The 72,089-nt window shown below is 36.3% G+C and overlaps 2 protein-coding genes, 1 long non-coding RNA gene and 1 pseudogene across 13 annotated transcripts; all 4 read right to left on the reverse strand.

Moving 5' to 3' along the window:
• Nucleotides 1-19,247: 19,247 nt before the first annotated feature.
• On the reverse strand, nt 19,248-20,691 carry LOC113326060. Of its 3 annotated transcripts, none has more exons than XR_003348269.1 (3): nt 20,536-20,691; nt 20,338-20,448; nt 19,248-19,610 (listed from the first exon to the last, which is right to left on the reverse strand). It is a non-coding gene; the product is annotated as an uncharacterized LOC113326060 (long non-coding RNA). The 3 variants fall into 3 exon arrangements; XR_003348270.1 differs by having other exon boundaries at nt 19,248-19,780; XR_003348268.1 differs by lacking the exon at nt 19,248-19,610 and adding an exon at nt 19,817-20,205.
• A 6,319-nt stretch (nt 20,692-27,010) lies between these two features.
• On the reverse strand, nt 27,011-32,750 carry LOC113326619 (PKS-NRPS hybrid synthetase CHGG_01239-like). 9 transcript variants are annotated; one of them, XM_026574324.1, is made up of 6 exons: nt 32,610-32,750; nt 29,429-32,152; nt 29,223-29,324; nt 28,913-29,075; nt 27,897-27,980; nt 27,011-27,748 (listed from the first exon to the last, which is right to left on the reverse strand). In XM_026574324.1, exon 2 carries the CDS (start codon nt 31,985-31,987, stop codon nt 30,005-30,007), a length of 1,983 nt encoding a protein of 660 aa, XP_026430109.1. In that variant the 5' UTR covers nt 31,988-32,152; nt 32,610-32,750; the 3' UTR covers nt 27,011-27,748; nt 27,897-27,980; nt 28,913-29,075; nt 29,223-29,324; nt 29,429-30,004. The 9 variants fall into 9 exon arrangements, with proteins under 9 accessions (XP_026430109.1, XP_026430108.1, XP_026430104.1 ...); XM_026574323.1 differs by having other exon boundaries at nt 27,897-28,012; XM_026574319.1 differs by having other exon boundaries at nt 27,897-28,588.
• A 784-nt stretch (nt 32,751-33,534) lies between these two features.
• LOC113326505 (zinc finger MYM-type protein 1-like) lies at nt 33,535-47,636 on the reverse strand. The gene is made up of 5 exons (XM_026574222.1): nt 47,545-47,636; nt 35,728-35,860; nt 33,878-35,622; nt 33,696-33,765; nt 33,535-33,597 (listed from the first exon to the last, which is right to left on the reverse strand). The coding sequence occupies exons 1-5, from the start codon at nt 47,634-47,636 to the stop codon at nt 33,535-33,537; spliced, it is 2,103 nt and encodes a 700-aa protein (XP_026430007.1).
• A 12,440-nt stretch (nt 47,637-60,076) lies between these two features.
• LOC113326506 lies at nt 60,077-67,702 on the reverse strand (annotated as a pseudogene).
• Nucleotides 67,703-72,089: the final 4,387 nt, after the last annotated feature.

The following is a 72,089-nucleotide window of genomic DNA, read 5'->3' on the forward strand; positions in this document are numbered from 1 at the left end:
CAGGATGGCTGAAGAGTCTGTTATCAGACATTCCAGTATGGGAAAAACCGATACCAGCCACTTTGATCCACTGCGATAGTACCGCGGCTATCGGAGTAGTAGAGAACTGTTATAATAACAGTAAGAATCGACAGATATGTCGAAAGCACGACACAGTTAGAGAATTTCTCACAACTGGTGTTGTTAGAGTAGATCATGTAAGGTCTGAAGGAATTATAGCTGATAGTTTGACGAAAGGATTAGCAAGAGAAAAGGTATGGAATATCTCTAAAAGTATGGGACTTTTGCCCGTGAGAAGTTGAGTCATTTGTAATGGATACCCAACCTAGAAATAGGTTCAAAGGGACTAGACGAAGTTACAAATAATATGATAGAGTCATGCATTCCCATAGCATGATATCCTGAAGTGGGAAACAGGTTGAGTGTTTAAACTCTTAATGATGTCTATAGCTCTTAAGTTAAGAGTGGGATATACAGGAGTATCCTTGATAGACTCACCTATACAAATGTGAAGGTGTGGCCGCCTTCTATGAGATCTTGGGCATTTCTCTAGATCGTTCGTTAAGAAAGGGATAAGCACATGGCCCTAATGTGCAAAATTAAGAACTTTACTCTAAGATATAGTTGTGTGTGTTATATAATCTATTATTAGTTAGAGTTCAAGACGAGAGTCACTCTAGTTACCTGATACTTAGAAAGTTCAACACTATGTAGAGGTTCAAGTCGAAAGGCACCTTTGCTTATGCACAACTGTATAGCACTTGCTCAATGTTTTAAAATATAAGTGGGGGATTGTTGGGGTATATATTTAAAAACATAGTTTTGTAATAATATGCCAAAGTTAGAGAGATAGTATGGTGGCATTGTTTTGAGCTCCCACACTATAGGCATGGGTTCAATTCCCACCCCACACAATTTCACTAGGGTATATACTATTTATACTATATATTATATTACATTAGTCCGGGAGCGGGGCCTTGGGGGTCTTGGGAGGTCTGCTGATCCAGAAACAATTTTTTTGCTGTTTTTAACTTAAATTTTCAAAACGTATTAAGATAATTATATCATGATTAATTACAGTTAATGTTGAAATTTTAATACGGCCGTTTTTTTGCTGTTACAAAGAAATTTAATTGGCATTTAATCGAAAATTAATTTTCCATTAATTCCATTGATTCTTTTTGATTATAAAAAAAAACTGGTTTCTGGAAGAAAAGATATAGAACGTTATTTTTATTTCGTCAAGTTTTTCTGAGCAAGTGTTGTTGAAAGAGTTATTATTGATTCGATTTCTCAGTGCAGAGAAATCGAAAGAGATAAGTTCTTTTATCCCATAGGGTTTCGACAAAAAACTGACTGCTAGCACAATCAAGAGGCAGAGTCGCGAAACACCTTAAAGATAGCGACCTAGTACGCGACTCAGCGGTTTCTTTGTGTAATTTGATTATAGTGCTTTGTTTCCAACAGTAGCCATCTATGATTTGCTATCTCCCTTGCTGCATGAACTTTGAATGCAGCGCTCCTTTCTCTCCCTCTTTCGCTTCAGTAATTATAGTCTTTATCCCTTTCATTCTATTATCAAGTTATTCTCGTCTCATTCTCTGCTCATTTCAAGATTCATAAAAGGGATACCAGTCATATTAAATGTTGATATCATTTTATCAGGGTTGATAGAGAAGCACAAAGCTAGACTGGTTGCTAAAGGATTTAGGCAACGAGAGAACGTAGACTTCTTTGATACTTATTCTCCTGTTACTAGATTAACATCTATACGTGTTTTGATTGCTGTTGCCGCTGCTCATAATCTTGTTATTCACCAAATGGATGTTAAAACTGCCTTTTTGAATGGTGAACTAGAAGAGGAAATTTATATGGAACAACCTGAATATTTTGATTGTAAGCCTGCTTGTACTCCGTTTGATCCTAATGTGAAATTGTTTAAGAACACTGGAGAAAGTGTTAGACAATCTGAATATGCTAGTATAATTGGAAGTCTGCGTTATGCAACTGATTGTACAAGACCAGACATTGCATATGCAGTGGGAGTTCTGTGCAGGTTTACCAGTAATCCTAGTTTGGAACACTGGGATGCTATTGAGGGGGTTATGCGGTATCTGAAAAGAACCACAAACCTAGGATTACACTATAAGAGGCATCCCGCAGTCCTTGAAGGATTTAGCGATGCTAATTGGAATACTCTTTCAGATGATTCCAAGGCCACCAGTGGATATGTTTTTACTATTGCTGGGGGCGATGTATCTTGGAGATCAAAGAAACAGACAATTATAGCCCAATCTACGATGGAGGCTGAATTGATGGCACTAGCAGCAGCTAGTGAAGAAGCAGGATGGCTGAAGAGTCTGTTATCAGACATTCCAGTATGGGAAAAACCGATACCAGCCACTTTGATCCACTGCGATAGTACCGAGGCTATCGGAGTAGTAGAGAACTGTTATAATAACAGTAAGAATCGACAGATACGTCGAAAGCACGACACAGTTAGAGAATTTCTCACAACTGGTGTTGTTAGAGTAGATCATGTAAGGTCTGAAGGAAATATATCTGATACTTTGACGAAAGGATTAGCAAGAGAAAAGGTATGGAATATCTCTAAAAGTATGGGACTTTTTCCCGTGAGAAGTTGAGTCATTTGTAATGGATACGCAACCTAGAAATAGGTTCAAAGGGACTAGACGAAGTTACAAATAATATGATAGAGTCATGCATTCCCATAGCATGATATCCTGAAGTGGGAAACAGGTTGAGTGTTTAAACTCTTAATGATGTCTATAGCTCTTAAGTTAAGAGTGGGATATACAGGAGTATCCTTGATAGACTCACCTATACGAATGTGAAGGTGTGGCCGCCTTCTATGAGAACTTGGGCATTTCTCTAGATCGTTCGTTAAGAAAGGGATAAGCACATGGCCCTAATGTGCAAAATTAAGAACTTTACTCTAAGATATAGTTGTGTGTGTTGTATAATCTATTATTAGTTAGAGTTCAAGACGAGAGTCACTCTAGTTACCTGATACTTAGAAAGTTCAACACTATGTAGAGGTTCAAGTCGAAAGGCACATTTGCTTATGCACAACTATATAGCACTTGCTCAATGTTTTAAAATATAAGTGGGGGATTGTTGGGGTATATATTTAAAAACATAGTTTTGTAATAATATGCCAAAGTTAGAGAGATAGTATGGTGGCATTGTTTTGAGCTCCCACACTATAGGCATGGGTTCAATTCCCACCCCACACAATTTCACTAGGGTATATACTATTAATACTATATATTATATTATATTAGTCCGGGAGCGGGGCCTTGGGGGTCTTGGGAGGTCTGCTGATCCAGAAACAATTTTTTTGCTGTTTTTAACTTAAATTTTCAAAACGTATTAAGATAATTATATCATGATTAATTACAGTTAATGTTGAAATTTTAATACGGCCGTTTTTTTGCTGTTACAAAGAAATTTAATTGGCATTTAATCGAAAATTAATTTTCCATTAATTCCATTGATTCTTTTTGATTATAAAAAAAAAAACTGGTTTCTGGAAGAAAAGATATAGAACGTTATTTTTATTTCGTCAAGTTTTTCTGAGCAAGTGTTGTTGAAAGAGTTATTATTGATTCGATTTCTCAGTGCAGAGAAATTGATTCGATTTCTCAGTTCTGCAGAGTCTAGTTTCTGGCAAGAAGCTGTAGATAATGAATGGGATTCTCATATGTCTAATGGAACTTGGCGTATAGTAGATTTACCTCCTGGTTGTAATCCTATAGGTTGTAAATGGGTTTTGAAAAGGAAACTAAAACCTGATGGAACAATAGAGAAGCACAAAGCTAGACTGGTTGCTAAAGGATTTAGGCAACGAGAGAACATAGACTTCTTTGATACTTATTCTCCTGTTACTAGATTAACATCTATACGTGTTTTGATTGCTGTTGCCGCTGCTCATAATCTTGTTATTCACCAAATGGATGTTAAAACTGCCTTTTTGAATGGTGAACTAGAAGAGGAAATTTATATGGAACAACCTGAAGGTTTTGTAATTCCTGGACAAGAACAGAAAGTATGTAAGCTAGAAAAATCCCTTTATGGTTTAAAACAAGCTCCTAAACAGTGGCATGAGAAATTTGATAATTTAATGATTTCACATAACTTCAGAATAAACGAGGGTGACAAATGCATCTATTATAAATTTGAGAATGATATGTGTGTGATTGTTTGCTTGTATGTGGATGATTTGCTGATATTTGGTTCCAATTTATCTGTTGTCAATGAAACTAAAGGTATGCTTAGTTCGAATTTTGACATGAAAGATTTGGGTGAAGCTAGTGTAATCTTGGGAATCAAAATAACTAGAACTAGTAGTGGTATTTGTTTGGATCAATCTCACTACATTGAAAAAATTCTGAGAAAGTATGAATATTTTGATTGTAAGCCTGCTTGTACTCCGTTTGATCCTAATGTGAAATTGTTTAAGAACACTGGAGAAAGTGTTAGACAATCTGAATATGCTAGTATAATTGGAAGTCTGCGTTATGCAACTGATTGTACAAGACCAGACATTGCATATGCAGTGGGAGTTCTGTGCAGGTTTACCAGTAATCCTAGTTTGGAACACTGGGATGCTATTGAGAGGGTTATGCGGTATCTGAAAAGAACCACAAACCTAGGATTACACTATAAGAGGCATCACGCAGTCCTTGAAGGATTTAGCGATGCTAATTGGAATACTCTTTCAGATGATTCCAAGGCCACCAGTGGATATGTTTTTACTATTGCTGGGGGCGCTGTATCTTGGAGATCAAAGAAACAGACAATTATAGCCCAATCTACGATGGAGGCTGAATTGATGGCACTAGCAGCAGCTAGTGAAGAAGCAGGATGGCTGAAGAGTCTGTTATCAGACATTCCAGTATGGGAAAAACCGATACCAGCCACTTTGATCCACTGCGATAGTACCGCGGCTATCGGAGTAGTAGAGAACTGTTATAATAACAGTAAGAATCGACAGATACGTCGAAAGCACGACACAGTTAGAGAATTTCTCACAACTGGTGTTGTTAGAGTAGATCATGTAAGGTCTGAAGGAAATATAGCTGATACTTTGACGAAAGGATTAGCAAGAGAAAAGGTATGGAATATCTCTAAAAGTATGGGACTTTTGCCCGTGAGAAGTTGAGTCATTTGTAATGGATACCCAACCTAGAAATAGGTTCAAAGGGACTAGACGAAGTTACAAATAATATGATAGAGTCATGCATTCCCATAGCATGATATCCTGAAGTGGGAAACAGGTTGAGTGTTTAAACTCTTAATGATGTCTATAGCTCTTAAGTTAAGAGTGGGATATACAGGAGTATCCTTGACAGACTCACCTATACAAATGTGAAGGTGTGGCCGCCTTCTATGAGAACTTGGGCATTTCTCTAGATCGTTCGTTAAGAAAGGGATAAGCACATGGCCCTAATGTGCAAAATTAAGAACTTTACTCTAAGATATAGTTGTGTGTGTTGTATAATCTATTATTAGTTAGAGTTCAAGACGAGAGTCACTCTAGTTACCTGATACTTAGAAAGTTCAACACTATGTAGAGGTTCAAGTCGAAAGGCACCTTTGCTTATGCACAACTGTATAGCACTTGCTCAATGTTTTAAAATATAAGTGGGGGATTGTTGGGGTATATATTTAAAAACATAGTTTTGTAATAATATGCCAAAGTTAGAGAGATAGTATGGTGGCATTGTTTTGAGCTCCCACACTATAGGCATGGGTTCAATTCCCACCCCACACAATTTCACTAGGGTATATACTATTTATACTATATATTATATTACATTAGTCCGGGAGCGGGGCCTTGGGGGTCTTGGGAGGTCTGCTGATCCAGAAACAATTTTTTTTGCTGTTTTTAACTTAAATTTTCAAAACGTATTAAGATAATTATATCATGATTAATTACAGTTAATGTTGAAATTTTAATACGGCCGTTTTTTTGCTGTTACAAATAAATTTAATTGGCATTTAATCGAAAATTAATTTTCCATTAATTCCATTGATTCTTTTTGATTATAAAAAAAAAAACTGGTTTCTGGAAGAAAAGATATAGAACGTTATTTTTATTTCGTCAAGTTTTTCTGAGCAAGTGTTGTTGAAAGAGTTATTATTGATTCGATTTCTCAGTGCAGAGAAATTGATTCGATTTCTCAGTTCTGCAGAGTCTAGTTTCTGGCAAGAAGCTGTAGATAATGAATGGGATTCTCATATGTCTAATGGAACTTGGCGTATAGTAGATTTACCTCCTGGTTGTAAGCCTATAGGTTGTAAATGGGTTTTGAAAAGGAAACTAAAACCTGATGGAACAATAGAGAAGCACAAAGCTAGACTGGTTGCTAAAGGATTTAGGCAACGAGAGAACGTAGACTTCTTTGATACTTATTCTCCTGTTACTAGATTAACATCTATACATGTTTTGATTGATGTTGCCGCTGCTCATAATCTTGTTATTCACCAAATGGATGTTAAAACTGCCTTTTTGAATGGTGAACTAGAAGAGGAAATTTATATGGAACAACCTGAAGGTTTTGTAATTCCTGGACAAGAACAGAAAGTATGTAAGCTAGAAAAATCCCTTTATGGTTTAAAACAAGCTCCTAAACAGTGGCATGAGAAATTTGATAATTTAATGATTTCACATAACTTCAGAATAAACGAGGGTGACAAATGCATCTATTATAAATTTGAGAATGATATGTGTGTGATTGTTTGCTTGTATGTGGATGATTTGCTGATATTTGGTTCCAATTTATCTGTTGTCAATGAAACTAAAGGTATGCTTAGTTCGAATTTTGACATGAAAGATTTGGGTGAAGCTAGTATAATCTTGGGAATCAAAATAACTAGAACTAGTAGTGGTATTTGTTTGGATCAATCTCACTACATTGAAAAAATTCTGAGAAAGTATGAATATTTTGATTGTAAGCCTGTTTGTACTCCGTTTGATCCTAATGTGAAATTGTTTAAGAACACTGGAGAAAGTGTTAGACAATCTGAATATGCTAGTATAATTGGAAGTCTGCGTTATGCAACTGATTGTACAAGACCAGACATTGCATATGCAGTGGGAGTTCTGTGCAGGTTTACCAGTAATCCTAGTTTGGAACACTGGGATGCTATTGAGAGGGTTATGCGGTATCTGAAAAGAACCACAAACCTAGGATTACACTATAAGAGGCATCCCGCAGTCCTTGAAGGATTTAGCGATGCTAATTGGAATACTCTTTCAGATGATTCCAAGGCCACCAGTGGATATGTTTTTACTATTGCTGGGGGCGCTGTATCTTGGAGATCAAAGAAACAGACAATTATAGCCCAATCTACGATGGAGGCTGAATTGATGGCACTAGCAGCAGCTAGTGAAGAAGCAGGATGGCTGAAGAGTCTGTTATCAGACATTCCAGTATGGGAAAAACCGATACCAGCCACTTTGATCCACTGCGATAGTACCGCGGCTATCGGAGTAGTAGAGAACTGTTATAATAACAGTAAGAATCGAAGGAAATATAGCTGAAGGAAATATAGCTGAAAGCACGACACAGTTAGAGAATTTCTCACAACTGGTGTTGTTAGAGTAGATCATGTAAGGTCTAAAGGAAATATAGCTGATACTTTGACGAAAGGATTAGCAAGAGAAAAGGTATGGAATATCTCTAAAAGTATGGGACTTTTTCCCGTGAGAAGTTGAGTCATTTGTAATGGATACCCAACCTAGAAATAGGTTCAAAGGGACTAGACGAAGTTACAAATAATATGATAGAGTCATGCATTCCCATAGCATGATATCCTGAAGTGGGAAACAGGTTGAGTGTTTAAACTCTTAATGATGTCTATAGCTCTTAAGTTAAGAGTGGGATATACAGGAGTATCCTTGATAGACTCACCTATACAAATGTGAAGGTGTGGCCGCCTTCTATGAGAACTTGGGCATTTCTCTAGATCGTTCGTTAAGAAAGGGATAAGCACATGGCCCTAATGTGCAAAATTAAGAACTTTACTCTAAGATATAGTTGTGTGTGTTGTATAATCTATTATTAGTTAGAGTTCAAGACGAGAGTCACTCTAGTTACCTGATACTTAGAAAGTTCAACACTATGTAGAGGTTCAAGTCGAAAGGCACCTTTGCTTATGCACAACTGTATAGCACTTGCTCAATGTTTTAAAATATAAGTGGGGGATTGTTGGGGTATATATTTAAAAACATAGTTTTGTAATAATATGCCAAAGTTAGAGAGATAGTATGGTGGCATTGTTTTGAGCTCCCACACTATAGGCATGGGTTCAATTCCCACCCCACATAATTTCACTAGGGTATATACTATTTATACTATATATTATATTACATTAGTCCGGGAGCGGGGCCTTGGGGCCTTGGAGGTCTGCTGATCCAGAAACAATTTTTTTGCTGTTTTTAACTTAAATTTTCAAAACGTATTAAGATAATTATATCATGATTAATTACAGTTAATGTTGAAATTTTAATACGGCCGTTTTTTTTGCTGTTACAAAGAAATTTAATTGGCATTTAATCGAAAATTAATTTTCCATTAATTCCATTGATTCTTTTTGATTATAAAAAAAAAAAAAAAAACTGGTTTCTGGAAGAAAAAGATATAGAACGTTATTTTTATTTCGTCAAGTTTTTCTGAGCAAGTGTTGTTGAAAGAGTTATTATTGATTCGATTTCTCAGTGCAGAGAAATCGAAAGAGATAAGCTGTTTTATCCCATAGGGTTTCGACAAAAAACTGACTGCTAGCACAATCAAGAGGCAGAGTCGCGAAACACCTTAAAGATAGCGACCTAGTACGCGACTCAGCGGTTTCTTTGTGTAATTTGATTATAGTGCTTTGTTTCCAACAGTAGCCATCTATGATTTGCTATCTCCCTTGCTGCATGAACTTTGAATGCAGCGCTCCTTTCTCTCCCTCTTTCGCTTCAGTAATTATAGTCTTTATCCCTTTCATTCTATTATCAAGTTATTCTCGTCTCATTCTCTGCTCATTTCAAGATTCATAAAAGGGATACCAGTCATATTAAATGTTGATATCATTTTATCAGGGTTGATAGAAAAGCACAAAGCTAGACTGGTTGCTAAAGGATTTAGGCAACGAGAGAACGTAGACTTCTTTGATACTTATTCTCCTGTTACTAGATTAACATCTATACGTGTTTTGATTGCTGTTGCCGCTGCTCATAATCTTGTTATTCACCAAATGGATGTTAAAACTGCCTTTTTGAATGGTGAACTAGAAGAGGAAATTTATATGGAACAACCTGAAGGTTTTGTAATTCCTGGACAAGAACAGAAAGTATGTAAGCTAGAAAAATCCCTTTATGGTTTAAAACAAGCTCCTAAACAGTGGCATGAGAAATTTGATAATTTAATGATTTCACATAACTTCAGAATAAACGAGGGTGACAAATGCATCTATTATAAATTTGAGAATGATGTGTGTGTGATTGTTTGCTTGTATGTGGATGATTTGCTGATATTTGGTTCCAATTTATCTGTTGTCAATGAAACTAAAGGTATGCTTAGTTCGAATTTTGACATGAAAGATTTGGGTGAAGCTAGTGTAATCTTGGGAATCAAAATAACTAGAACTAGTAGTGGTATTTGTTTGGATCAATCTCACTACATTGAAAAAATTCTGAGAAAGTATGAATATTTTGATTGTAAGCCTGCTTGTACTCCGTTTGATCCTAATGTGAAATTGTTTAAGAACACTGGAGAAAGTGTTAGACAATCTGAATATGCTAGTATAATTGGAAGTCTGCGTTATGCAACTGATTGTACAAGACCAGACATTGCATATGCAGTGGGAATCTGTGCAGGTTTACCAGTAATCCTAGTTTGGAACACTGGGATGCTATTGAGAGGGTTATGCGGTATCTGAAAAGAACCACAAACCTAGGATTACACTATAAGAGGCATCCCGCAGTCCTTGAAGGATTTAGCGATGCTAATTGGAATACTCTTTCAGATGATTCCAAGGCCACCAGTGGATATGTTTTTACTATTGCTGGGGGCGCTGTATCTTGGAGATCAAAGAAACAGACAATTATAGCCCAATCTACGATGGAGGCTGAATTGATGGCACTAGCAGCAGCTAGTGAAGAAGCAGGATGGCTGAAGAGTCTGTTATCAGACATTCCAGTATGGGAAAAACCGATACCAGCCACTTTGATCCACTGCGATAGTACCGCGGCTCGAGAGTAGTAGTAGAGAACTGTTATAATAACAGTAAGAATCGACAGATACGTCGAAAGCACGACACAGTTAGAGAATTTCTCACAACTGGTGTTGTTAGAGTAGATCATGTAAGGTCTGAAGGAAATATAGCTGATACTTTGACGAAAGGATTAGCAAGAGAAAAGGTATGGAATATCTCTAAAAGTATGGGACTTTTGCCCGTGAGAAGTTGAGTCATTTGTAATGGATACCCAACCTAGAAATAGGTTCAAAGGGACTAGACGAAGTTACAAATAATATGATAGAGTCATGCATTCCCATAGCATGATATCCTGAAGTGGGAAACAGGTTGAGTGTTTAAACTCTTAATGATGTCTATAGATCTTAAGTTAAGAGTGGGATATACAGGAGTATCCTTGATAGACTGACCTATACAAATGTGAAGGTGTGGCCGCCTTCTATGAGAACTTGGGCATTTCTCTAGATCGTTCGTTAAGAAAGGGATAAGCACATGGCCCTAATGTGCAAAATTAATAACTTTACTCTAAGATATAGTTGTGTGTGTTGTATAATCTATTATTAGTTAGAGTTCAAGACGAGAGTCACTCTAGTTACCTGATACTTAGAAAGTTCAACACTATGTAGAGGTTCAAGTCGAAAGGCACCTTTGCTTATGCACAACTGTATAGCACTTGCTCAATGTTTTAAAATATAAGTGGGGGATTGTTGGGGTATATATTTAAAAACATAGTTTTGTAATAATATGCCAAAGTTAGAGAGATAGTATGGTGGCATTGTTTGAGCTCCCACACTATAGGCATGGGTTCAATTCCCACCCCACACAATTTCACTAGGGTATATACTATTTATACTATATATTATATTACATTAGTCCGGGAGGGGCCTTGGGGGTCTTGGGAGGTCTGCTGATCCAGAAATTTTTTTTTGCTGTTTTAACTTAAATTTCAAAACGTATTAAGATAATTATATCATGATTAATTACAGTTAATGTTGAAATTTTAATACGGCCGTTTTTTTGCTGTTACAAAGAAATTTAATTGGCATTTAATCGAAAATTAATTTTCCATTAATTCCATTGATTCTTTTGATTATAAAAAAAAAAAACTGGTTTCTGGAAGAAAAGATATAGAACGTTATTTTTATTTCGTCAAGTTTTTCTGAGCAAGTGTTGTTGAAAGAGTTATTATTGATTCGATTTCTCAGTGCAGAGAAATTGATTCGATTCTCAGTTCTGCAGAGTCTAGTTTCTGGCAAGAAGCTGTAGATAATGAATGGGATTCTCATATGTCTAATGGAACTTGGCGTATAGTAGATTTACCTCCTGGTTGTAAGCCTATAGGTTGTAAATGGGTTTTGAAAAGGAAACTAAAACCTGATGGAACAATAGAGAAGCACAAAGCTAGACTGGTTGCTAAAGGATTTAGGCAACGAGAGAACGTAGACTTCTTTGATACTTATTCTCCTGTTACTAGATTAACATCTATACGTGTTTTGATTGCTGTTGCCGCTGCTCATAATCTTGTTATTCACCAAATGGATGTTAAAACTGCCTTTTTGAATGGTGAACTAGAAGAGGAAATTTATATGGAACAACCTGAAGGTTTTGTAATTCCTGGACAAGAACAGAAAGTATGTAAGCTAGAAAAATCCCTTTATGGTTTAAAACAAGCTCCTAAACAGTGGCATGAGAAATTTGATAATTTAATGATTTCACATAACTTCAGAATAAACGAGGGTGACAAATGCATCTATTATAAATTTGAGAATGATGTGTGTGTGATTGTTTGCTTGTATGTGGATGATTTGCTGATATTTGGTTCCAATTTATCTGTTGTCAATGAAACTAAAGGTATGCTTAGTTCGAATTTTGACATGAAAGATTTGGGTGAAGCTAGTGTAATCTTGGGAATCAAAATAACTAGAACTAGTAGTGGTATTTGTTTGGATCAATCTCACTACATTGAAAAAATTCTGAGAAAGTATGAATATTTTGATTGTAAGCCTGCTTGTACTCCGTTTGATCCTAATGTGAAATTGTTTAAGAACACTGGAGAAAGTGTTAGACAATCTGAATATGCTAGTATAATTGGAAGTCTGCGTTATGCAACTGATTGTACAAGACCAGACATTGCATATGCAGTGGGAGTTCTGTGCAGGTTTACCAGTAATCCTAGTTTGGAACACTGGGATGCTATTGAGAGGGTTATGCGGTATCTGAAAAGAACCACAAACCTAGGATTACACTATAAGAGGCATCCCGCAGTCCTTGAAGGATTTAGCGATGCTAATTGGAATACTCTTTCAGATGATTCCAAGGCCACCAGTGGATATGTTTTTACTATTGCTGGGGGCGCTGTATCTTGGAGATCAAAGAAACAGACAATTATAGCCCAATCTACGATGGAGGCTGAATTGATGGCACTAGCAGCAGCTAGTGAAGAAGCAGGATGGCTGAAGAGTCTGTTATCAGACATTCCAGTATGGGAAAAACCGATACCAGCCACTTTGATCCACTGCGATAGTACCGCGGCTATCGGAGTAGTAGAGAACTGTTATAATAACAGTAAGAATCGACAGATACGTCGAAAGCACGACACAGTTAGAGAATTTCTCACAACTGGTGTTGTTAGAGTAGATCATGTAAGGTCTGAAGGAAATATAGCTGATACTTTGACGAAAGGATTAGCAAGAGAAAAGGTATGGAATATCTCTAAAAGTATGGGACTTTTGCCCGTGAGAAGTTGAGTCATTTGTAATGGATACCCAACCTAGAAATAGGTTCAAAGGGACTAGACGAAGTTACAAATAATATGATAGAGTCATGCATTCCCATAGCATGATATCCTGAAGTGGGAAACAGGTTGAGTGTTTAAACTCTTAATGATGTCTATAGCTCTTAAGTTAAGAGTGGGATATACAGGAGTATCCTTGATAGACTCACCTATACGAATGTGAAGGTGTGGCCGCCTTCTATGAGAACTTGGGCATTTCTCTAGATCGTTCGTTAAGAAAGGGATAAGCACATGGCCCTAATGTGCAAAATTAAGAACTTTACTCTAAGATATAGTTGTGTGTGTTGTATAATCTATTATTAGTTAGAGTTCAAGACGAGAGTCACTCTAGTTACCTGATACTTAGAAAGTTCAACACTATGTAGAGGTTCAAGTCGAAAGGCACCTTTGCTTATGCACAACTGTATAGCACTTGCTCAATGTTTTAAAATATAAGTGGGGGATTGTTGGGGTATAATTTAAAAACATAGTTTTGTAATAATATGCCAAAGTTAGAGAGATAGTATGGTGGCATTGTTTTGAGCTCCCACACTATAGGCATGGGTTCAATTCCCACCCCACACAATTTCACTAGGGTATATACTATTTATATATATTAATTACATTAGTCCGGGAGCGGGGCCTTGGGGGTCTTGGGAGGTCTGCTGATCCAGAAACAATTTTTTTGCTGTTTTTAACTTAAATTTTCAAAACGTATTAAGATAATTATATCATGATTAATTACAGTTAATGTTGAAATTTTAATACGGCCGTTTTTTTGCTGTTACAAAGAAATTTAATTGGCATTTAATCGAAAATTAATTTTCCATTAATTCCATTGATTCTTTTTGATTAAAAAAAAAAAACTGGTTTCTGGAAGAAAAGATATAGAACGTTATTTTTATTTCGTCAAGTTTTTCTGAGCAAGTGTTGTTGAAAGAGTTATTATTGATTCGATTTCTCAGTGCAGAGAAATCGAAAGAGATAAGCTGTTTTATCCCATAGGGTTTCGACAAAAAACTGACTGCTAGCACAATCAAGAGGCAGAGTCGCGAAACACCTTAAAGATAGCGACCTAGTACGCGACTCAGCGGTTTCTTTGTGTAATTTGATTATAGTGCTTTGTTTCCAACAATTTTAAGGTGTACGTTTCTGCTATGGAGAATGAAAAGAAGCGCGTTGATGATACCAACAAGCCTTTCAAATTTGAAGGGTTGCATTTCAGAAGATGGAAGCTGAAGATGTTCTTTTATCTCAAACTGATGAAGCTGCATATGATTGTGTCGAGTGTTCATCCTGGAACCCTGGAACCTGCTGCTGATAAGACTGCTGCTGTTGCTGCTGGCGGTGGTGCTGCTACAGATCCACCTCCTACCGGTGGTGTTGAAGAAGTTGTTTCTCAAACTCCCGAGGAAAAACAAAAGGCCATCGACAAATGGATCGATAATGACTTTGATTGCAAAAACTACATTCTTAATGCATTATCTGACGATTTATATGAGTATTATTCAACTTTTGAAACTGCTAAAGATGTATGGGATGCATTACAGAAAAAATATGACACCGAGGAAGCGGGTTCAAAGAAATATGCTGTGAGCCGGTATGTGAGATACCAAATGGTGGATGATAGATCAGTTGTTGCACAGGCTCATGAACTTCAAAAAATTTACCACGAAATTGTGGCCGAAGGTATGAAAACTGATGAACAATTTCAAGTTTCTGTAATGATTGACAAGTTACCACCTAGCTGGAAAGATTTTCGTAATACTTTGCGTCACAAGACTAAAGAATTTTCTCTTGAAAGTTTGATTGTTAAGCTCAGGGTTGAGGAAGAAGCTCGGAAACAAGATAAGAAGGAAGAGATTCTCATTGTTTCTAACAATAAGACTCATCCGAATTTAAAACCTAAGAAAAGGGATATGAAACCTAACCCGAACCAGAAGAAAGGAGGAAGGCCTAATCAAAACAAGAACCAACACCCATCGAAAAATGGACAGAATTCCAATTCTGAATTTCTTTGTTATATCTGTAATAAACCAAACCACATGGCTAGGAATTGCAGATTTAACAAGGAAAAGAATAACGCACAAGCTAATGCTGTGGGTGACGTTATAATTGCCATGGTCTCTGATCCAGAGTTCTACATGGTTGGTGGATCTGATGGGTGGTGGATAGACAGTGGTGCTTCGCGTCATTGTTGTTTTGATAGGTCCATGTTTAAGACTTATGCTGAAACCAAGGACAAGAAAGTGTTATTGGGAGACTCCCACAGCACTATGGTGAAAGGTTCTGGTACGGTAGAGTTGAAGTTTACTTCTGGGAAGACACTCATGCTGAAAGATGTCCTTCACACTCCAGAAATGAGAAAGAACCTTGTTTCCGGCTATCTTCTCAACAAGGCTGGGTTGTATCAAACTATTGGGTCTGATATTTACACTATAACTAAGAATAAGAATTTTGTAGGAAAGGGTTATGCTACTGATGGAATGTTTAAGCTTAATGTTGATGCTATGAATAAAATTGATTCTTCTGCTTATATGGTTTGCAATTTTAATGTTTGGCATGGAAGGCTTTGTCATGTGGGTAAAAAGTTAGTAAATAACATGAGTAAGTTAGGTGTCCTCCCTGAATTTTCTGAAAATGATTTTGAAAAATGTGAATACTGTAGTCAAGCAAAAATAACCAAGACTTCACATAAATCTGTTGTAAGAGAATCGAAACCACTAGACTTAATACATTCTGATTTGTGTGAATATGAAGGTATCCTAACTAGAAATGGCAAGAGGTATATCATGACGTTCATTGATGATTGTTCTAATTATACTTATGTTTATTTGTTGAGCCATAAGAACGAAGCTATTGAAAAGTTTAAGATTTTTATTGCTGAAATTGAAAATCAATTTGGTAGGAAAATTAAGAGATTTCGTAGTGATAGAGGCACTGAATATGATTCTTCTCCTTTTACTGAAATTTATCAAACTAATGGCATTATACATGAAAGAACTGCACCATATAATCCTCAAATGAATGGGAAAGCTGAAAGAAAGAATCGTACTCTTACTGAATTGACTGTTGCTTGTTTGCTTAGCTCTGGTGCTGCTTCTCATTGGTGGGGTGAATGTTTGCTGACTGTTTGCCATGTTTTGAACCGCATTCCTAATAATAAAACCATGATATCTCCTTATGAACTTTGGAGAAATAGAAAACCTAATGTCTCTTATTTTAGAGTTTGGGGTTGCTTAGCTTTTGTTAGAAAACCTGATCCTAAAAGACATAAGTTAGAAAGTAGAGCTTATGAATGTGTTTTTATTGGTTATGCTCAAAACAGTAAAGCTTATAGGTTCTTTGATATTAATAATAAGGTTATTATTGAATCTATTGATGTTGATTTCTTTGAAGAGAGATTTCCTTTTAAATCTAGAAATAGTGGGGGTAATAGTGGGGGTTCTTTATCTAGTGTTTTACCTAGTGCTGATTCTGAACATAGATTAGAAGAACCTAGAAGTGCAGAAACTAGGATCACTGAAGTTGAACCTAGAAGAAGTAAAAGAGCTAGGACTGACACAAGAGATCCTGATTTTGAATTTTATGCCGTAGAGGAAGAACCTTCTAATTTACAAGAGGCGTTCAGTTCTGCAGAGTCTAGTTTCTGGCAAGAAGCTGTAGATAATGAATGGGATTCTCATATGTCTAATGGAACTTGGCGTATAGTAGATTTACCTCCTGGTTGTAAGCCTATAGGTTGTAAATGGGTTTTGAAAAGGAAACTAAAACCTGATGGAACAATAGAGAAGCACAAAGCTAGACTGGTTGCTAAAGGATTTAGGCAACGAGAGAACGTAGACTTCTTTGATACTTATTCTCCTGTTACTAGATTAACATCTATACGTGTTTTGATTGCTGTTGCCGCTGCTCATAATCTTGTTATTCACCAAATGGATGTTAAAACTGCCTTTTTGAATGGTGAACTAGAAGAGGAAATTTATATGGAACAACCTGAAGGTTTTGTAATTCCTGGACAAGAACAGAAAGTATGTAAGCTAGAAAAATCCCTTTATGGTTTAAAACAAGCTCCTAAACAGTGGCATGAGAAATTTGATAATTTAATGATTTCACATAACTTCAGAATAAACGAGGGTGACAAATGCATCTATTATAAATTTGAGAATGATGTGTGTGATTGTTTGCTTGTATGTGGATGATTTGCTGATATTTGGTTCCAATTTATCTGTTGTCAATGAAACTAAAGGTATGCTTAGTTCGAATTTTGACATGAAAGATTTGGGTGAAGCTAGTAATCTTGGGAATCAAAATAACTAGAACTAGTAGTGGTATTTGTTTGGATCAATCTCACTACATTGAAAAAATTCTGAGAAAGTATGAATATTTTGATTGTAAGCCTGCTTGTACTCCGTTTGATCCTAATGTGAAATTGTTTAAGAACACTGGAGAAAGTGTTAGACAATCTGAATATGCTAGTATAATTGGAAGTCTGCGTTATGCAACTGATTGTACAAGACCAGACATTGCATATGCAGTGGGAGTTCTGTGCAGGTTTACCAGTAATCCTAGTTTGGAACACTGGGATGCTATTGAGAGGGTTATGCGGTATCTGAAAAGAACCACAAACCTAGGATTACACTATAAGAGGCATCCCGCAGTCCTTGAAGGATTTAGCGATGCTAATTGGAATACTCTTTCAGATGATTCCAAGGCCACCAGTGGATATGTTTTTACTATTGCTGGGGGCGCTGTATCTTGGAGATCAAAGAAACAGACAATTATAGCCCAATCTACGATGGAGGCTGAATTGATGGCACTAGCAGCAGCTAGTGAAGAAGAAGGATGGCTGAAGAGTCTGTTATCAGACATTCCAATATGGGAAAAACCGATACCAGCCACTTTGATCCACTGCGATAGTACCGCGGCTATCGGAGTAGTAGAGAACTGTTATAATAACAGTAAGAATCGACAGATACGTCGAAAGCACGACACAGTTAGAGAATTTCTCACAACTGGTGTTGTTAGAGTAGATCATGTAAGGTCTGAAGGAAATATAGCTGATACTTTGACGAAAGGATTAGCAAGAGAAAAGGTATGGAATATCTCTAAAAGTATGGGACTTTTGCCCGTGAGAAGTTGAGTCATTTGTAATGGATACCCAACCTAGAAATAGGTTCAAAGGGACTAGACGAAGTTACAAATAATATGATAGAGTCATGCATTCCCATAGCATGATATCCTGAAGTGGGAAACAGGTTGAGTGTTTAAACTCTTAATGATGTCTATAGCTCTTAAGTTAACAGTGGGATATACAGGAGTATCCTTGATAGACTCACCTATACGAATGTGAAGGTGTGGCCGCCTTCTATGAGAACTTGGGCATTTCTCTAGATCGTTCGTTAAGAAAGGGATAAGCACATGGCCCTAATGTGCAAAATTAAGAACTTTACTCTAAGATATAGTTGTGTGTGTTGTATAATCTATTATTAGTTAGAGTTCAAGACGAGAGTCACTCTAGTTACCTGATACTTAGAAAGTTCAACACTATGTAGAGGTTCAAGTCGAAAGGCACCTTTGCTTATGCACAACTGTATAGCACTTGCTCAATGTTTTAAAATATAAGTGGGGGATTGTTGGGGTATATATTTAAAAACATAGTTTTGTAATAATATGCCAAAGTTAGAGAGATAGTATGGTGGCATTGTTTTGAGCTCCCACACTATAGGCATGGGTTCAATTCCCACCCCACACAATTTCACTAGGGTATATACTATTTATAATATATATTATATTACATTAGTCCGGGAGCGGGGCCTTGGGGGTCTTGGGAGGTCTGCTGATCCAGAAACAATTTTTTTGCTGTTTTTAACTTAAATTTTCAAAACATATTAAGATAATTATATCATGATTAATTACAGTTAATGTTGAAATTTTAATACGGCCGTTTTTTTGCTGTTACAAAGAAATTTAATTGGCATTTAATCGAAAATTAATTTCCCATTAATTCCATTGATTCTTTTTGATTATAAAAAAAAAAAAAACTGGTTTCTGGAAGAAAAGATATAGAACGTTATTTTTATTTCGTCAAGTTTTTCTGAGCAAGTGTTGTTGAAAGAGTTATTATTGATTCGATTTCTCAGTGCAGAGAAATCGAAAGAGATAAGCTGTTTTATCCCATAGGGTTTCGACAAAAAACTGACTGCTAGCACAATCAAGAGGCAGAGTCGCGAAACACCTTAAAGATAGCGACCTAGTACGCGACTCAGCGGTTTCTTTGTGTAATTTGATTATAGTGCTTTGTTTCCAACAGTTTACAACCAGCAATACCTTCGACAATGGCTGCGACTGCTAGACCATTCCTGACTCTCTCTAGTCAAAATAACAGACAATGCAGTTATCTATATGTTCTTCTAAAGTATGAGGAAATTTATAGCTACCTTACTTATATACGACAACGGAGAACTCGGTCATAGTAGACTCAGATATGAAATTTTTGCTTACATTCGTTGAGCATTGGGACCATACTTCACAAGAACCATAATTTCCCTTCCATCGACATTCCTTCCTACAAATACACACAAACAAAGTAAATAAAGCTCAAAGTTCCACAGGGATACATGGAACTCAACATCAAGCTTTTTAACATCTTTTAAAGGTACATGCTTGGATGAAGATAGTCCGGCAGATCTAAAACCATATCATACCCACCATGGCAGACCACGCATACACCAAAATCTATAAACAACAAACACCAACACAACAGTAACAACCACTTAATACAGAACCTTTATCAATCCAAGAATATCCCTAAATGAAAAGGATGAGGAAAGTTGAAAACCCATGTCTCAGATCTCTTCAACAAAATCAGTAAAGTTGTGTTTTTTCCATGGTCCACAAATCAAAAATTCCCAAATCAAGCAAGAGAAACAGATATATCCTAATAACATTAAATCGGTTATAAAAGATTATTTGAAAACCCTTAGCCCAAATTAAGAAATTGAAATCTTAATAAATAAATAAAAGCTTCAATACATTATACCCGATGAAGTTGATGCTCAAGATCCGAACGAGAATGATGATTTAAAGAAGAAAAATGATAAAATCGTTTACGATAAGGCTTTAAATACTTTACTACTTTGATTCATGAGACTTGCGGTTTCCTATAAAAACCAAAACAAAAGTAAATCTGTAAATCATTAAATTTTCCCAAAATTAAATTAAAATCAAACCATTTAAACCAAAATTAGAAGTAAAGGGATAAACATAATCATAAAATGAACCATTAATTTGACCTTCTTTCTGGGAAATCAGTCGATCCTTCAATTGTTGGTGAAGGTGAAACTTAACCAAATCCGGCTTCAACTGTTCGAGAATTCAACTGAGGATGATAATTGGTCTTCTCCCTACAACAAAATCAAAGGATATTCAAAAGCTTAACAACAAAAAAATCTACAGAACAAAGAGTGAAAATGGGGAATAAATAGTTTTACATCGAACATAGCAGATTTGGAGTCTGGAGAGATGAAGAAGAGAATTGTTGTTCATGAAGATCTGTTGGTTTAGACAGCGGAGGATTTGGGAGATAAAAAGAAAATTATTTTTCTTTAAGCTCGGCAGTGAAAGAGCTTCAGAGAGTGAGACGATGGAAAGAGAGAGAGAAATAAATATAAGGTTTTAGAGGGGAAAATTAAGTAACCCACGATATAACCTTTAGCATAGAAAGTGGGTCCCATCGTAGTAGAGTCATGCTCATCAGTCATAGAATGGGTCGGTGAGAAAAAAGTAAAATGGGAATAAAAAATCTTATTCTACGACCAACACTAACACTCTCGGAAATTTTATTAAATCTTTGACCGTGTTGACCGGTCCACGGTCAATTGACCGACATTGAGGGTCGAGGATGTGAGTCATTAAAACCCCATTTCCCACTAGTGGAATAACTTGTACACAAGCAGAGAACACGAAACCTTGCAAAGGGATTCTTTGGAGCGATTGTGTGTATAAACAACACTAAAAAGTGGACCTTGATCTAAGAGTCCAACTAGTAGGATCAACCTATAAATTCACAAAAGATAAAGCATTCGATTGGATTACACCTTGAGTGATCTACTACTTGTTGGTTCGTTGAATAGAATCTGGTAGGCGAGAACTTCCGTATCCAGTGACATGAGGAATTTAGGGGATAACATTGATCTAGATGTTATTCCACGGTTGGTGATAATCAAAGATTAACGACAAATAGGAAACTATAGTAACTCATTGACGGTTTATTAACGAAGAAGGATTCCTCGATCATATCTCTTTATTGCTTACAACTTAATATTTTCAATTGCTTTTATTTACTTTGTTCAAAATCTAAAACAAAACCTCCTTTGTGACACTTTGACAACTAAAACTCACTGTTCTTCGTGGGAACGATCCTTACTTCCATTATATTACCAGTTAATTGTGTGAAAATAAGATTATTAATTTGATTGCACTGACGACACGCATCAAGCTCCTTCTATTACAAGCTTGTGAATGTTGTTTCTTTTCCTCTCACCATTTGAAATTTGTGCATATATCTTGTATTACAATCCCCCTCCTTCATAAATTTGAGTTTGTCTCTAGATAGACCTCTTTTGTGGTCATCTGCTCTGATTTTTTTAATTAAGGTTTCTGCTGCACCCTGTTAATGAATCAACATCCTCTATCCTTATTTGCTCTTCTATCCTATTGATTTCATATATCTTTTTGACCAGATCCTCCTTAATTGATACAGTTTGACCATATTGCTCCTTGCTCCATCTTTTTAGAAAAAACTTTAAATTTTGAAGTTTCTTTGCCCAAATGAAGATAGGTGAACCAGTATACAACATGGAATTCCACCAATTATGTAAGTTGCTCAAGAAAGTCTTGTTTGTCAGCCAGTAACTTTCAATTCTGAAAGGCGATTTCTTTCTTATGTTGTTGCTTGTAATAAAGAGAATGGGGGAATAGTCTGAGGCATTTCTGGATAAAATGACTTGCGCCGCATTAGGGTAGTACCTGCATATGCAGAGGAAATCAAGACCCTATCCAATCTGCAAAGAACTGGATCATCTTGCATATTTGACCAAGTATAGAGTCCCCCATTGGATGGTAAGTCTATCATATATTGATTAGCCATGAACTCATTAAAAAGTTTTCGTCCCAGTTTAGAACCTCCTGGTCTATTCCTCTCCCGTCTTCTTCTTGTAGCATTATAATCACCAGCTATGCACCAAGCTGGAGTGGGCCATCCTGATAATTCATCACAAGGATGTACACATTAGTTAGTGTTCACTAATACCCATCATCAACGTTCCTCAATTTTTGGCTTATGGTGTTAGGAGATATCACCTCATCAACACAAGTAAGGGTATCAACAGTCCAAATTGTAAGCATCCCCTTGTTGAGACCTTAAGATGGAATCATGCACCATTTTTTGTTTTCTCCTCCCCATAAGTGGTTAACAAGCCAATTTGTAATCTTCCACATCTTAGTTTCTTGAATGACAACCACATTTGGCTTGTGCACTCTAATTAGTTCTTTGAGACATTCTATCTTGTCACCGCCATTAAGGCCCCTAGCATTCCATGATAAGATTTCAGCATACATTGGAAATACTCATTTCCCCTCGATGATTTTGAAAAATACCAGCGATGATGCGCTGAACTTCCCTTGTTTTACCATTTGCATTGGTACCCAAATTGCAGCTCACCTCCATTAAAATCTCCATTGTATTTGAGATAATATCGATGCTGTTAGCCGCGTCAGAACTGAGTTGCTCTGTGTCAAATAATCACCTTGTCAAGAGTTGTGTACATGTTTAGATACGGCTTAGTAAATCCTAACCAACCATAATTTCTCTAGTTTATCTTGGTGTGTAGGTTTTCTATTCAAGATACATATTTGCAAGCGATTTTCTTTTTTGATGAACTGGGGACTTTAGTCTCAACCAATGTGGTCAATATCGACCGAGATGGACGAGATCTCGCCAGAAATTCCGGTTTCGACATTTAAGATAACGAAATATCTATTTTGCAGAGACGGTATCTAGACGAAATTGACCGGAAATTTTGGTTGAATCTTTGTTGACTCGGCCGGAAACCTCGATTGAAGTTTCTGAAAGTGGAAATGGCATAATTGTCCTTCCTTCTCATGGACTTCACAAATATCCTCATCCATAAATAGATATGCCCTTCCCTTTTATAAAGGGAATCTAATTAATCATTAACACCTATTTTACCCTCGCTATGTAACAAATCTAAAATTGTTCTCAATCAAACAAAAATCATTCTTCTTCTTTTTAATCTTCTCGCTCTCCTCCTCCTCCCCGAAAAATAGCCACCACTACCATCTTCATCGTCGCCACCACTATTCCAGCAGAGTCACCACTTCAGAAACAGATCCTTGTTCATCTCCTTCTTCCTTTATTTTCCAGTTTTCAGTATCATATTAGATTCGAGGAGATCGAGATTTTCAATTTTCAGGGTTCGTCTTCTGATGGTTTTCGATTATTTTTGTTGAAGATCATGTTGATTAATGATTCCAGTCTTGAACAATCTCCATGAAGATTAAATAGGTAAGAAATCGATTTGGTTAAAACGAGTTTATATATCTTATGATTTATAACTTGGATTTTGATTCAATCGATTTCGAAAAATCAATTTCCAATCTTCGATAGTTTATGTAAGATTTCTGTTTGAAGTGTTTATTGTTAATGATTGAGGTTATTCGGTGAGGTTATAATATTGAAATTGTTGATGGAGATAGTGGTGCTACTGGTATTTGTGTTGGTGGTGGTGGATATTCTGTGTGATTGGTGGTGGTGGTGAGGCTGGAATGATAAATACAAGAAGATCAGCCTGGTTGGATATGCACTGGTGTTGGTAATGAATGACTCGATTTAATGGTGTTGTAGAATGTATTACAAGGAAATAAAGTGCAAAGAAAGAAATTGCAGGTGTGGGTGGTGGAAGTGACTGAAATGTGCAGTATCAAAGTAGAAATGGAGTTGTTGATGTTGTCTTCCATGAATCTGGAATTCCAAGTCTGGATTGTTGTTGATGTTTATGAAGCTACATGTGATGATCAATTGTTGTTGTTTATATGGGATCAATTGTTGTTGTTGACCCAATTTTTATGGGATCAACTACGGTTGTTGATCCATTTATGGGATCAACTACTGTTGTTGATCTTTTCAACTCCTATTGTTGACAACATTTCCTTGGATTAATATAATCATGCTTGTAGTTTAAATCTTGCTTGTAGTTTAAATCATGTAAATTTCTTTAAATGTTAAATTTGTGGTGCAATGGTAGCATGACTGATTCCATGTCAGATGATGCGTGTTCGACTCACACCAAGTTCACTCCATTTACATGGATCAGCTTTCAATATTGATCCCCTAAATTGGATCAACCTCTAATGTTGATCCTTTTTTTTTGGATCAACTACCATTGTTGATCCCCTAACTTGGATCAACTTCTATTGTTGATTCTATTTTTAATAGGATCAACCACTGTTGTTGATACAAAAATATCTGAACCAGTGGCGGGGGCGGCAACAGCGGTGGTGTACTAGTGGTGGTCGCGGCGGCGGACCAGTGGTGGTGGCGGCAGCAGACTATTGGTGGTGGCATACTGATGTTGGTGTAATAGTGGTAGTGACTGAGTGGTGGTGGAATATTAATGGTGGTGGTGGTTGGTAGGTGGTGGTCGTTGAACGGTAGTGGTGGAATGGTAGTTGAATCTTGGTGGTGGTGGTGAAGTGGTAGAGGAATAAATTTGTTCTATTTTAAAATAAAGAAAAATATAATATGGTTGAGCGAATTAATCTAATTTTAAATGGATAAGGTTATTAAAAAGTAGGGATATATTTATTATTGTATAAGGATGTATTTGTTGGGTGTTAAAACTAGGGACATATAATTAGAGTCCTATTATTGGGGCCATAGGGGGCTGAGCTTTTGGGGGCTAAAATGCTATGTGTAGGAAAAAAATGGATAAGGGGATTCAAGATATATGAAAAAGTCAAAAATACTCTTACCTAAATTTCATTATTCATTAAAAAAATAATCCTAAATCTATAATCTTCTCCTTCTCATTCTCCTCTCATTTACAAATCATGATGATCATGATTTCATCATGAAAAAAAAAACTAAAACCATTATCATCTCCCCATCCTTCTCTTCTCACTTATAAATTGTGATAAAGATGATGATCATAGTTTCATCATGATGAGAACGATGATCATAAAGAAAACCCAAAACTATTATCTTCTCTTTTTCCTTCTCATTCATAGATCATAATAAAGATGGTGATCATCATAAAAAAAAAAACTAAGAAAACCCACCATTTATTTTTGTTTTTTAATCGATAAAAAATATGATTCTATGAATTTCGGGTAAAAAAAAGTTTCTGAAGGTGTTTACGGCTGGGAGTTTTTAGATTCCCAGCCGAAAGTACATGTTTCGGCTTGGTTATCCCAACCGGGATTAGTTTTATGATTTTTTTGGGTTTCCAGAATCAGTTGCGGCTGGGGAAATCCAAAACCCAGTCGAAACTACTGTTACGCTGGGAAAACCCAGCCTTAACTGGTTATAAAAACAAAAACAAAACAAAACAAAAAAATGATTTCGGATAGGATTTCTTTATTCCCCCGCCGTAAATTAAAAATACGGCTTGGGACACTATCGTTTCTCAACCGTTTTTCTTTCTGCGGTTGGGTTGACAAATTATCATAGTCGTAAAACGACTAGGTTTTCCCAGCGGTAACTGGTTCTGAAAACCAAAAAAAAAAATAGAAAAAATCTTTTGGTTGGGAAAACCAAATATGGACTCTCGGTTCGGTTAACAGACTATCCCAACCGTATTCTTGATTCACGGTTGGGAATCTAAGAACTCTCAGCCGTAAACATTTTTAGAAACGTTTTTTTTTTACCCGAAATTCATCGAATTGATTTTTTTAACCATTTAAAACAAAAATAAATGGTGGGTTTTCTTAGTTTTTTCTTTCTATGATGATCATCTCTTTGGATGAGAAAGAGAAGGAGAAGAATATAGGTTTGGGTTTCCTTTATGATCATCATCCTCATCATGATGAAATTATGCTCATCATCTTCATCATAATTTATGAATGAGAAGGGAAGGATGAGACAAGATAATAGATCTAGTTTTTTTTTTATGATCTTCATCATGATGAAATCATGATTTGTCAATGAAAAAAGAAAGAGAAGGAGAAGATTATAGATTTAGGATTTTTTTTATATATGAATAGTGAAATTTAGGTAAGGATATAATAGACATTTGGAATATGATGTGATAAGAGATAACTTCATTTACTATTTCATGATCCTATAAAGCCCCAAATTTCCCACCGCTTTTACAGCCCCAATAATAGGATTCTATAATTAATATACCCTTTTTGAAAGTTGTATGTATCTTGGGTTTGCTACTATATTGAATGGAGATTTGTTTCTTTTGATAAAAGTTGGTGGTATTTCATTACATTTATATATACAATTAAATTATGAACGAAAAATCCATTAAGATTTTTGATTATTATAGGTACAAAATTCGGAAACGAAGTTTTGGTAGTTATTTCGAAATTTTCGCCGAAAATCGCCTCCAGACAAAATTGTACCAATGTCTTAGTCCCCAACGAGACGGAAATCTAAAATTGACTGCATTGATCTCAACAACCCAAGCAGTTGGTTGTATAAACATTTTTCCAATGGCAGTCCTTCCTGATTTATCATATGATTTGCTTTCACACTCTGTGATAAAAAATCCATACAAGCATGTGATGGGATATGAGATGATACTTGACCCTTTATAAAAAATAAAGGTGTACCTAAAAGTTCAGTTGTGTGAATCCCTGTTCCATAAATTAGTGGACTCCCAGGCTGTTTATAGCTCTGCTAAATCAATGTAAGGGGTAAAAAATAAAAAAGAAACGACAAAAACAAGGACGATACGGCAGTTTTCATTCAGATATGAACCAGCATAAGAACAATACAATACGGCTAAAACAAGCATCAAGGCTACAGAAACTAAAACGTACAAAATGAGCTGCAATGATATTGCATCCCTTGAAAGCAGCAAACTGATGTTGGTAATGAACTAGTAACATCCCTTGAAAGCAGCATATGTTGTGTTACTTGCAGGGTACCTCACCCGGTGATACTTGAACTTCCATCTCTGCTGGACAACTTAAGGGTGGAGATGGTGGGGATGGTGGCGGCATAACCTTTGCAGCAGCAATCGCATGTTGTAGTAGGATAACTTTCCGAGTTTATAAACTTTGTGCACTCTTGAGAATCCACTGAAGTACCACTACCCATTCCCCTACATTTATCTTCACACAAATCAATACAACATTTGCATTCACGTGTTGGACCGCATAAATAGACATTGTGGATGTCTCCGGGTTTGCATATTTGACCGGGTGGAGTGCAGCAACACTCACAGTTTGTAGTAGGATAGCCTTCTGAGTTTATAAACTTTGTGCACTTTTATTTAACCACTGAACTACTCATTCCGCTGCATTTATCTTCGCACCACTCATTACAACATTTGCATTCATTTGTTGGACCACAATCAACGGAATTGTACGTGTCCCCGGATCTACACATTTCTGCTCCACTGAGTCCGCTGAATGACGAGATTTTGGTTATATTCCATTTAGCGAATGCCGTCTCTGCAACGTTGCCAAACTAACTATAATTAGCAATACTATGTGATGATAAATTTAGATTTCACGGTTCCCAGCTAATAATCTGATCAAGTGAAAAAATAACAAAAACAAAAGAACAACATAAACCAGTAGCTAGTTGTTAGAAACTTACGTGACAGGTTCACAATTGCAAAAAACAAAAGAGCAGTGAGGAACGCGAGAGAAATCTTGGTTGCCATATTTCAGATGAATTCGGCTGAAACAAAGAACGCGCTTCTGGTTTTGAGTCTGATGAAATATGAAGTGAGCTTAGCTCTATTTATAACAACAGAAGTAGATCATTCATTTATGTTAAAACCTAATAATAAGAACATGCTTTTAACGTGTCTTCTGAGATTTTTCTCTTGGAAGCCCTTCTGAGATAGACACGCACGATGTAGACATGACAAGATGCGATTACGAAGATACGAGAAATCTTCAAAGAACCTAAGACCTGGACACGTAGATAATCAATAATGTTTTCCACCAAATCATAAATGAAATTTATTAGTAACACTAGCAAAGTGCTGTGGTACTCTAAACTGAGAATGCACAATTAATAATCTAACTACTCAAGATTCGGGACATTTAGTGAAAAACAGAAACAGTGTTAAACTATGTGGACCATATTTTGTTGTACCTGCTCCACAATGTACTGAACTCTCTGATTATTGATAGCTCTGTTTAATCGGTGCAAGCTAGTATTGCCTAAAGGATCATTGTTTGTTTTTTTTTACTACACTCATCAAATAAACATGGTGAATATAAATTTGCTGATTGGCTTGGTTGAGCTTTTCGTACCATCTCCATGATAGTAAACAAAAACTGTAAACCACAGAAATAATGAAAAAGCATTATTAATTTCCAAGTAACTTCCAATAGGATCTTTGGAAAACCTAATCCAAGTAAAAAGCATTTGTTACTGTGAACCCTGAAATCATGCAGCCACATTCAAGAAACTAAAGAAAACTCTAAAGGACATAAACTGATGTCAAACATAAGGCATAATCAAAGTGCATTAATCAAGAACAAAACGTAAAACAAGCATCAACCTACTGCCACTCACTAAAAGTACTAAAGGTCAATCAGTTACCCTGCATGAAAACAAGATTAGAAGGCTGCATATAAATTTTAACTGCTTCAACTTACATGATGCATGGTTTAATGTAGGTAGCTCCCACGAAAAGAAACTCCCAACAGGAACCAAGAAACTGATTTCATCATAGTGACCAACACCTTTGCCAACTTTATCATGCACTTTTCTAGCGTTTTTTAGTTGCCACAACAAAGGCATGTTTTATCTTAATATGAGCTACAAGGTGTAAAAATAACTTAATTATATTTACGATATTATCAATTGGAAAATTAATCAAACTCCATTGATACAGGCATTTAGAGGGAGACACTCTCAGCTCATAGGCCCTGTAATATGTATATATGTGCAGAAAACGAAAAATACCTCAACAAGTTCGGCTTCTTTCCTAGGAGAGGTCAAACAATAGAGGGAGACACTCTCAGCTCGTATGCCCTGTAATGATGGCAACCTCACTCCATTCCAACCCTACGCTCAAAAAAAAAAATCAAAATTCCCATTATCAGTTTATTACCAATTGCTAGAAAAACCAATTCTGATATAAAAATGATACAGATATAGGTATCGCTTACCACCACATGTTAGACATTATTACACAGTTAGATCCACTTTCAGGATCCAAGAACTGAAAGTCTCAGATCTAGCTCTACACAATTATTTACTTCTCCGCAATAATCCACATAAAAGAACTGATCTCTTACCACCTACATGCTGTTAAAGAAACGAAACAAAAGTTGCCAGCACAATTAAGTTATGCTTACCTGCTCATTCAGTAACAAGATTTTCCTGTCAAGACACCATCTGATCTGTCTTTTATACAATATAAATACCAAGTTATCTATTTAGACATGAATTTAAGTCGCAGCATACAGCTCTTCAAGGACATGAGAACAAAATTAGGAACTTATGACAAAATAAAAAGACAGACAGGCTTAGAGCAAAGAAGTCTGGCAAACCTAGGTAAAAAAAAAGCATCACATCCTATACAATATTAAAACTCCAGCATGCCCGTACAGTCAAGAAATCCATTTGTTACTCTCAGTAACAATAAAATCCTTGTTAAAAGCATTTCTGACAATGATGCCATAAAATTCACAATGCATACAGTATCTGCAGTATAATCACAGAGTAGGTATTTGATGGTTGTATCAGGTAGTGAATGAATCATTTGCTGAAGGGGATTGAAGCACAGGCAGTGTTGTTGGGGGTGTAACTATCTCTTTCAGCTTTTTCAACATTGTAAGGCGTACTGTCTCTGATGATATTTCCCACTTCTGTTTAAATAAATCAAACTCCGGAAGGTTATCTGGATTGCGAGGCATGATTGGAGCAGGCACAGCTACAAGTTTTCTCCAGTGTGGGTCAATATCAGATAACGCAATGGGTCGACCCTCGTGCTCAAATTGTTGTATCTCATGTGCACAAGGTAATCCATGAGTAAACCGTATGGAACACTCACAAGATGAACCACTGATGTCAATGGACTGACCTCGAGAACGCTCTGCTACTAGCATATCTAGTGCTAGATGAGAAACAGTATTCTTCAAATCCTTCAAGATTGGTAAATTATGTGATGGCTTCACTGACATTAAGCTATCTACCAAGGATTCCTTCACAGTTGTAATCTCATTGGTGATCGAGCTGTGGATTTCTGTCCAGCATGAGACAAAAGTTCCTTGTGACGATCCAATCATTCTACTTGTTTTCTCCTGTGCACCCTCGATAGTTTTTGTGGTTGTGTAACCATAATGCTTTACCTTATTCGTCCAAGCTGAGACAAAGTGCTCCTTCAGATCCAACCAATTGTCCCGCAGGTACTGAACACATGTGGGGTAGTTGATCCATTTACTCTCAAATGATGCAAATCCTTCATCAAAAGCAACAGGAGTCTCAGACTGCATCAGGTATTCCCAATCCTTCAGGAAACTGTCAGAGTATTCGTTGTTGTGGAACTCGTGTTTGCAGCTAATCATTATGGTCTTTGAAATCTGGAAGGTGCAAAGAATGTGATCTGCTTTTGGGAATACGGTTTTGATTGCACTAACCAGAGCACTAACACCACTTGTCACAAATACAGAAGGCAGTGCATTGGGTTCATAAATCGTCTTCAACTGGCTCAAAGCCCATGTGTAGCGCTCTTCTATTTCGGCTTTCATAAACAGAAAAGCAACAGTAAATGTCTTACCAGTTGACATGACCCCTATGATCTCGGAAAGAGGCATATGGTACCGACTCGTCCTGTACGTGGAATTGATCATCAATACTGAAGGAAAACTCTTTGCCAACTGTATAGAATCTGGGTGGCTCCAAATTACGTCTTGCACCTCATCAGTTTCCTCGTCCTTAATGTGCCATTCCACATAGTGATACTCCTCCAGAAGCTTCATAACCTGCTGCATTTCCGACCTCCCCTCCATCTCGGTCATTCTCAAATGCGCTCTTGCGTTATAGATGGTTCTCATGGTAGACTTGTTAGTACCTCTGCTCCTTTTCTTAAGTGTGGTAAGTACTTCTTTTGGCTTAAGGCCACTTCTTATCATATCTTTCAGCACTTGCTTCTCGTCGTCCCTCAATCGACCAGCGAACGAGTGACCAACTACGGTGCTTTCTAACGCATGGTTGTGTTCTCCACATTCTACCTTAACCTTCCATTTATCATCTGGTTGCCAGACTCCTTTAAGGGTGAATGGACAACCACACTTCTTTGTCCCAGTGCGTTTTCTTTCCCTCACCGTTGGCGCTAAGGTCCTCCCTGGAAATTCAAGCAAAGCCTGGTCTTTCTTTGTATGGTGACGGAACACCCCACCCCTCTCGCAACCCAATGTAATCCTTGTCTTTCTTCCTGGTACTGGTTTCTCAGACTTTGCAATCACAACTATCATATGATTTTGTCTCCCAACATCTTGACACCACACAATCATTTCATCACGAGAATTAAACACCTGATCAGTTACAAACTGATCCGCCATGTCAATTTTTAAAACCTCCGATACACGTTTTTCATGCTCGGGATTCACCACCACATCTTCCTCTTCACCCCAATTCTGCACACTAGTTGCACAATATTCTTTTCGTGGATCAAATAATTCAATGTCTCCACTAGTCTCAACCTCCATCGGAGTTTCTTCCATCTATTCAGAAAAAAAAGATACGATTAAATCTACCCTGAAGAACTTACACGTGTCCTTCACTTCCTTCGTAATGTCATAAAAATGATTCTCCACTTCAACAATAGGGTCGAATCTTTCTATTCACTGGAATGCCTAGTACCGTAGTTACTTCTGGAAGCTGTGAATCTGCAGTTTGTGCATAATACAGAGTATTATTGATATCATGATGTCGACAATGTTCGAACCCACAATTAAACTAGACAGATAGAAAAAACTTCGAGCAAAATTACATTACTTACTAACAATTTTACCAATTGAGAGTAATTTCTTTGCGTATATCAATCGATAATTAAGAAAAATATACAATATTCTTCAAAATTTAAGCACCCCCATATCAACATTAACATCAAACTGACCTAATTTTATCATCTTCTTCTTAATCTCAAACAACTAAAAATTGCAACTTTTATTCACCTGAAAAATCAATCTAATCACCAAAATCAAAGCTTTAAACCGATAAAAAGAAAAACCCAGACTGAAATCAGTAAAAAGGATCCCTATAAGACAGACCCATACTCAAAACCTAAAGAAGCAAACCATATAAGAAAGAGCAGATTGAAGGATAGGAGATAGTTTTAATTACCTCATTGATTCTCTTTTCCCCAGACCTCTGAATGATTTGAGTAATCTCTACTTCATCTCCTGCAGATTCAGTTGATGGTTTTTAGCTAGGGTTTACAAAGCTTTCCGTTCTTCTGGCTCTGAAGGAGGAGAATATAGAGATTTTATTGGATTGACGTTTAAGGAGGATTCTAGCTCGTCTACTGACTCAATAGGGTGGACTCGGAACAGACTCGCGGGTCTGCCTTTTAGTCCCTAACTCCCTATGGATAAAGTTGGCCCGGTAAAAACATTACCTTAATCAGTTTTATAACCTTAGGCCAGTTCCCATGGGAGGAGGTATAAAAGTTGTTTTTGCCATGCCATGTAGTTCTCCCACTACCATAAATCTAGCAAATTCTAATAAATTAGTATATTTTATTATGTTTTGTTGGGGTCATTATTAAATTTTATGGATTATATAATATTTTGTGGGACCCTTTTTATAATAAAATATGCTATAATAACTAAAAAGTAAGAGAAAAGAAGTAAAAAAATAAAAAAAAAATTACTGAGCGATCTAGGGTCGACCGCTAGAAGTGGAGACAGAACCGGGAGATCTAAACTCCACCGAACGGTCGAGACTCGACCGCTCGGTAACTATTCGACCTAACCTGGCTAAGTGGCAACTAGACCAGTTTGCTTGTTTGCTAGCTCCATGGTGGGTGCAAAACTAGCCACATCCATAGGAACCGACCTTACTCGACCAAAATTTACCAACCCGTCCTAAACAGGGACGGAGCCAGGACTTAAAGGTTGTGGGGTCGAAAAAAATTACTAATATTCACAAAAAAAAATTTTAAACTGAATCAAAAACGTCGTTCGAAATTTTTGCCTTTGTGCGCAAGTTCCACTGCAATTTAGTTCCAAAAGCATTTTCAGCACAGCTTTCTCCTCAACAAAGTAAATTACATGACTAGACTATGATTTGCATATGCGAGTTTTTTCCTTTGAATCCAAGTTTGAGATACCTGCAACAAAGACGAAAGGAGTTCAAAAGCATGACTGTTTAACGAGCTAGCAAACCCATCACACCTAATATACTTATATACAAAAATGTAAAGCTTACCATTTTCGCCAAAATAGATGAACTCATCTCTACATCAACTGCAAAAATCAAAAGACCCATAACCATAAGTCTGCCCAAAAGATGGAGAAAATAAATCATTCATGTAAACCCTACCTGATGCTAATTAATCTATGTTATATCATCTCCCCCATTTCACGTTGTATACTCAAGTACCAACTTACAGCCTCCCTTTGCGTGGCTTCATGATCTGAAAACGGTTCATAATAATGTCATTGACGATGTTATCCATTATTACTTTTTCAACATATGCAAGTAAGCAGTCGTTCAACCACTCATCACCCATTCTATTACGCAATCGAGTCTTCATTATTTTCATAGCAGAAAAGAGTCTTTCTACACTGGCAGTAGCAACCGGTAAGATCAACGCCAATGTCAACAGTAAATAAACCTTTGAATAGACCTTGTCTTTCTTTGTTTCCACCATTTTTCGGGCAAGATCAGTAATTCCATTCAAACTTGAAAACTCAGTGCTTGTTCTCACATCCATAATGTAGTTTTGAAGTTGACCATCGAGTAATACAATGTCAATTTCAGAAAAATCCTTTGGATAAAATTCTGCAAGGCGCTTCAACTTGTCCTTATCAAAAGCAGCAAACGAATCACTCGGACATAAGCAAGCTACACAAAGAAGAAGCTCCGTAGTTGTTTCAGTAAAGCGATCATTCAATTCTCTTAGTTGCAAATCTATAACAGCATTAAATATCCCAATACGGTATTTATGCTCGTTGCTGTTTTCTTGGACATTGTGTTTTGCTCTTCCTTTACCTAAACTAGAATCATTCATACAAACAACCTTAATCTTATGCTGCTCACAAAATGAAGATACTTCACTAAGTAAATCATTCCAACCATTATCCCTCATCTCTTGTAGTCTTGTCTTACAAATCCGAACTAACTTCATGGCATTCACAATATCCTGGTCTTTTCTTTGTAAAGCTTCTGACAAATCATTTGTAACTCCCATAATATTTTTCATCAAATGAAGACGAAAAGCAAAATTATATAACTTCATATGAACCAAAATACCTCTAGCTTCAAATCTCTTATCAGAAGTTTTATCTTTTGAAACTGATCTAAGTACACCCATCACAGCTGAATACAAATTAATCAAGCTAATTAAAGTATTTTGGTGCGAACCCCACCTTGTATCCGCAGCACGCTTGAGGTTCGACTCTTGGTTTAAACCTCGCCCAGTTTCAAGTTCATTGTTGCTAAGAGCTTCAGAAATTTCAGCACCTTTTATTTTTCGAAGTATTTCAAGGCGTTTAGATGATCCTCCAACAACATTAGTCACACAAGTAACTAATGAAAACAAATCCTTGATTTCTGGATCTTTTTTCGCTACACTTACAACAGTTAACTGTAATTGATGAGCAAAGCAATGAATAAAATATGCAGACTCATTTTCATCCAAAATAAGCTTCTTAAGACCATTATACTCACCTTTCATGTTGTTAGCCCCATCATAACCTTGTCCTCGCAACTGGGAAAAACTTAAATTATGCCTCGAAAAGAAATTAGCGATTGTTTTCTTGAGTGAGAGGGCAGTGGTAGTAGCTACATGTTCAATCCCAACAAAGCGCTCAATAACACGTCCTTCTTTCACATACCGTAAAACGATATCCATTTGTTCCTTTGACGAAATATCTTTAGACTCATTAACCAGAATTGAAAAGAATGAATCACCAATGTCTCGAATAATTGCAGCAATTATTTCAAATGAAAAAGCACTTGTAATATCTTTTTGAACATCAGGAGAGGTCAATTTCAGATTTTTCGGTGCATTTTCCATAATATAAGGCTGCAAATATTCTACATTGATGTTACCAAGCCATGCTAAAATCTCAAGAAAATTACCCCGATTTGCAGAATCATCACCTTCGTCATTCCCACGAAATGCAATACCCTGTCTTAGAAGTATTCAGACAATTTGTATTGAAGCCCTCAAACGAATTCCATATTGCCTTCTAGTTTCATCTGTTTGCTTAACAAGTGATGTGTCAATATGTACTTTTTCATCTAACAAGTCTTCACAGGCTTTCCGAGCTTCGCTGTGAGCACTATTTATATCTCCTACATGAACCTGCAGTCTTGATTTCTTACTCCAAGTACAAAATCCTTCATCAGCAAAGTTATTAGCACCACTTGATTTAAACAAGTAACAACATAAACAATATACTCTATCTTTTGATATGTTGTATTCTAGCCAATATTCATGAGCTTTGAACCAAGAATGATTGAACTTTCTACCTTTCCGTGAATTAGGAAATTTATGATTTTTAGGCTGGCACGGCCCATTCTGCAAATATGCCCTTCAAACTTGGTTTCTAACATTTGGATGATAATCCATAATCGGTTTTCGAAGCCCTGGATCCGAAGGGAGGTTTTCCAATTCAACATCAGTTAACAAGTTCACCGCATCACTTTCTTTTAATCTTTTCACTTCATTAGGTAAAGAAGAAGCAAGTTCACCAAGTTCATTTGTACTGCCACTACCTGATCCACCTCGTTTTGAAGGCGATGATAAAATCAACTGTCGCCTTCCTTTTGTAAAACCTCTCCATCGACAATTGAGTTTTCTTCATCATAAATCACGGAATTGGATGCGTAAACCTACATTGACGATTTGATGCTTCAATTAGAACATTGTAAACAAACAAAATATACAAAAATCAAACAAAACAGAACATTGATACTTCATACTTCTATTAAGAACAATATGAATAAAATAAATAAATTTGAGAAAACCCTAAAAATTCAAATAAAAAACAAGGGTGACTCTGATTACTTATGGATTAGCTAGTATTTTAACGAATCTCAGTATATTTATGTAAACTATGATTATAGAGAGGAGGAATTTTGCTTTGATTAAGAAAAGAATAAAAACCCTAACTTCAAAATAACTAAATCCAAACAAACGATGGCATATACTTCAGAATTGAAAATAGAATAAAAAGGAAATCATGGTTAAGCTTCACCTTCACCTGATTTGTGATCGGTATCATTAGCTAACTAATAATATCTTGCGAAAGAGTCGAAGAGATGCATAGAAGAGGTTCTCTTTTTTCTTTCGTGGTCTCCAAAGAGATACTGTCGGTGACTCAGTGAAGATAAAAAACCAATCTAAGCTACTCGGTGGAGTAATAAAAAAAATGGTTATTAGTTTTAACTTTGACCCTTTGAAAATATATAACTTCAAGTGTGCCATTTATATTTGCACCCACAAGAGTCTATTATTACGGAAAAACCAACTCTATTCTTACTAAATTTGAAATTTCAGTGGGTGCAAGCGCCCCCCATTTGCGCTCACATGCCTCCGTCCCTGCCCATTGGTACCCTTAATTTGTACCCTGCGATTAGTCCATCAATGGACATATCAGACACCTGCCCACAAAAAAGCGAGTGTGCCAAACCGTATCCGAGGATAGGGACTTAAGCGCTCACCCCGAGTCATAATGAATTGAGTACAAGTAAAAATAAAAATAATAACTACATTATTAGCTCATTCCAATGATACTCCAAGAAACTATGTATAAGAAATTGAAGCTCGAGAATGCATGTGTAAATAGAAGCTCTAGAAGCTGAGTTGAGTTCAAGCAGTCCCATGCACATGTTTACAGGTGGGGATGTCAGTGATTATATGTTTTGTTTGAAGGGATTCCGAAATTGCACTGAAAGTAAACCGTAAATCAAAGTCGGAGTAGAAGATTTGAAGGAATGACGCCCTATGCAGGTTGGAGTCTAGATGATAAAAGAAGTTTCTAGAATTCCTCCACCGTATAGGAAGTGAAATCCCATGCCTGCTATTCTCTTTCAATACGTACCAACACTCTTCTGAAACCCCACTGCACTGGCACATGATCCTAAGTAATTTAGCGATTGCAATGTATCCATAATAGGGGTCGGTTAGGAGTAAGAAAATGTACTGTAGGGGTCGGTTAGGAGTAAGAAAATGTACTGTAGGTGGCTCCCGAGCCTCGTTGTGAAAGCAGTTCGTTCCGTAGTTTGAGAATCCTGCTGATCCCGATCACTCAGTAATGAAACCGCCGGTCGGGGATGAGTACCTGTCCCTTACGGGAATTGAACCCAGAGAACAAGGCCGTAGGGCGGAGCGAATCCAGAAAGAAAACTTGAAAAGCTAAAAGGATAATACAACAGAACGGATACCGACGCAAATATAACCGAAAAGGTACATATGAGCATTAGAAAAGCCTCACAATATCCTTTATAGACTTCATTCTCCAATTATTAATGACAATTTTAACTCCTACTGTAATAGCGCGTTTAGATACCAGAAACATAAGTCAGAAATAAAACTACTTTATTTCATAAAAAGTAAATTTTTCGACTTATATAAGTTATTTTAAGATTCTCTACCCAAACTAATTTCTTATTTTTTGACTTCTAGAAACCAGAAAGTTATTTCTAGATGCGCATCCAAACACGCTATGATCAAATCTATTTGACTTCGAAAACTAAAACGGAAAATGGTTCATTTGTCCAAATATTTTTAAATCACGGTTCAAATGGACGAGTAAAAAATAGTTTGGGTGAAATGGCCAAAAAAAAATAGTAAGGATGAAACCAGTTTCATCCTAGCTTAAATTTAAAAAATAGCAAGGATGAAACTGGATACATCCTGTGTAAATTAAAAATAAGAAAAAATATTTGAAAATGGGCACGATGAAACTGGTTACATCCTGCCTATTTTTACATTTTTGTCCATTTAAACAGTATCAAAATCTAACTGTCCATTTCACCCAGGAATTGTTGATTTTGGTCTTTTTAACCAATTTTGTGAATTCCGGAAAATGGGTCATTTGTCCAAATATTTTTAAATCACGGTTCAAATGGACGAGTAAAAAATAGTTTGGGTGAAATGGCCAAAAAAAAAATAGTAAGGAAGAAACTGGTTTCATCCTAGCTTAAATTTAAAAAATAGCAAAGATGAAACTGGATACATCCTGTATAAATTAAAAATAAAAAAAAATATTTGAAAATCGGCACGATGAAACTGGTTACATCCTGCCAATTTTTACATTTTTGTCCATTTAACAGTATCAAAATATGACTGTCCATTTCACCCAGAAATTGTTGATTTTGGTCTTTTTAACCAATTTTGTGAAACTAAAATAATTTATTTGAATACCTAAATTCGGTATTATGTTTTTTTTTGTTTTTTTATGGGTACAACTAAATATTTGTGCTCAAATCTACTCATAACATGGTCATGCCCTGAAACCATTCTACGTTGTCCCATTATACATGGTCATACCCATTCTACGTTGTCCCCAGGGTATTCCACGAGTCTTAATAATCTTATCGCGAATAGTTGGCCTATTATACTGTAAAGTTGGTTCCTCTATAAGGCTTATTCCTATGCACATGCCAAAACATGAAATTTGGCATATATGCACTTATTATGGGTATGTCAAACTGCCAAACTCGTATGCCTATATGCTAGGCCTGACATATAGGCATACACGACAGAGTTTCAATCGAGCGATAGAGATTCCATCGCTCGATGGTCTTTTCGTCGCTCGTTGGTCAGTCAATCGTCAGCGCTAGTCAAGCTGTCGCTCGCTTGTATGATTATCGCTGATTAATTCATCATCCAACGGCTACAGTTTTCCACTTCTATAAATACCTAATTTCAAACTCATTTTAACTCACACCAAAATTTTTAAATCTCTATAGAATTTCTCAATCTTTTTCAAATCTAAAACTATTTATATTTTCTTGTGAAATGGATTCACAATCTCAAAGTCAAGGCAAAGCTAAAAAAACCCGAGTCCGTGGTGCAAAATACACCATGGCAGAAGATGAATGTATTTGTCGTAATTATGTTTTTTTACCCAAGATTGTATCGGCGGTGCACAACAACATGGTAACACCATGTGGGATAACATATTTAAGATTTATGAAGAACAAACTATGAACATCAATGGTCGTGATGCGAAAGGATTGTCAGAACACTTCATTGTAATCAACAAGGAAGTGGCCGCTTATGTTGCATTAATAATGCAAGCCAAGAGAAAAAGAAAGGACAATGGTCAGATTGATGTTGATTTTGAAAGAGAAGTTCGTAGAAATTGGACACGAAGACATGGTAATGTTCGCTTTTGAAAGTTGTTATTACATTTTTAAGGGGTTGAACAAATATAATCCAGAATACTTGTCAAATAATCAACAAGTACCTGAAAAGGTCACCATATAATTCTTCTCCATCAACACCAAATTGTTCACCATTTTCTTCAGGTTCATCAAATTATTCACCAGATACCCCAACAAGCTCAAATGCCAACAAAGTTTTCGATAATTATGTTGAGGGTAATACTAAGGGAAAACTTCCAGGGAGGAACGACACAAAAATGGCAAAACAAATAGCTCTATAAGAAGGGAGTTCCGGAGGATTTAACATGGCGGAGTTTATGGAACATCAAAAGACCATCGAGAAGCAAATATCAATTAATAGGAAATTTCAAAACCGGGAAAGTAAGAAAAGTCGTCTTTCCCAAGAAAAATTTGGGTTTGACTATGACAAGCATAACATTCTTCAAGCTAACACTTCAATTATGAACGCCCAACAAAAACATGTATGGAAAATCGAATTTGACAGGATTCAAGCACAGATTGAAAAGCAAGATGGATTTACTAACAACCAACCCAATGATGATGATGATGATGATGATGATGATGGAACTGATGATGAGTATGATGTAGTAGTTCCTCTGAATGATTAATGTATAAGTTTAAGTTTTAATGTTTTAGTTTAAATTTAGCAGTTTAAGTTTGTTTTCAATTAATTAATTAGAAATATTTCTTAATTAAGTTTTTCTTCATTTAATAATAACAATACAACTTAAGGAAAAAAATTAACATAACTTAAATAACTTAAAGATTAAAAATAAATAACTAAAGAAAAAAAAATCATTGTCTTCCATGCTTGCCCAAAGATTCAATCTCAGATCATCTCTTAATTGGTCATACAAATTTCAGTTCTGAATGTAGTTAGTCATTTGACCATAATTCCTTGCAGGGAAGCCTTTTTCTGGTCGAATCTCCGGCCTCAAATCTTCATCTTCGTAATTAATCCAATTCAAATCACGACGGGTTTCCTGAATTATCATGTTATGAAGAATTATGCATGTGAGCATAGTCTTGTGCATTTCACGAGGACTCAACCCAAGATATGGGCCACAAATGATAGCGAACTTCTTCTTCAAAATTCCAAAACCGCATTCCACATCCTTCCTCAATGCAATTTGGGCATCGTTAAAATGTCGGTATGAACGACCCAATGGACCAACAGGAGGCTGACAGTAGCACTGAACCAAGGTGGATCATTTTGGGTAGATACCATCCGCAAGATAATAGCCATGAGTGTACTGATGGTCGTTGATCATGAAACAGACAGATGGAGAAATTCCATACTTCAAATCTTCAAACAGAGGCGACTTGTGCAAAACATTAATATCATTTTGTGAACCCGGAAGACTAAAAAAAGCGTGCCATATCCAACAATCATAAGAAGCAGCAGCTTCAAGGACAACTGTTGGTTTTGCATAATGACCCTTATATTGACCGACCAATATATAAGGCATCCTTGCCATACCCAATGCATAAAATCGAGACTACCTAGCATTCCTAGGAATCCGCTGTCCTCATTCTCCCTCAATATTTATCTAACATCTTCGTCGGTTGGTTTTCGTAAATATGTTGGACCAAAATGATTAATCATTACTTCACGAAACAATTAAAGGTAAGTGTATTAAGTTGTTTTACCCATACGAAGGTACTCATCGTTCGCATCCGCTGGAGTGCCATAACCTAGAATCCTTAAAGCCGAAGTAACTTTTTGTTCAGGACTATGACCTCTAATATTCAGTGCATCAAATTGATAATTGAATAGAGGTTCTACTCGACAAAGTTCTTCAATAATCTTTTTCACCAGATGATGAGACATGCGGAATCGACCTTTAAAATTTTGATCAGAGTACACACAATTTGGAAGAAAATAATCGTGCATCATTCTTCCTTTTTTTATGTGTCCATTTTACCCATATTAATTTTTACTCGTCCATTTGAACATGTTTTAAAAATATTTGGACAAATAACTCATTTTCCGAAATTTATTTTCCTCCGATATCATTTGTTTCCCGAAGACTAGTTGTTTCATTTCCCATATAGCTTCTTAACTGAATTTAAAGTCTTGAATATCCCGTTCTATCCACCAAGTTTATCTTTCCAGACATAAAACTTCTTGGGATAAGATATATGTAGCTAGTTAGACAGGAAAACGGTGTGCAAATTCCCATAATAATTACATGATAAATGAAGTTTTCCTTTCTTTGAAAAGTTTTGTTAGTCATTTTGTATGTGTTTTAACCATATTCTATCTTTGAATATCTCATGTGATCGAGTTAGCAAATAAGAAATGCCGTTTTTAATTTACCTGGAAACACATATCTTTGAGCAAATTAGTGTTTGGGATGTAAATTTGGGTACCGTTTATTGTTTGGGTTCTAAATTTCCCTTTTGATGGTTTGGGGTCGCTTGACCATCAGTTGACCGATCAATAGTCAAATAGTCCGACCTTTTATTTACAAAAGTACCATTGCGTCTTCCGATGTGCATTGACCGATTATTTTTTTCACAAAATTGGTTAAAAAGACCAAAATCAATAATTCCTGGGTGAAAAGGACACTTAGATTTTGATACTGTTTAAATGGACAAAAATGTAAAAATAGCCAGGATGTAAATAATTTCATCCTGCCAATTTTCAAATACTTTTTCTTATTTTTTAATTTACACAGGATGCATCCAGTTTCATCCTCACTATATTTTAAGTTTAAGCCAGGATGAATCCAGCTTCATCCTTGCTAATTTTTTTTGTCCATTTCACCCATATTAATTTTTACTCGTCCATTTGAACCATGTTTTAAAAATATTTGAACAAATGACCTATTTTCCGTATTTTTTTTTCTCTTTCAGAGAACTCTTTTGCCGGGACACCTCCATACCCATCAGCAGTTTAGACCGAACACTTCATTTTGCCACCTTCTACCATCATCACCTCTTCCATCGAGACCCATCAAAGAGTTGGAACTAACCACGCATTAACACTATGCAAGAGTTTGAAATCCTTTAAACTTCCCTCTCCGAAAACAGAGATCGTTTGTAGGAAAGATTGGATTATTAATGATCAAGAAGAATCGACTGTTTTGGAAATCATCAATTTTTTCAATTCAGGAGTCTAGTCTAAAAAGTTGAACCTCATTCATCAACATAATCCCAAGTTTAAATCAAAATCAGGCCCTAATTTCTACACTTTGCAACAAAACCTAAATTACCAAACCTTAGCCTCTACAAAATATAAACAAATTGATCAATTTTGAAGCTTTGACTAAATTAATGTTGGGATGATTTTGTATATCAGGTTTGATTAGGAACGATAAAGAAGTTTGGGTACTCTAGACTTAAAAGGAATTTTGGGATGATGTTCTGTTCAAGGGAATCTTGAAAAAGGACAAATTCACGGGCTTACAACAACACGATTAAAGAAAGGACTACAATATTTAGTGAACATTTTTTTTTTTTTGATACGGTAACCTGATTCAGAGCCCCTATCCGAACTCAGCCAGTTGGACTGGCCCCATTGCCAGATCCAACACCGCTAAACCCACTGTATAACTAATTTACTACAAATTTTTACGGTGACGGGGATTGAATTCCTGACTTCCTCCTTACTGGAGTTAATGGGATACCACTGAGCTATGTTCTTCGACCCGATATTTAGTGAATATTGTTGAACGATGTTAGTGTTGAAAAGACAGAGTGGCATTTCTGTAAATAAAAGGTCAAACTATTTAACTGTTGACAGGTCAACTGCCGGTCAAGCAACCAAAATCATCAACGGACAAACTTAGGACTCAAACACGAAATGGTACCAGAACTTACAACCCAAATACTAGTTTTCTTCATATCTTTAAACGGCCATGGTTGAACTTCCAAAATATCATGTAAATTATGCTCCTCGGTATTTATCAATTTTGTTCCTATCCATGTTTTTTTTCCTTGATCAAATTACAAACAAATGCTCAAATAAAAAAGGTGATGAGATCAAGAAAAGCCATAGATCCTATGGGTAACTTCGCTCCTCCAAAGTCCGAAGTATTTCATACACTCCTTCGGCTGAAGGAGTGGTTGGTAATGGACATTAGCTAACAATATGCCGTGTGAGAGAACAGACAATATACGAGTGATAATTTACCGTTTGAGGATCGACCCCTAATCAAAATAGCGTTTTTCACGGAGATTCTCTCTCATGGCGATTTTCACCATTGTGGTTTTTGATCTCAGCCTCCTAATCGATTCAATCCTAATCGATTCAATCCTAGTGATTTGATTCAGTTTAGGAGTGTGCTACACTGAACTTCTTCGACGTCTAAAGACGAATCTTTTGATCTTTCACCTTGGGGGCGAGATTTATGGGTTAATAGAGATCTTATTTTCCATTAGCTTTTTCCTTCAAGTTGTTCTTATTTTATCTTACAATTTTCATTATGAAGTCTTCAACAACTGTTCTTTTTGAATCAAAATCTTTTGAATTATCTTGGTCTCTCAAAGGAAAACACAAAGAGATAAAAGTTCTGGAGAGATATAAAGGTTACCAAAATTGGATTTTTATTCTTGCTGAAGCTATTGATTGGGTTTTTACTTCTACTTTAGAAGCCGTGAAAATGATTCCTAAAAAGAATCAGAAGTGGTCTAGAAGATTTAACCAGGTAGTAACTCTTTTGGAATTGCTATCTAACAAAAATGGTAGTTATCTCAAAATCACTCGCACATCTCCGGATTCTTTTCAAATATTTGTTTCCATACCAAGTGGTCTAGGCGGTGCAGTCTGGAGCAGTTTTTGGTCATCTGTTGCAAAAAAAACCTCAGGTTCTTGCAGAGAAAGTATCAAAGCCTCCTGTGGATGTGATGAACAGATGGCAGCCAATTCCACCTCCACCTGATTCGCTGTTAAATCCAATGATGATGAATTCTAGTATCTTGGTTTGGCAGTATCCATTCAAAACTATAACATTGAATGGGCGAAGATCGCAAGGGGTATTTCAAATTTTTATAAATGGGGTAAAATTAATCTTTGCAATATCAACGGGAAACTGGCTTTTTTCAAAGTGGATTCTCAGAAAATTTATACTATGTTTTATGTTCCTCAATCACTAAGTGTGGGCAATTCTCAAATCATAATCAGACATTGGAAGCAGGAAGATGCTTATATCAGAAGGGAATTTTCATCGACTGAGCAACATTGGATTGGCATAAGGGGACTTCCATTACATCTCTGGACTAGAAGTTCATTCGAATCAATTTTTCATCCTTGGGGAAGAGTGGTCGACATTCATCCATCCACTAACAATCTGTCTAAAACTAACAGCAGTAAGGTTAAGGTATATGGTGATCTACATAAAATCCCTGCTGCTGTTAAATTTCAAGGTTTTTGGCTGAGCATTGAATGGATTCAGGATGATTTCCTGCTTGATCATGATCTAAATAAGAATCTAAGATCTGTAACTATGATGGCGGATACTAGTCAACGAATCCCCTTTTCTCGGGAACATATTTCATCTAATCAATCCGTAAATTCAGCCTCGCACTAAAGCGGAAACTCAATAGCTGCAATTTCTCCTTCTAGTATGGAAAATATACCTCAATATATTTTGAATTCAAATTGGGCGAATTCTTCGACGCCAAGTTTGAATATTGAAGTTTTTTCCCCAGTGGCCACGTTGTTGTTAAGGGGCAGCTCAATTACTCCTGACCAACTGATCCATCTGACTAAGGGTTACTGTTAAACTCAACTGATCCACACTCTTGGGTAACAGTAATGAGGAAAAAAAGGAAAGTTGTAGGTCAAAATTTGGGGCACTTGGTGGGTTTTCTTCCCAAGACGTACAACACTCAGAATCTATGAATCACCGTGACTTGGCTGTTTCGTTTGCGTGTATATCAGGTCTTCACCAGTCCAGGATTCATTGATCTCAGAGTCAAGAGAAAATGTTGAGCAAAACTCACTCTGTTCTGTCTCGCGTGCGTGTCAATCAGACGTGGGTGGAGTTAATGGTTCACATTTTTATTTTGGTTCCTTGTCTTTTAATCAGGCTAATTCTTCCCCACAGAATTATGCTCAAATTTTCAAAATTCAAATGCTACTAAAGGCACCGATGCAGCTGACACAGTGCTTATTCCAAAAAATATAGCCGTTGAATGTAAAAACTCAATCAATCCATCTCAGGAGATTGAAATTCAAAAATGGTAGATTTTCATATCTCTTTATATAGACAATTGGGTATTAATTGCGACAATATATATTCTTGCAATATCTATAGGAATTTCTTTCTGAAGCTAAAGAGGTCAGAGGAGAGTAATATCCAAACTACATTTGAAGATTTAGATGGATTGGATGATTGTGATTCTGCATACGAGGAAGAATTTGTTCAAGATACTTTTGATTCTTCTAGGGATAATTTGTCAAATGGATCTTAACATCATGTCATGGAATATTAGGGGCTTGAATGATGAGTTAAAAATTCAGGAAGTAAGACAAGCTATAAGGAAAAATAGAGTTTCTATTTGCACTATTCAAGAATCAAAAATGGAAGTAGTGAATGAGGCTTTAATAAGATCTTTGTGGGGCAGTAACAATTTTGAATATGCTTATTTACCTTCTGAAGGTAATTCTGGAGGTATCATTACTTTATGGAATGGTGGCGCACTACACCAATTTAGTGTTTCGCAACGGTAACTGGAAGTTGCAAAACGTGGTCGCAACAATTTAGTCCTGTTACGAAAGTCGATGTTGCAATATTTCGCAACGGCTCACATCGCAACTGTTTCAAACTGTTGTGTAATAGATGGTCGTAGCAGTTGTAAATAGTTGCGAACTGCAATTTCGCAACAGGTTTCTGCAGTTGCGAAATATTTGTAACATCAAAAAAATAGTGGTTTTGACCGGTCAATACCAGGTCAATATTAGAGTTCCCAGTAGCAAAAATCGAGTTTCCCATGTTCATTTGAAAATCTAATTAATCCAATAAAAGTATCAAGAAAGTGTTCTTAGAGTTAGTTCACCATGATAAAGTCATACACAAAGTATGAAGCACATTACAAAAATCATATGAAGGATTGTCATGTGGATAAATTTATAAATTCAGTATCACATCAAGGTTATTACATAACAATTTCAGGGGAAAAGAACTCACATTCTTTCGAACTACGGAAACCATCTACCTAGGTGAAAATTTCTACTGCATGAGGCATGCCCAAAGGTTGAAGTTTAAGTTGTCACCATGGATTGTGATGCATTTCTACTGGAACCAGCAAAAGCAATGTGCTAGATCTCGCAGGCCACTTTCACTTAAGATGCTCAAATCTACAACAAACAATGAACAAACTTACTATTAGTATTCGACATGCGAAATGAGAATACTACCGTTTTACTCGCTATAAATGTGAATGCCTAATCCTAAACACCACGCACTGTGTCAGTAAAAACAACACAGAGGTGATAACAAAGTGATATGAAGGTGTTGAGCGTGCATAACTAGGTGAAGGGCCATCTATGTTACTTTGAAGTTCCTGAATTAAGTGCTTCCACTTTCGCACAGGAAGATATTTCTTAGTCTTTAAAAGGCACCAAAAAGAGAATGTAATGACACTGGCATATACATGTGCGAATAAGAAAGGGTGGCATCAATTTAGTGCAACGATGTAGAAAGATATTCCGGGAGAGAGAGAGGTAGGAAGAGCATCTACTTACATTGCTTTTCGGATATCCTTCATTGCAGCAGCTCCACTTCTTAATGCATCAACAGTCTCTATTGTAGCTTTTGCTCCTACCAACATAATCATCTAAATTTAGGACAATGGTAAATCTAGATTAGAATCTATATAGGAAATGGGTTCACTAAGACCAGTATTTGATATTTGCTAATAGCGAACCATATGCACCTGATCATGAATTCACAATTTGAAGCCAAATTAGCAAACCAAAGAAACAACAGGTGGTAGTGGAATGAAGGACTGGTGGTGCAGTGGTGGCGTATGGACTTGGAGTTATTCATTCCCCTGCTCCGCCATGTATTCATAGCAAACCTGGACACAATGATCAGTTTTTCTCCAACGGTGAGTACCATGTCTTGAAAAGATCAGGGTTCTTATCAGCCTGTTTAAGCATGAGAATGTGAGCAAAAGAAATTAATATAGTTTGTTACCTACACGAGAATGAGAAAACTGTAGCTCCCCCTAATCTAGCATCTAATTAATCCAAGATATTATCTAAATAAGAGGCACTAAAAATCTAAATCATTTACTTAAACATTCAATTAAGAAATCCGCTACAAAATTTTACCCAAAACTAGCCCCACTCAGAAATATACATATACAAGAACTCCTCTCTAATGATACATATACAATAGTCATTTGGTTTGCAAACATAATAAATATAACAAAAGTTAACTAATTAACGAAGTCAATTCCTCGAAGCTTCCGCTGCGCAACTTTGATCTGTCTCTGAAACTGAAAGTGGGAATGGGTGAGCACATCATCCCTAAAAGGGGTTCCCTGTAGGAATAAAATTTAACTTTTAATTAATCATTGGCATGATTTGGAAAACAATACATGTTTCCCCAAACATTAAAAGACAACCAAACCACTAAAATAAACAATCATTGTATATGGACCTAAACTCCTTTTTTAGTTTATGTTGTGACATTTACACACCTGATAAATTTCTGTGGTGATATTTACACACCGTAATACTGATGGCCGTTACCACCTAGATAGTATGTGGGTGAATGTACACACCCGTAATATTGATGACAATTCCACACCGAATGAAGCACAAAAGTAAAATAACGAAGGAGCGTATCCAATATACCATAGTTGGAAATTCTCATTTCCCAAAGACAATCATAAAGACAAACAAAGCATTACATTTCCTTTCCATGCCCTGGAAAGATTGAAAGAGATAACAGAACTTTCGGAATTTAAAACTAAACAATGCAAGGAATACACAATCAGATAATGCATGAATTTGTTAAACATAAACTTTGGTAAAAGAAAACAACATCATTCGCAAAAGAGTTAAATATAAATTCCCACCTCTTTTGATGACAAGCCACGCCTACCTCGAGATCCATGATCCATTGGTTAATCCTTTGAATCGATCGTTGTTAATACAGACTAACTATTAATCACACAAGAACTCTAAGAGTTTAGCCAAAAAGGCTCACACAAAGAATCATACAAATCCAACTAACGGTTTTAAGCCCACTTATGGTTCTATTTCTTTTATTTATCCACCTTTAGCATAACTAAGTGTTTACTTAGGTTGATTCTATAGTCCATAGATAAGTCTTATGAATATCTAGAACTTTGTAAAAGGAATCAAAGGCTAAATCAGATCATAAGAGTCCAAAACATCAAAATAGGAAACCAACCATAAGCCCAAGCCCAACAAACCATCTCCTTAAACTAAGACCTGGTCCATCTGGGTCAACTGACAGTCAACGTCAATAGTCAAGCCAAGGTCCTGGTCAAATGGTCAAACTCCACTGAGTCAGATGAGTCTACTCAGTCAGATGTCTAAGTCAGTCTAAGTCAGATCAAATGTCTAACTCGGTCAAAACAGGGAAACCAGTAGTCACAACGACTCAAATCAGTCAGACTAACTGAGTCAGCTACACAATCTAGTCTGACTAGGATGACTAACATGCATACTTCTATGCTGACCAAGTTCAACTCTATTTCTTATATTCTCAACTTCAAGATTAACAAAGCAACTTTAATTCAATATATGACAACTGTGAATCTCAATTACAAATGCAAACTAATTTTACCTGCAATTACAGTAGCAGCAGTCTTCCAAAGAGATTATCCAACTGTGATTTTATACATCACTCATATACCATTCCTACTCTCCCAACTCAAGATACAACAATACTCTACACCACCAGTTACATCCTTTCAGGAAATGCTCATTTCATCCCTATCACAGACTGTCTCAAATCAAATTACATTACCCACTAGTAAACCATAATATCATAACCACCACAACCCATTCAGTTCAACTTCTCCAAGTCACAGCAATTGTGACTTCACTGTCACAGCAGCATCACCATTTGTAATACCTAATTCTCAATCCTGCAACATCAATTCAACCATCATATTTTCTGCAATCACTCATGTAACAACACCAAACACCTTTAGTTATTAAACTCCACCAGTCACCATCTGCAAGACTAGTCCAGTATCTGTCGCAACTAAATCCATACCCAAACCCACATCAACCTCGTCCAGTACATCATCTCAAACCATCACCATCAGTTAAGGACATCACCACCATATTTCACTTGAGGTCTTAAGTCTCATTCAATACCTCTACTAATCTCAGCTTCAGAAATACAAGCCAAACAAATTACCAACTCAACCAATTAATCAATACTATGTCAATTCCTCTAATTCAGTTTATACCCATCATTACAATTTGAATTCCCATCCTTCTAATCATCCCTATGGAACATAAATTTCAACTCCAATCTCGGTCATCCAACTTGAAACTCGAACTCTTAAATTGGGGAGAACAGGACAAACCCGAGTTCTCAAATTTACAATTAAACTGAAATTAAAGCTCCATATAATTGATTCTTCTTCAATCTAAACAGACTCATCTAACATTCATCATATATTATCCAATTTACAAGAAACAAATTCAAATTGAAGAACCCTAATTTACCTGGTTTTGTGATTCTTCATCAGAATAGCCTCCATTCGGTAATTCAACAACAACCCCTCTTAATTATTATCGATCATCGACCCCATAAACTTAATCGACTCCAAACAACCTCAAATCAGATGAAACCCTAATATTTCCTATCTACTGTTCATCACGATTCACAACCACACTTTCTTCTTCTTAATTCCCTGATACATGAACACCTCCTTCATATAAACAGCATCACCAATCAACTTTCTTGAATTTACTCTCAAAATCGTTACTCGACTAAAGAACAGAGAAAACAGAGAAGAGAAGAAGGAAAAGAAGAAGAAAGAAGAAGGAAAGAGAAGAAGGAAAGAGAAAATGAATTTCTCTTCGATCGGTTTAGGGATAAGACAAATGGAGAACACTAATCAACCCACCTTCTTTGATAAGGGAAGCCCATGTCGGTTCGAGTACAAAAAGACTAATTTGCCCTTCATAGTAATCTGTTGATATCTACTTCGTCTGGTATTCGAATAAAACATTTGAGTAGTCCATTTCGCATAACTTTTCAATATCTAACCAATGGTACTATTTTCGTATCTAGTTCGTTATTGGATAAATTTCCATTAATTAACGTCCGTGTTAAACTAAACGAGTTATTAGCGGCCAAATCATATCTTGACTAGTCTAATAGCGTTGACGTGCTTTAGGGTCCTTACAAAAACAATATAAAACATCAATAGAAAGTCAAAATTTTTAAGCATCGAGTATGTTCTTTCACTTAAACTCTAACAATAAACCGCAGCAATGGCCAACAAAGATGCCTTATGAAATCCTCAACTCTATAGTCTATACCATCCAAAGACAGCAAACACCCAAATCTCTTCATACTTAAACCAAAATTTGAAGAACCAAATAAACCCAAACCATACATAAAACCCTAGCTCTATAACATTAAATCATCAGATAAAGTAAAAGCCACATCATTATCTTCGATTAGCAACTTCAGAATCTTCTTCAGCCAGAGAATTGTGCAAGTCAGCCTTGTATTCCAATATCGCTTTCCCCAATTTCATCCCATATTTCTTGATCCAAATCAATATTTAATCAAAACTCCTATTTTGTAATAACTCAAATCACATATAGAAGATCAATAAACACAAATTAAACGACATTATTCATGACTCTCTATTAGACATAGCAAGAGATCCTATGGAATTTTTTTCTGGAAAAACCTGTCGCTTCATCTCCTCATCTGTCTGTAACTGAAATATGTGAACAACATCACTGACTACGCAGGTACCACTTCATCAGGTCAAGAAAAAAGTTCTGGCCTTTACATTTAATCACCTGGTGAATACATACATACAACTATACGACTGAAATAAGAAAGAACAAGGACGGGGAAAAAGGCTCTTGGACTTGAAAGATATAATTGTACCTTGTCGACATGAGGATCAGATATGCTAAAGGAGCATCAATTTCAGGAGTTAATCCATTTACAATGTTGAGTACACCAGAAGGTAGACCAACTTCTCTTCAGATATCTCCCAACTATAAACAAGTACTAAGAAAAGGAATATGCAATGAGCTAGTCGGGACAAGTAAAAATACTCACGAGCACGCTTACAAATAGAAACTGAAAAAAGAAGAAACATTTCACATTTACCGCAGAAGAAAGGAATATTCATATACTCCTGCAAATCACAAAGAAATATGAAACCACACAATTTAACCAAAAACAACATTCACACACTAAATTACTAGATTTTAAACCACATAATAACACCTGTTCCGATATCTTCAGTGAGTATCTGAACAAGAGACTTTGTAAACCTAATCTGTTTGACACAAAATCCTATAAAAGGGTACGTAGATTGCATAATCAATGTTAAGAAGATGAGTGTCTAATCTAAAGTACCAGAAAAAAAAAGTTGCGTAATTGCAAACTGATTTCGAATACAGGGACAAAAAAGTGGCAAACCTAGACTTCAAGCAAAGGTTCTGAAAGACAAGCTAAAGCTAAACGGTTGCTTCCCGCTTCTGCACAAAACAAAACATTTATATTTGTCGTCTAATGAGATTTAGGTAGGCATGCACACTTAGTTCAATATATGGTACATAAATCACAGAGAAAAACTTACCCACACTCTTGAGGCATGCTAGTGTGGTGAAAACCAACACAAAGAACCGCCCATTCCACCAATGCACACCAAACCATCCTTTTCAGATACCAGAGTGATGTGTTTCACTTGCAGATGTTCCAGAAATTGCATCACCTTAAGTTCCAGATCAAAAAACATACACGCGTTAAAAGAAGATACAATTAACAACTATCATTCACACTCATGAATCCATGATCATAACAACATAGAGTAACAAAATGAAGGCAACATGCAGCTCAAATAGGTAATCAAGAACACCAGAAATTGCCATACCTATGATAAGCATTCCAACATTGTGAACAACACACGCCTGCAATGCAGTCCTCCCAAACTTTCCAAATGTCTCTCCCATAAGTAAGGCTGCACAGGAACCGGACCGGAACCGGTGAACCGCACCAGAACCGGGAAAAAACAATCGGAACCGGACTGGTACCGGAACAACAAGTACAGGGAACGAGAATGGAGTAGGGAACCGGCTCTGTACCGGTACAGGTAATCGGTTCAAGATTCCCGGCCTGTACCGGACCATATAAACCGGTTAATATCAACCGTTGATATTTCTATTAGAATTTAATCGTAGCCGTCCATAGTAGGTTTTGAGAGATATACATAAAATATGTCGAGCAGAATTCATTCATCATTTTCTTCTTCTTATTCTCTGGAGAGGAGCCGATCGTCTCTTTTTCTTCTTCTCAGGGTCGATTTGAGATCTACTTTCACTTCTTTTTCACCATCTTTGATCAGGTACTATTGATCTATTATTGTTCTTATTTTTCTCTAAATTAATTGACTACTTGCATGTTTGAATTTCAATTGGATTGGTTTAGGGTTTTATTTTTAAGTAAACCCTTGTTCTGTTGATATAAAGAGATTCAGTATGTGTTTGAGATTGATTTAAGGTTTGATTTGAGATTGCCTTTGGATTCATAATTTCTCTCTATTTTACTTTGTTTTCATTTTCCAGAAATCACTCATTGATATTGATGTTATGCTCGTTTCCAGTGACATGAATGAATTTATGGGTGCTTGCTATTAATCATGCAAATGAAAGCAAAGTTAGCCCCTTTGGGTGAAATCAGCGGCGGAAGGAACTATGATTTCAAATCGGAGATGGAGATGTATACATGGGTGTTGTCTGCTGTCATATCTGCAATAGGTTTTCAAAAAAAGAAGCTAATTTGGTTTTGGAAGGTCCATGCGTTCTGAATTTGGTGAAACTAACATCAGGAGGTTGTCTAATGATCATGATTTAGGTGTATTAAAACTGCAGGAAAGAAAGGGTTTTGTTTGATTCAAATTTAATGGTTTCGATATATGAAATTAATTTGGGGTTTTGATTTGTATCAATAAGTATGGTATTTTGTTTGATCTTGATTAGTAAAACTTGATATATTTTTGTGTTTTTGGATCCTGAAAACACTTTTGGAATAGGGAAAAACCTGGTACCGGTCTTACAGGTATAGGTACAAGTCCTGGTACAGGTACAGGTACCGGACTTCAAAATGAGGTACCGGTCAACACCAGGTACATGGACCGGTTCCATAAGAAAACCGGACCGTACCGGCCCTTGTGCAGCCTTACCCATAAGCTCTTCATAGAAACTTTTTTTCCTGCTTTACTAAAACTCAACAACATCTCGGTCAAACACTCACAGTATCATTACAAAAATGCCATGAATACTATCATTAGGATCCCGGGGACAAGTCCAAAAACCTTCATAGTAGCAGTAAAGCCATAATACTATCATTAGGATCCCTTCCATGAATACTATCATTAAGAAATAAGTGGGGAGCACATTCAGTACAAATAACAAACCAGCATAACTGAATTTAAGATGCATAAAATGCAGAGAAAACATTTATGTCAGAGAAAATGAAGAAAATACAAGCACGATAATATACTTGTACACAAATTCCTGCAATAAGAAGTCGGGGAAGGAACCTCGCCACTGAAATCCATATGTGGTTCTTCTTTTAGCAACTCCTCATCCTCCTTGTATACATCCAAAGCAAGAGACTTTGGATGGCTCCTGTGATATAAAAATATCCAAATTTTGATGATACAACTTAATGAAAGAAATTTAATTCAAATGAGTAAGAAAAATTACCTCAAAAAACAAACTCAATCTTCTTCTTTTAGTTTCTCACCATCAGTTTCATCTTTTTCATCTGTAATTCAAATCCATGAAGCGTAATTCCCCAATTTGTTAGAAACCCTAATCCATGAAACTAGAATCCATTAATAAGCCAATTCTAAACCTCAATTAAAACAAAACCCATGTGTTGAATCTGTTTAATTCTTCAATTCGTACCACGAACAAAACCCTAGTTTTCTCAATTAACTTCTTAATCTTTAGACCTAACAGAAAACCTAGTTCTTCAATCGCTGTAATTTGAGAATCAATTTCAAATTACTCTTCTTAACTCTCAACAATTTCTCGATTTCCTCTTCTTACAGTCACTAAGAAGATCGAGAGCACACCATGCTTCTTTCACTAACCATAGTTCCAGCATCTTCACTATCTTCTTTTTATTCTGCAACGACCATTAGATTTTGGTTTTAGGGGTTCTACAGAAATAAAGAGATTTCGACGGTAATGATAGTAGAAAGGGGAAAGAACTAATTTCAATATTGATGGTCGTTGTGCATCAGGGTGAAAGTAGTGATACAAGGAGAAGGAGAGAGAAATAAGATAATGAGAAGAAGTCTGGTTGCTCGATAATATTAGGGTTACCAAGTCAGTTTTGAAGCTGAATGGGCTGAATAGTGAGTCAACTTAAATGTGTGCCCAGCCACACTCACGAGTGGCACATGTGAAAACCAAAATGTTGCGATTCGCAACTGAAAGCAACTGCTGCGACCTTTTTAACTGAATCCCACTGTCAATATTTTTGCAACTGAAATACGCAACTCAAAATTCGCAACAGCTACTAAGATGTTGCCACTTATTGTAGTGTTTTTTTAGACAACCATTGAATTTGAGTTGCTAAACCCCATATTTGGTGTAGTGGTGATGCGTGTGTGGGGAGATTCTTTTGGGTGCTTTTTCCATGACTATCAAGTTTAGAAACATCAACGATGGTTTTACCTGGATTTTTACCTCAGTCTATGGTGCTTCTGATCCAGCTAATTATTCTCAATTCTGGCTAGAATTAAAAGACATTCGTACCATAATGCATGAACCTTGGTGTGTTGGTGGCGGCTGGAATGCTATTTTATGTCAGGCTGAGAGAAATAGACCTGGTGGAACTAAAAGAAACATAAAGAATTTTAGGAATTTTGTAAATTCCAAAAATTTATTAGATATCCCAATGGCAGGAGGAATATTTACATGGACAAACTATCAAAACTCTCCACTTCTTCAGAGATTGGATGGATTTGTCATGTCTATGGAATGAGAAGATATATGTCCAGGTTTGGTGCAAACAAGACTCAAAAGACATGTCTCTGATCATGCTCCTATCCTTTTGAGCTGCAATGGAGGTACTTCTTTCAAATATCCTTTTAGATTTGAGAATTATTTCTTATCACATCCAGATTTTTTAAATAGATTGAGAATTTGGTGGAATAACTTGATTTTACTGGCAACCCAAGTTATATTCTTGCAAAAAAGCTTCAAGGATTGAAAATTTTCATCAAAAAATGGGGTAGAGAAAATTTTGGTTCTTTACAAGCTGAGGTGGACAGACTAGAAAATCTTATTGATGTGATGGATAGTTTAGAAGAAATAAATGGTTTATCACAAGAAGATTTTGCTGAAAGAGAGGACTTTAGAATTCAGCATAAGTCTGCCTCACTTAATCTTGCAAGAAAATGGCATGCAAGATCCAAGGGTCAATGTCTCATGGATGGTGAAAGAAACTCAAAATTCTTTTACAAGAATGCTTCTTGCAGATACAGATCAAAAGGCATTACATCTTTGGTCAAAAATCACAATATGTGTCATGACAAAGATGTTATCAATGCTGAAGCAAAAAGGTTTTACATTGATCTTTTCAAAGAAGACCATTCTCTAAGACCAACTTTTGATGATATGGACCTCCCTTCTATGTCAGTGCAGCATAGCATTATGCTAGAGAAACCTTTCACTGAAGAAGAAATGAGTAATGTTATCAAATGTTCTGGGTTGAACAAATCTCCAGGTCCAGATGGATATACAATGGAATTCTTTAAAGCTTCTTGGGATATAATCAAACCTGAGTTAATGAATTTTTTTCATGAATTTCATTATATTGGCACTCTTGATTGGAGACTTAACTGCACAAACATCATTCTTCTGCAAAAATTGAGGGTGCAGTTTCTATGCATAACTTCAGGCCAATTAGTCTTATTGGAGGCATTTACAAAATTATCACTAAATGCCTTGCGGATAAAATGAAGATTGTAATGCCTTCCATTATTTCAAAATTTCAAGGGGAATTTGTTGATGAAAGACAAATTACAGATGGAATTCTTATAGCTTCTGAGTTGATAGATGCAAGAGAAAGATCAAATACTCCTGGCCTTATTGTCAAAGTGGATCTTCAAAAAGCATTTGACAACATAATTGGAGCTGTTTAGATTATACAATGTCAAGATTTGGCTTTGGGAATTTTTGGAGAAAATGGATCCATTGGTGCATTTCTACTGTGATATTCTCTATCTCTTTAAATGGTACTTGTTATGAGTTATTTAGAAGCAGTAAAGGGGTCAGACAAGGTGACCCATTGTCACCTTTATTATTTATCTTGGTGGTGGAAGTTCTCTCCTTGATGATACAAAAATCAGCTGAGTTAAATCTTATTCAAGGTTTCAAGCCTTCTGCAAATGGTGACACCATAAACCATCTACAATTTGCTGATGACTTAATAATGTTTCTAGATGACAGTGAAGAACAAGTTACAAACCTTAAGAATCTCTTGATTGCTTCTGAAACAGTTTCAGGCTTAAAAGTGAATTTCAAGAAGAGTGCTTTGGTTCCTGTAGGAAATTCTCAATTTGCTAACTCTTGTGCATTAATTTTTGGCTGTCCAGTAGTGCAATTTCCTCTAAACTATTTGGGAATTCCTATAGGTAGCAAGTCAAAGTCAGTAACAATATGGGAGGTGATTTTGCAAAAATTCCAAAAATATTGAGCAACTGGCAAAGAAGATACATGTCTAAAGGAGGAAGATTGATGCTTATTAAACATGTCCTTTGTATCCTTCCTATTTACTATCTTTCACTTTTCCAGATACCCGCTTATATAAAAAAACAAATGGACAACATAATGAGAAGCTTTCTTTGGGGTAATGGGTGGCTCATTACAAAGAGGTGGTGTTGGAGTAAAAAAGCTGAGACTCATTAACAGAGCTTTACATGCTAAGTGGATTTGGAGATACAACACAAAAAAAGGGCATTCTGGAGATCAATTGTGCATCAAAAGTTTGGTGGTTCTGTTAATGCTATATTTACAAATTAAACTAAAAGCTCAGTGGGCAAGAGTTTGTGGTCTGGTATTCTAAAAGCCAAGAGAACTATTCAGAAGCTATCTACAGTGCATATTCAAAGTGGTAACAGATGTTCTTTCTGGAATGATATATGGATTGGAGCAAATTCACTAGCTATCTTATTTCCTTCTCTCTACAGATTATCCAGAAATAAACATGCTACTTTAATATATATGGTAAAGGATACTAACAAGGCAATTGTGGGGATTTCAATTTCTGTAGAAATCTCAAAGAAGATGAAGTGGAAATGGTTGTTGTTTTGATGGATCAAATTAATGCTCCAATTTTAACTGATGCTGGGGATGACTACCTGTCTTGGAATCCTGGTAACAGTTTCACCTTAAAATCTTGTTATGATGCAATTGAAGTGGCAGGGTTTCATCAGATTTCCACATAAGAGTTTATGGAATCCAAGAATTCCACAAAAGGTTTTATTTTTCACTTGGAATCTTTGCTACAATGCAGCACCAATACTTGATACTCTGCATAACTCTGTTGTTATTAATGGGTGTATTATGTGTAAGAAGGCACCTGAGTCTAATTCCCACTTATTTTTACATTATGATGAAACAAGAAAGCTCTGAAATTTCTTCTTCACAAGTTTTAAGATTGTTTGGGTCTTCAGGGAAGATGTCAAGGCAACCATTTGGGAATGGAACACAAAGAAAGGTAATTCTTGGAGACACAAACTTTAGAGCTTAATTCCTTTTGCCATTTGGTGGGTAATTTGGAATGGAAGCAATGGCAAATTATTTCAAGGAAAATACAAGCATTTTAATCATCTTTTGAATGAAGTAAAGTGCCTGCTTTACAATTGGTCTTTAGGTACAAATTTTTTTGAGAACATCTCTATAAACAGTTTGTTATTCAGCTGGAATGGAGTGTTGGGTATTACCTAGTTTTCTGTTAGGGCAATTTGTGTTAATGCCCTATTAATCTTAGCTCAAGGCTAGTTTTTCTTTCTTACTTTCTTTTTTTAGTGTTCTGGTTTACTTTGTAGCCTCTTTTATAACACAACTTTATAGTTTCCACTTTTTTGTGGTAGCTATGTTTTTTCTCTTTAATACATTTTTCCCTCTTTTGAGTAAAAAAATAAATAAATTATCGTTTGAGGCTGAAAAAAGATAATACACAGCTGACAAATAGAACATAGGTGCCTGACAGTTTGCCGTGTATAAAGAAAAATTGTGTCCTAGGCATAGAGGAACCACACCAATCCATCCCGAACTTGGTGGTTAAACTCTAATATGGTAACGATACTGTAGGGGAGGTCCTGCGGAAAAATAGCGCGACGTCAGGATGATAAAAATCTTAACACCTCTCGTTCTTATTACTTATTCAATATGAAAAAAATGAAAAGGTTAAGAGAAAAACAAAAACTTAAATTGGTGCCAATATGTGGTGTAGTTTTGTTTTTCTTCCGGGTTCTCTCCTTCAAAATGAAGGAGATAGTCTCCAAATGAAACCACTCATAGCCCATGCTCTTACAAATGACATGAATAAACAAAATATAGAGCTTTAAGTACCGTTTCATTTTATGATCTCTTAGATCTTGGTTGATCTAAATAACCCGGGCAGGACAAACCCAGGATTTTTGTTCGGCGGGAATAGAATGTATATAGTTTGCAAGGCTGTTGAAGGGCACGATTTTTGTTTTTGGAACAAAACTTGTCGTTAATAGCCAATTCTAATCCATGGTAGAATACTAGATAGATAGACAACTGCCATGGACAAAATTAATATCAAAATATAAACACAGAAAGAGAAAGCGATCGACAGTTTATGAAAACAAAATGGGAAATATTTATATTGCTACGGAGATTTTATTTTTCAACTAATATAATGTTTAAATGCTAACTCTCTCTTAATATGGACAAAATATTGGGGATAAAAATAAAATTTTACAAATTCTCCATGGTGAAAGATGTTGGTTTAAAAACAGGGATGGGCTATAGCCTAAGTTGGCCCCTTGTTAGGTCCGTCCCCAACCCCGCCCTTCCATGGAAAAACATTTTTATTGGACTTGTCCGCAGAAGAAAACCAAATGTGTTCTAACTCCTTAGTAAGAACCTCTTTACGGTTGAGAATTAGGGAACTATGATTAGCATTATGTATTATCCTAACTTCTGCGGAAGGTACCTTCAACTTTATATTGTGACTACACTCTACTGGAATAACTCCATCTTTATCACCTTGGAATACTGTTAGCATAATTTCTGATGAACGCACGGCCTCAATATACCCATCCATTAGCTTTGCTCCTCCACACAACACACGGCCTTGGAATAACTCCATCTTTATCACCTTGGAATAACTCCATCAATATCACCTTGGAATAACTCCATCTTTATCACCTTGGAATACTGTTAGCATAATTTCTGATGAACGCACGGCCTCAATATACCCATCCATTAGCATAATTGCATGGTATGCCAAGCTGAATGATGGGTGTGCTTAGTCAAGTCCAAAAATATATATGGAATCTACCTGTCATGCGCATATACACATAACGAAACTAGTGAAACATTAGTTTCCGCGAGCTAAGCCTTCTCTACAGGATGCTGCATATTTCTTGCATTCCATAGAGAAGCCTTGGCTACCTCCTAGAATATAGAGAATTTTCCCCCATAATGGTTGCTCTTCTCTACATTCTAAAGCCATAACCAAGAATATGTGCACCATAGACATAGTGCTTGCTATTAGTGAATTTTTCAAATTTGCAAGAAATTTTACCTTTTTCGAGTGATTAGCTTGAGAAGCCATTCCCATGTCCTGTGATGCTTGCAGACAATGAAACAAATGCTCCTCCCCAAATGTTCATACCCTGAAATTATTGAAGATCAGAACGATAGTGGTGGCCATAATTTTCTCTCAGCTATCATGTTGAGTGCATTTAAACTTGCTTGCTCTTTTGATGAAGCAGGGAAGTATGGCTAAAAATATATTTTAAAAACAACAAGTATTAGTTCTTTGAAATAACTGTTTAACTAATTGAACATGAATTCCTGGCAGCAGATGTAAATTGTAGTTCTAACTTACAGGGGCAATTAGTGTTAATGATTTCACTGATTTTTGGTATTTAGAAGCTAATCCCAATGCAATTATACAACCGATTGAGTGAGCAACTAAATGGAATGAACCTAATTCAAACTGAGAGATGACAGATTTCTCAACCATTTCTAAGTCATGCTTGATTGTATATAAACAGTTATGTGGCTTGGGACTTTTTCCAAACCCTAAGAGATCCATTGCAAACAACCTGCAATTCTGATTCCCACTTTCAGAGAGATTATGAAAAACGTTTCTGTCCAAAGGTGTGAAGAAGAGAGAAACCCATGTATAAATATGACATTTTCATGAGCTGACTTCAAATTTGATGGTTCTTTTGTAACAGCATGAAGATTATGATCTTCAAATTTCTTCCATGAAAGACATGATTCACAGTGACAATCAGACCATCTATTTTTCACCATTAGAAACCCAGCAGCTGAACCCTCCTCCTCCTCATTGTCTTTTGCCAATTTAGGAAAACCCAAATCTCTAAACATGTTTTTTCTGTCATATAAAGTCTCCGACAGTTTATCTTCATTGCTTTCACCATGAACAGACTTCCTTTTACAGCAGTAACACGGGTTTGTATTTTTTTCTTGTAGTTGCAGGAAATCCTACAACCACACTTGCATAAGAATATGAACAATATACTAAGAAATCATGGTGAAGATTATTCGTTTATTTTATTGAAATCTTAAATTGAATACAAGATAATACAAAGGTTTTACTTGCTCTCCAAATAAACTTTCTCTCTCTTAATTTTTTGTCTAACACACACTAAGAGATCCCTCATTACATGACAGCCCTTTCCTTTATATAGGATACTTACATAGTGGATGACAGCTAATAGATCATTTATTTTCGGAATCATTGTGTGTTACAATCGCTCATGTACATTCACTCAGATTCGCACACTCTACACTTCGCACAGATCTTCATACTTTACTCGTGATTATGCTGACATCATCAAATACGTCATCTCCATTTTACTATGTGGGATGATCGTCGCCTATATTGCATGACCTTTACTTCGCATACATAATGAATGTGCGATATATCACTCCTACATTCCGCCTCTTCTCATTTCGTTCTCTTTATAGAGAGAACGATATGAGAAATCTCCATCCTAAAGTATCGCACATGTTCAACTTTTCATATTCCGCTTTGCCGACATTTTTCCATAATTTCAGTCTATTTATCTGTACGTGTCGATTCTTCTCCTTTTTATCGATATACCCAATTTCTAACCGGTCATCTCTTTTACTTATTTATTGATTTATCCTAGAGAAATAGCTTCTTCTTCTTTTATGGTTTCATTTTTTTCTTTCCAATTTCTTCGGGATTTTTATCTTTCTGCTATTGCTTCTCTGATTCATCGCTGCTACTGTTGTTGTTGTTCTTTTATTATCATCTTCATGGATCTCGATTCAAGGTTTGCATAATTTATCAAAATCAATCTCTTGTTCTTCTGATAATCACAATTATCGATCATAATTATTGATCTTATGATTAACTTTATTCCCATACTGTTTGCAGAAGAAACTCATCCTCAGATGACTTCAAAGTAACTGTTCCCAATCCTAAATCTTCTTCAAATACCAAAGACAAATAATCTCTCAAGAGGAATACTTCACATAAAAAAAGAGTAAGAAATATCTTAATTTTTATCAAACAATATTGTTGCCTCTATTTCTTATCTGCGTTGTTTTTGCAGGATTCCGATTGTGAGATGGGTGGTGGAAAAGGACCAAAGCTTAAGAGAATTCGCAAGCCTACAGCTCTTAAATCAAATAAAGCTATTCCTGAGTTTGGTGTTGCGAACGTCTCCTCTTCTATTCTCGCATAAAAGACAACTCAAGCTAATACTCATCCTACTGATGCGAATTTGTTCGTTACTTTCGAAGAAATCTTTCCTTCCGAAGAGAAAAATGCTGATCAAGGAACAAAGAATATCTCTACTCCAAAGTGCGATGATCAAGGAATAAAGGATATCCCTGCTTCTGCCTCTGCGATTTCTTCGGACGTTGTTCAAACTATTTCAACTTTAGCGAACACTGATACCATATAGAATGATATTCCTAATCCTGTGAATTTTACTACTCCTTATTCTTCTTCTATTTCTGCTTCCCCTTCTTCATCTTCCTCTTTTTTATTGGAACCTCTTTCTCTTGATAAGAAAGCTTTGGATAATGTAAAGTTTGCTTCTCAAACTTTACTTGGCATCATCAATTCTGCTTAATCGTCTACTAACGATCCTCACCAACTTCGCATTTGCTCCGCCTTGAGTAAATTGCTATGCGGGTTTCCTTCTGACAAAGCTACTAGGGACGAGATTCATTCTCAAATTGATCCAAGCTTTCATACCGCTCTAGATGTCTTGGTAAGTGCCTCTTGTATATGCTTTCTTGATCGTACCATCCCTATCACTTATCCTTATTTTAATTCTTCTTTAGGAATCCCATCGTAGAATGATTTTAGCTGAAAGACGTTTTGAATCTAGCTGCTCCCAATTAGAACTTTCGTATCAGAACACTCTTCTACAAAAGGAAATCATTAGACTAAAAGGAGAACTCCAAGTTGCAATTCTTGATTCCGAAGGTCTGCGCAACGAAAACCAAAAACTTAGACGTATTTTCTCTTTATTTACTGCATCTTATAGTGGATGTCTTCGCTTATTAATTTCTTTTAAACTTATTCATATATTTGTTAAGATTTAAACCAGAAGCAAATTGCGGAGAGATTCACTTTTCAATTTCTTGCTGAAGACACCCGTGTGAATAATGAGAAGTTGCAGATCCAATTAAATCAATTAGATAACCAGCATTCGTACTCGCTTGACCAGATTAACAATCTAACTCATGAAAATAGTCATCTTACTCGAGAGGCTGAAATATTAAACGCTCAAATTTCCCATTTATCTAAATTATTGAATAGTGCTGATTTAAGATATCAAACCTTATCAGAAGAAAACCATATTCTATCGATAGAGAAACGTTCCTTTCTAAAGAAAGAAGCAATGTTTTCGCGTCAGTTTTCAATTCTTCAGAAAATAAATGAAGATCAAGAACAATATTTTCGCACGCTATAAATTGAGCACGAATCATCATTTAAAGAATTAAATACCCATAATGAAAAAAATCATCCAAAATAAGATAAACTTGACCGTGAAGATGAACCTACTTCTCATGATGTCCTTAATAAAAAGAATAATTCCCTCTCTGCTGATGAAAAGAAGATTCGATCCCGTCTCAATGGTTTAATTGGTGACGATTTTGATAAAGCTATGGAAAGTATGAAGAATACCACTGTTGCCTTTTCTAAACTCTGTGAAGGTAATCAGCTAAGGTGGACTACCTTATTTTGCTTGTCTTCTTTGTTTATTACCTTAGACTTTACTAATGCGAATCTTGTTTCTTAATTATGATATTGTATTACTCTTGGCAAGCTCCGAAAAGTCGAATCAATCTAATATTTCCCAGTTGAGGTCTGACTTAGCTAAAGTTCACAAAGATCGTGCGAACCTGGAGATATCTTATACAAATCTGCAGGTTTATCTCACTACTTCACGGGACCGAGCGCGAAGACAATTCGCATATCTTCAAAATTTCACGGAAATTAATGCCAGAAATATTGAGAAAGAAGTTATTCGCAAAGCTCATGTTAAGGCTCAGACTCTTGTTAACCAGATCCTTCTGAGTAATTCTCTCTATCCGAATTCCCCTCTTTTATTTTGGCATATTTTGAACTTGTTTCTTGATCAAGAAGGATAATATCACTTTGTTTTAATTCCCATACTTGCTTCTTATTATATTTATTGTAAGAAACAAGTGTACAAATTTATTTTTTCTTCTAAGTCTTTTATTCCCTGCAAAACATCATTAGTTTATATATAAATTTTCTCTTGAGGTCTTATTTTTCCTTCCTAAGTAAAGGTCTTATTTTGCCTGAATGCATCTTTTATTTCTGTGCGACGAGATCACAGACGGTCATTACACCTAAATGTAAAGACCCATTAATCTCGCCTTATCATATTCTTGTATTGTTACCTCTTCAGGTTTCTTATGTGCTTAAATATGAATAGCCTTCATACTCCGTGAGTAAAAAGCCTCATGACATTTACGTCTTTTGACACAATTCAACTCCCTAATGAAGGGTGTCGTCCTTATCTCCCCACTGGTTTCCCCTTCAAGGAAGCTTACCTTTACCGGGTTAAGGTTGGCTCCTCCCATCAGGTAATACAACAACCATTTGATTTCGCAGTCTCTTATCCCTCCACCGATATGGTTTATGGTTACGAGACTGCACCCTAAGTGGGGTATCTTCGGACCGAGTGAATCATAGTCAGGACTTGTCAAGAGCGTCAAGGTACGCTACATACGCCCCGGGAACTCTTGACTCAACCGTGTACCTCGGCGCCCTGATCGAGTTTCTGCACTCCTTAGGAAATATCTTATTATACCAATCTTTCGATTTAGGTGTCTTTCCTGGATGGGAATTTTCATTTTTCTTACCCCAAATCTCCATGACTCAAGTTCCAGGGTCGATGTAGCTTTCCCTTGAGTCATGCTTTACCAGGTTTTCCCCGACTATGACGTGCTATAGGTCTTACTTTTTTCCTCTTGCATTTATGCGAACTAGGTTGCACGCCACATTCGGATGCCTAGCCTCCCTAATTAGAGTTTTTATTTCTATTTCCTTCTATTAAGGTCTTACTTCAAGGTCTTACTTTTTTCTTATAAAAGAATATCTTGATACTGTGCGAAGACTTCAAACTTTTTTCATTAAATTGAATTTTACATCCATGTTCAAAATATGAACTCGTATGCGTAACTTTGCATCGTTTTCACCTGTGCAATTCTTATCGCAAGTATTTATGGATAATACTTCTTCAAATATAATCTATTTCAAGGACAATTTAATTTGCGCCCTACATCTCTTCCTTTAGGATCCTTCAACTCATAAGCTCCATTAACAAATATTCTTTTGATTATATATGGTCCGTCCCACTTCTTTTCTAGTTTCCCATCTCCTCCTTTTTGATAAATTGGTATTTCTCGCAGCACCAATTCTCCTGGCTGAAAATCTCTTATCTTAACTCGTTTGTTGTGTTCTCGAGCTAATCTTCTTTGATAATTTTTCATATGTTGTAGAGCGACCTCCCTAACTTCTTCCAGATCATCAAGTTTTGTTAAAATTAAATCCGCACTTAGATTCTACTCCCAAGCTTCTTTCTTTGTTGTTGGGATAATGACCTCTGTTGGTAACACTGCTTCTACCATATATGTCAAACAGAAGGGTGACATTCCTGTTTCTTCTCTCCTCGTTGTTCTGTATGCCCATACTGCATTATGTACTTGTTCGCACCACCCTTTATTATGTCCTTCCAACTTCTTATTCAGTATATCTGCGATTGTTTTGTTAGTTGCCTCTACCTTTCCATTACTCTGCGGATATAAAGGGGTAGACTTCCCACTTTGGATTTTAAATGCATTAAGTAACATCTCTATATTCTCGCCTTCAAATTGTTTTCCATTATCAGAGACTAACTGTGCGGGTACGCCAAATCTGCATATGATATTCTCAAAAATAAACGTGAATATATCTTTATCACAAATATACTGAACTTCTTTTACTTCTGCCCACTTTGTAAAATAATCTGTTACGACGATTAAATATCTTCTTTGTCATGTACCTGGTATAAACGAACCAACAATATCAATCCCCCATTTTCCAAATGGCCATGCATTTGCTGACGTGTTTAACATTGATCCGGGTGCGTGTATCTTTTTTCCATGACGTTGACATTCCTCGCATCGCCTTGATACTTGTTTTGCATCTTCATGCATATATGACCAATAATATCCTTGTATCTTCGCTTTGTATGCGAGTGATCTTCCTCCGCTATGATTCCCAACATCCCCATAGTGTAATGCTTTTAGAATTTCCGTTCCTTATTTTCGTGTAAGACATCTAAGCGAAGGTCCAAGAAATGATCTCCTATACAAAATTCCATTCCTTAATTCGTAATTCGTCGGACGACTTTTTAACTTGTGTGCTTCTAACCTTTTTCTTGGTACCTCTCCCTTTTTCCAGATATAAATGAAGTTCAGTTCTCTAATCTTTGTCTTCGTTCATTTGCTCCTCTTCTTTGTCTTCTACTATCATCACATCTTCTCTTGTTTCTTCTTATTTCTGTGTTTGTATCTTTATGTCTCGCGCAACGGGATCCACTAACATGGAAGGTATGAAAGCCAATGCATCTGCGAATCTGTTGTCCTTTCTACCTATGTGTCTCCAGCTTATTTTTGGAATTCGTTCTGCTAATTCCATGACCAACTTTTTGTATTTCTGCAAAGATGGTTCATTTGTACTATATTTACCTTCTATCTGACGAATTACCAACTGTGAATCACTAGTTATTCGCGCATATTTTATCTCCATTTCGATAGCTAACTTTAATGCATGTACAACTGCCTCATACTCGATTTCATTATTTGTGTACGCGAACTCCAACCTAAATGAGTAGGCCATTCACGCTCCTGTTGGTGAGATAAAGACAATTCCAATCCCATTTCCTTATCCATTAGACGATCCGTCTACTAGTATTTCCCATCTTTCTGAATTATGATATGTCAATAGATTTTTAAGATTCTCATGCTCTTCATCTAAATCCATCATATCTTCTACATGTTCATCTTCTTCCAATGGAAATTCTGCTAGGAATTCTGCAATAACCTGCGACTTAGGTGAAGATAAAACCTCATAACTAATCTCATAATTCCCAACTTGAGCATTCCATCTTTCAATTCTCCCTGATGTTTTTGAATTCTTCATTGCAGGCTCAATTGGTACCTTTGTGAACACCTTAATCTTATGAGCCTGGAAATATATGCGAAGTTTGAAGGATGCATAAACCAGTGCGAGAATTAATTTTCCAATCTTGGAATAGTTTTTCTCTGCAGAGTTGAATGTTTTACTTATATAATATATAGGCTTTTCTACTCCTTGGTCTGAACGTAACAAAACAACACTTAATGCATATGGTGTTGATGCCAAATATAGCAACAAATCCTCTCCTGGTTTTGCTTTCTGCATAATTGATAGATTCATCAAGTAATTTTTTATATGTTGTAGAGCTTTGTCGCACTCTTCTGTGCACTCAAATTTTGTTCCTTTCTTTAATATATTGAAAAGTGTTTGCACTTATCAGAAGAACGTGAAATAAATCTCCCCAACGAAGTTATCAAACCATTTAATTTCTGAACATCTTTTACTGTCGCAGGAGGTGGCATATCTCGCACTGCTTTTACCTTTTCAGGATCAACTTCAATCCCTTCCTTTGATACTATGTATCCCAAAAAATATCCCGACGACGCTCCGAAAACATATTTTTCTGGATTTACCTTTATATTGAACTTTCGCATTTGTTCGAATATTTCCTTCAAGTTATCTACACGATTCTCTGCTTCTTTACTCTTAACTAGAATATCATCCACATAAACTTCCAGTGTTGTATGGATCCACTTCGCAAACACTTTCTCTACCATTCTCTGATATGTCGCACCCGCATTTTTCAATCCAAATGGCATTTTCATATAACAGTATAATCCTCTTGGTGCGAAAAATACAGTATGTTCTTGGTCTTCTTCTGCTAAAGGAATTTGATTATAACCTTTATACCTATCCAACAACGAGAGTCTGTCATTTTCTGATGTTGATTCCACTATCTGCGGGATGTCTGGCAAAGGAAAACTGTCTTTCGGGCACGCTTTGTTTAAGTCACTGAAATCTATACAAATCCTTATCCCCTTATTCTTCTTTGGTACCACGACCATGTTTGCTATCCATTCTGGATATTTTGCCGGTCTTATAATTTATGCCTCCAACAGTTTTTGTAACTCTGCTTCTATTTGAGGATGATATGTTGTTGCGATCTTCCTTATTCTTTGCTTAAATGTCTTTTCATTATTTTTAATATCCAATTTTTGGCATGCGACATTTGGATCTATTCCTGGCATCTCTTCCATACTCCATGCGAATATGTCATTATACTCGCGTAAAATATTTATTATTCTTTCTTCTTCTTTTTTATCCATTGTGGTTCCTATTTTTAATATTTTTGGTTCTTATTCCGTTCCAACATTTATTTATTTTGTTGGTTCTGCTGCGGTTTAATTCTCTCTTGGTTCTCCCATTGGTGTTGATTCCTTAATCTCTTGAACTGGCTCATCCACCTTCTCTGGTATCTCGCTTGGTATTCCTTTTCCTTCTTCCGCTCTAATAATGTATACCCGAAATTATTCTTCCTTCTTCAATTCCTTCATTTTTCTCCAGCGATCCCTTCGCTTCTTTGCACGTCCTTCATAGTTCCTTACATCTACTTGATGAAAGATCTTCGCACTCGTAACATCTCCTTTAATTTCCCCTATTCCACTTGGAATTGGGAATCTAATGCACTGATGTAATGTTGACGCTACATCCTTTATCGTGTGCACCCATGGTCTCCCCAATAACATGTTGTATGGTGATTCTATATCAACCGTACATAATGTTATTTTCGGTTGTATCTCTCCCAACGGTATTCGCATCGTTACCTCATCTTTTGGTTTTGTCATGGTTTTATTAAATCCATGTATATTGTAAGTTGGATATATCATATCTGCATCTTTGTATCTCATGGCTTTGAACGCACGATAAAATAAGATATCAACAACACTTCATGTATCCACCAAAGTTCTATTAATCACCCATTCTTCCGATTCTTTCGTCTTTTCACCATTCTTGCTTCGCTCAGCCGTTACTGTGATTACTAACGGATCTGTTCGTTTTAAATTTTGTTCCGGAATTTTATCTGTTGCTAACGTTAACTGCGTCTTCTCCCATTCCTTTAATAAGGATTCCTTTTCTACTGTTGTCACCTTTTTTCCGTTGTAATCTCGTTTGTGTATTCTTCCTGCTATTCCTGCTTGAAAATCCGCATCGGAGATTGATGTTTTTGTTATAGAATTACACTGTATACTCCTTCCTCTTCCTCGTATCGTCATGATTATTGATTTCTTAATAGATTCTTCACTTTTCATCTTTGTCTTATCCAAAATTTCCATATCTAAGTTTCCAAGATTCCATAAATCAACCAACATGATTTATCACTATCCCTGTTTCTAGCGTCAGATATAGTTGCAGGAAATCCTACAACCACACTTGTATAAGAATATGAACAATATACTAAGAAATCATGGTGAAGATCATTCGTTTATTTATTAAAATCTTAAATTGGATACAAGATAATACAAAGGTTTTACTTGCTCTCCAAATAAACTTTCTCTCTCTTAATTTCTTGTCTAACACACACTAAAAGATCCCTCATTACATGACAGCCCTTCCCTTTATATAGGATACTTACATAGTGGATGACAGCTAATAGATCCTTTATTTTCAGAATCACTGTGCGTTGCAATCGCTCATGTAAATTTACTCAGATTCGCACACTCTACACTTCGCACAGATCTTCATACATTACTTGTGATTATGCTGACATCATCAAATACATCATCTCCATTTTACTATGTGAGATGATCTTCGCTTATATTGCATGATCTTTACTTCGCATACATAATGAATGTGCGATATTTCACTCCTACATTTCTTTTACTCCATCAATAAACCTATAACACAAACATAAAAACATGTCTAGCAAATCCAATAATGCGACCACAATGTAGCTAATAGCTGGAACAACTATTCTTTGCAATTTATTAGTTTTTATCATTGATGGAATTTTAATTATTGATAATGGTATTCACTACTAGGGGATGTCTGGTTTATATTTCGTTCTGTTAACCATTAGGGGTTAGCCCAGTCCTCTGGGAGCCTGGCTCTCAAATTCGAAGTCACCGGATCGAGTTTCTGCTCAAGTATTTGAAAATCTCATGAAATACTCCTATGTACATATTGTGGGAATGGGCTGGGTCCGCTCAGGGGAGTAGGCTCAGTGACTTCGGCTTCCGAAGGGCATGTATGAGCCTATGCCAAGTTACAAAACAAAACAAAAAAATTAACAAAAAAAAAATTAACAAAAAAAAATCAACAAAAAAACAATAAGTTGGTTGTTGCAAGTTGCTTTGTAGGCTCAGTGACCTTGGCTTCCGAGGGGCAGGTCTGAGCCTATGCCAAGTTACAAAAAAAAAAATTAACAAAAAAACAAAATTAAAAAATTAAATAAAAAATCAACAAAAAAACAATAAATTGGTCTGTTGCAAATTGCTTCGTGGTGCTTGAAAGATCATTGAATGTCAAAATTTGAAGTTTCTTTTGGAATCTGAGAGTAATGGTCACGTGGCTGACCCACAGAGACGGCACAAAGAGATGGTCATGATACTGCTAGCTGCTGTTAATGGGGATATATTTTGCAAGCAAGGGTGGTCATTCCCTTGCTGGCAGGTCATCTAGTCCCCAAAAAATTGAAATACGACTGGTTGATTATCGTTGGTGGCCGGGTCGGATCAGCAGCTCGATGGATCAAGCCTGGGCGGCTGCTTCGGACTGGACAGTTTCAGTAGGGCGGGATGTATTTGGCAGGGGTGTCATCGGGGAAGTGGATTACTGCGGAGATTTGAAAACGTGACGGAAAGCCAAACTATCGGCATCGAGAAGGTTCGAGCGAAGAGTGTTCCCCTTGGCAACAAGGGCGCTTAGGCGGTCTGGCCACGCCGGCGGGACATCTAATGTATGCAGCACTCACGGTCTAAACGGTGCGATTAGCTCACGCCCAAAACCACCCAACCCGAACAAAGGGAACAAAGAGTCATTTTCATTTTAACTGCTAGCTGATGTCAAGCTGTAGTAAGATTTCACATGTTTGATAAGTGTGATTTTGTATTTCTGTAGTACTGTTTCATTTACTTAGCTGTACAAGCTG

This window comes from Papaver somniferum, unplaced genomic scaffold, assembly GCF_003573695.1.
Source record: "Papaver somniferum cultivar HN1 unplaced genomic scaffold, ASM357369v1 unplaced-scaffold_10, whole genome shotgun sequence".
In the NCBI taxonomy this organism is placed as follows: domain Eukaryota; kingdom Viridiplantae; phylum Streptophyta; class Magnoliopsida; order Ranunculales; family Papaveraceae; genus Papaver; species Papaver somniferum.

Bases quoted from the DNA above. Each gene is read 5' to 3' on its own strand.
- LOC113326505 (XM_026574222.1), bottom strand. From the start codon at position 47,636: ATGATTATGTTGGTAGGAGCAAAAGCTACAATAGAGACTGTTGATGCA. The intron at 35,861-47,544 runs GTAAGTAGATGC...GTTTAAATCAAG, and splicing joins AAGGATATCCGAAAAGCAAT to TGGTGCTAATAACTTTGCTG. The intron at 35,623-35,727 runs GTACATATTGAC...CTTCTAAGACAG, and splicing joins AAGACTTGTTAGATGAAAAA to GGTATTGCATTTCGTGGGAA.
- LOC113326619 (XM_026574321.1), bottom strand. From the start codon at position 31,987: ATGGAAGAAACTCCGATGGAGGTTGAGACTAGTGGAGACATTGAATTA.